The 72,089-nt window shown below is 40.6% G+C and overlaps 1 protein-coding gene across 7 annotated transcripts; it reads left to right on the top strand.

Moving 5' to 3' along the window:
- Window positions 1-14,353: 14,353 nt before the first annotated feature.
- Window positions 14,354-55,711, top strand: Sdhaf3 (Succinate dehydrogenase assembly factor 3). Of its 7 annotated transcripts, XM_070091070.1 has the most exons (4): window positions 34,339-34,625; window positions 39,565-39,751; window positions 47,452-47,570; window positions 54,897-55,711. In XM_070091070.1, coding segments are annotated over exons 2-4 (393 nt in total). In that variant the 5' UTR covers window positions 34,339-34,625; window positions 39,565-39,749; the 3' UTR covers window positions 55,169-55,711. The 7 variants fall into 7 exon arrangements, with proteins under 7 accessions (XP_069947165.1, XP_069947159.1, XP_069947182.1 ...); XM_070091064.1 differs by lacking the exons at window positions 34,339-34,625; window positions 39,565-39,751 and adding an exon at window positions 14,354-14,385; XM_070091058.1 differs by lacking the exons at window positions 34,339-34,625; window positions 39,565-39,751 and adding an exon at window positions 15,087-15,214.
- The last annotated feature ends 16,378 nt before the right edge of the window (window positions 55,712-72,089 follow it).

Below are 72,089 nucleotides of genomic sequence, written 5' to 3'. Positions count from 1 at the left end.
ATGTCGTAGAGATGTTTGTGTCTGGTGTTATGCCTGTGGGTTCTGTCACAACTATCAAGAAAGCGTTTTAGGTCAAGGTTGATATTGGAGTTTAAGGTCCTGTAGATGTAGATTGCACAGTAGTAAGTGTGGATGTACTGAACAGGGAGTAAGTTTAGATCTATGAAGAGTGGGGGGTGTGTTGCCAGGGATGGGATTTGGTGATTATTCTTACTGCAGCTTTTTGTTGGGTTATTGTTGGCTTTAGGTGTGTTGCTGCAGTTGATCCCCAAGCACAGATAGCATAGGTGAGGTATGGATAAATAAGTGAGTGGTATAGTGTGAGAAGGGCATTTTGCGGCACGTAGTATCGTATCTTGGAGAGGATCCCAACCGTTTTGGATACTTTTTTTGTTATGTGTTTGATATGGGTGCTGAAATTCAGGTTGTTGTCAAGGTATAGGCCTAGGAATTTGCCCTCATTATGTCTGGTAATTAGAGTGTTGTCGATCTTAATGTTAATTTGTGCATCTCCTGCTCTGCTACCAAACATAATATAGTAGGTTTTGTCAGTGTTAAGCATAAGTTTATTGGCTGTCATCCAAGTCGATATTTTGATCAGCTCCTCGTTAACAATGGTGTTGAGGGTGGCAAGATTAGGGTGAGAGATGACATAAGTCGTATCGTCAGCAAAGAGAATGGGTTTCAGGTGTTGGGATACGTTTGGAAGATCATTGATGTATATGAGGAGGAGCAGGGGACCAATATATACAGACTTTGCAAAAGCCTTCGACCATGGCGTAATAGTGCACAAAATGCGTGCTAAAGGAATAACAGGAAAAGTCGGTCGATGGATCTATAATTTCCTCACTAACAGAACACAGAGAGTAGTCGTCAACAGAGTAAAGTCCGAGGCAGCTACGGTGAAAAGCTCTGTTCCACAAGGCACAGTACTCGCTCCCATCTTGTTCCTCATCCTCATATCCGACATAGACAAGGATGTCAGCCACAGCACCGTGTCTTCCTTTGCAGATGACACCCGAATCTGCATGACAGTGTCTTCCATTGCAGACACTGCAAGGCTCCAGGCGGACATCAACCAAATCTTTCAGTGGGCTGCAGAAAACAATATGAAGTTCAACGATGAGAAATTTCAATTACTCAGATATGGTAAACACGAGGAAATTAAATCTTCATCAGAGTACAAAACAAATTCTGGCCACAAAATAGAGCGAAACACCAACGTCAAAGACCTGGGAGTGATCATGTCGGAGGATCTCACCTTCAAGGACCATAACATTGTATCGATCGCATCTGCTAGAAAAATGACAGGATGGATAATGAGAACCTTCAAAACTAGGGAGGCCAAGCCCATGATGACACTCTTCAGGTCACTTGTTCTATCTAGGCTGGAATATTGCTGCACACTAACAGCACCTTTCAAGGCAGGTGACATTGCTGACCTAGAAAATGTACAGTGAACCTTCACAGCACGCATAACGGAGATAAAACACCTCAATTACTGGGAGCGCTTGAGGTTCCTAAACCTGTATTCCCTGGAACGCAGGCGGGAGAGATACATGATTATATACACCTGGAAAATCCTAGAGGGACTAGTACCGAACTTGCACACGAAAATCACTCACTACGAAAGCAAAAGACTTGGCAGACGATGCAACATCCCCCCAATGAAAAGCAGGGGTGTCACTAGCACGTTAAGAGACCATACAATAAGTGTCAGGGGCCCGAGACTGTTCAACTGCCTCCCAGCATACATAAGGGGGATTACCAACAGACCCCTGGCAGTCTTCAAGCTGGCACTGGACAAGCACCTAAAGTCGGTTCCTGACCAGCCGGGCTGTGGCTCGTACGTTGGTTTGCGTGCAGCCAGCAGCAACAGCCTGGTTGATCAGGCTCTGATCCACCAGGAGGCCTGGTCACAGACCGGGCCGCGGTGGCGTTGACCCCCGGAACTCTCTCCAGGTAAAACTCCAGGCAAGGACACTTCCCTGCGGAACTCCAGTATCAAGTGGCCGTGTTGTTGATGCTGTGTCTTTAATGGTGACATACTGATACCTATTAGTAAGGTAAGATTTGAAATAAGCAAGCGCATGGCCTCTTATACCGTAATGGTCAAGTTTGTGGAGTAGGATGTCGTGGTCTACTGTGTCAAAAGCTTTTCTTAGGTCAATAAAAATTCCTAGTGGATATTCCTTATTTTCCAATGCTGTGTAAAGCAGATCTAGCATTTTTATGATTGCATCATTAGTGCTTTTATTTTTCCTGAATCCAAATTGGCAGGGGTTGAGTATGTTTTGTGACGTTATAAATGAATATAGTCTCCTGTGCACGAGTTTCTCAAAGATTTTGGAAAGCAATGGTAAGTTTGATATTGGCCTATAGTTGTTTAAGTCTGTAGGGTCACCACCTTTATGTATTGGTGTAACCCTTGCCATCTTGAGTAGTTTCGGGAAGGTGCTAGTTTCTAGTGACTTGTTAAAAAGTAATGAAATAGCATGCGAAAGGACATGGGCCGCTCGCTTGTACAATAATGGTGGGACATGAGACAGATTCCCTGAGTTATTTTTAAGTGACTTTATAATTTCGGTGACTTCCGTGGGCTCAGTTGGTGCAAGATAGAAGGAATTTGGGAAATTTTTCGCTCTAGTGTGTGGTTGGAATTTGTTTTATACTCCTATGTAGTTTTAATTTCCTCACGTTTTCCACTTCGGAGTAATTTAAATTTTTCATCATTGAACTTCATATTGTTTTCTGCGGATCATTTAAAGATTTGGTTGATGTCCGCCTGGAGTCTTGCGGTGTCTTCAATGGAGGACACTTTCATGCAAATTCGGGTGTCATCTGCAAGGGAAGATACGGCGCTGTGGCTTATATCCCTGTCCATGTCAGATATGAGGATGAGGGACAGGATGGGAGCGAGTACTGTGCCATGAGGAACAGAGCTTTTCACCGTAGCAGCCTCAGATTTTATTCTGTTTACTACTACTCTTTGTGTTCTATTTGTTAGAAAATTATAGCTCCATCTACCAACTTTTTCTGTTATTCCTATATCACGCACTTTGTGCGCTATTGCACCATGGTCACACTTGTCAAAGGCATTTGCAGTCTGCATTCTGTTTGTCTTCTAGAGCATCCAGGACCTTGGCATAATGATCCAGTAGTTTGGACAAACAGGAGCTACCTGCTCTAAACCCATGTTGCCCTGGGTTGTGTAATTGATGGGTATGTGAATGGGTGGCGATCTTGCTTCTTAGAACCCTTTCAAAGATTTTTATGATGTGGGAAGTTAGCGCTATCGGTCTGTAGTTCTTTACTGCCCCTGGAGTGGGGCAATGTCTTTTGTTTTTAGCAGCTGTAGGACAACCCCTGTGCCCATGCTCCCTCTTCATAGGATGATGAAAGCACGTGATAGGGGCTTCTTGTAGTTCTTGATGAAGACGGAGTTTCATGAACCTGGGCCTGGGGCAGAGTGCATGGGCATGCCATTTATCGCCTTTTCGAAGTAATTTGGCGTCAGGATAATATCAGATAGGTTTGTGTCTACCAGACTGAGAGTCGAAGACTCTCCGTTGGCCGACTTCATGGGACTGAAAAATTATCTGGGTGGGCTAAATTAGGATGTCTTGACAATGGGTCAGGTAGGTGATCTTGGCTGTCAATATGACGTTTTTCAGAGCATAGTTCTAGCTGCCCAGACAACTTTTGTCCCGAGTAGGGAAATTAGATCTAACAAAAATGATCCCAAATGGATGAACAATAGATTAAAACATCTCATTGGTCAAAAGAGAGGCATATATAGGCGTATCAAAAGAGGGGATCGGCAGTTAAGAAATCAATATATTCAATTAAAGAGAGAAATAAAGAAAGGAATAAGAAAAGCAAAAAGGGATTATGAGGCTAAGGTCGCAAGGGATTCAAAGATTAACCCTAAAGGATTCTTTCAGGTATACAGAAGTAAGATTAGGGACAAGATTGGCTCACTTAAGAGTAACTCTGGTCAGATCACTGACAGTGATAAGGATATGTGTGAAATTCTAAATACCTACTTCCTCTCAGTTTTCACCCAGGAAAATACTAGCGATATTCCTGAAATAATAGATTATGTAGAACAGGATGATAATAAAATATGTACGATTGTGGTAACTAGTTACATGGTCCTCAGACAAATAGAGAAACTAAAACCTAACAAATCCCCAGGCCCTGATGAACTGTTTGCAAGGGTGTTAAAGGAATGTAAGGAGGAACTTAGCATACCTTTGGCTTATCTTTTTAACATATCACTGCAAACTGGCATAGTGCCTGATAAGTGGAAAATGGCAAATGTGATACCTATTTACAAGGCAGGTGACAGGTCACTGGCTTCGAACTATAGAACAATAAGCCTTACCTCCATAGTAGGGAAATTTACGGAATCAATAATTGCCAAAGCAATTCGTAGCCATCTTGACAGGCACAGATTGATTAATGAATCTCAACACGGTTTTACAAAGGGGCGTTCCTGGCTTACGAATTTACTAACTTTTTTCACTAAGGTGTTTGAGGAGGTAGATCATGGTAATGAATATGATATTGTGTATATGGACTTCAGTAAGGCTTTCGATAGAGCTCCACACCAGAGGCTATTGAGGAAACTTAAGGCACACGGAATAGGAGGAGAAATTTTTTCCTGGGTAGAGGCATGGCTGACAAATAGACAGCAGAGAGTTTGCATAAATGGGGAGAAATCAGAATGGGGGCATGTCGCAAGCGGTGTTCCTCAGGGGTCAGTGTTGGGCCTGTTGTTGTTCACAATTTACATAAACGACATAGATGAGGTAATAAATAGCGACATTAGCAAATTTGCTGATGACACCAAAATAGGCCGTCCAATTCATTCTAATGAGGACACTAGAACACTCCAGGATGATTTGATTAGACTGATGCAATGGTCAGAGAAGTGGCAGATGCAGTTTAATATTGACAAATGCAAAGTTCTAAATGTTGGACGGGTAAATAACCATGCCACATATAAACTAAATAATGTAGATCTTAATACTACTGATTGCAAATAGGATTTAGGAGTTCTGGTTAGCAGTAATTTAAAACCAAGACAACAGTGCATTAGTGTTTGCAATAAAGCTAACAGAATTCTTGGCTTCATATCTAGAAGTATAAATAATAGAAGTCCTCAGGTTGTTCTTCAACTCTACATATCCTTGGTTAGACCTCATTTGGACTATGCTGCTCAGTTCTGGTCACCATATTACAGAACGGATATAAATGCTCTGGAAAACGTACAGAGGAGGATGACAAAGCTGATCCCATATCAGAAATCTTCTCTATGAGGATAGACTGAGGGCCCTGAATCTGCACCCTCTCGAAAGGCGTAGAATTAGGGGGGATTTGATCGAGGTGTATAAATGGAAAACAGGAATAAATAAAGGGGATGTAAATAGCGTGCTGAAAATTTCCAGCCAAGACAGGACTCGCAGAATGGTTTCAAGTTGGAAAAATTCAGATTCAGGAAGGATATAGGAAAGCACTGGTTTGGTAATAGAGTTGTGGATGAGTGGAACAAACTCCTGAGTACAGTTATTCAGGCTAAAACGTTGCGTAGTTTTAAAAATAGGTTAGATAAATACATGAGTGGGTGTGGGTGGGTGTGAGTTGGACCTGACTAGCTTGTGCTGCTGGGTCTGGTGCAGTGTTCCATCCTTGAGTGGAGATCAGACTGGGTGGGTCATTGGGCTAATCCGGGGGGGATGTCATTGATCTAATCTGGGGGGATACATGGACCTGCTCCTCATGGGTCAATAGACCTGTTGCAGTGTTCCTTATTTCTTATGTTATTATGTTCTTATGTCTGTCCCGTCTTCCCTGCTCATCCCATTTGGGATCTTACCTGAACTTTTGTTCATTCGTTCGTTACTTCTGGTTAGTGTGACTTTGTAAATGGTCCAAGTCGGACCGAAACGTCGTCGTAAGCTCCTCTCTTCTATGTGCGGGTTATTTGTGTTTCATTACCTTTGTAACTTGCCATGATTGTGACCAGATCTACCTGGAGTTCATTACTGTGGAAATTTATTTGGTCCCTAAAGTTCCACAGGACAGATCCGGCATGGCCGTGATGGAACGGCTGAGCTGGATGGCCCTAATACCCCACCCAAACATAAAAGCATTCTCTCGAGTTGGTGGGGATTGTTGGTAAGCTTATTTAATTTATAGATTTACTCTTCAGGGAAGGAGTAGGTAGTTTTACTGGTAGTACACTAATATTAGGTTTACTAAGGCAACTGTAGATAATAATAATGTAGACCTAAGACCTTAACATAGGTAGTAATAGGCCGATAATGTAGGCAAACACTAGGTTAAGTTAGCTAGGGAGAACTGGCAGCCCTAGCTTGAAGGATGAGGCGTGAGTCTGGAAGACATGAGCTCTCCCTTCTTAAGACAGACACCAACTGGACAAGACGTGCCGTGATCAGCAGACGGCGCCCCCCACGTGTCTTCACATTTGAGACCTGGGGAAATCTGGTAGAGGCACCTCGATGTACCGTAGATGACCTCCTCCGTCAGGCCCATACAGTAAGACAAGACCTCCACTTTATCTCGTAGATTTCTGGCCAGTGTCTGGGGAGATTGTGAGTGAGTTTGATCTGTGGGTCCGGTGTGCAACAGGCAGTGCATGCCCAGTAAGTACCAATGTCTCCAGGCAGTCTGGAAGCTAGTGTCCATGTCTGCATAGTTATACTAGGGGATACACACCCTCTTGGATATAGGAATTTCTGAGGTGCAGGCAGGACACTAATAACGATTGAATATTGCAGGAATTAAGGCTCCCGGTTGCACGTGGTTTCTGAGGGAAAATCCAAAGGGGCTAAGGCTAAGCTTAGGGAAGTTGAAGATCAGGATATATGCTGCAACACCAAGTAAGTTAGTCCTTTATACGTGTATGCAGGCGAGTTTTCTTGCAACATCAATCATTTGTGAAAATCTGTCCTATAAAGCCACTTGTGAGGCTGAGGTACCCACCTAAGAGCTCGGTGTCAACAGAGTTTGCCAGGGTAGGTGACTCACTTGGAGGCAGTCCACACAAATTTTCACAATTACTGTTGTAACTAGTTCAGCTATCATAACTTTGGAGTCCAGTCCCTGGACCCATTATGTGCTTTTGTAATCTTTTGACTACCGCCCACGGGATGGATATGGGGTGCATAATAAACATATTAAACTAAACTAACTCAGCAGTGGTGAGGTAGATGGTGGTGGGGACACACGGCTCAGGATCGTCGCCTTTATATCCAACAACATCAGGTCAAAGTGAGGAGTCCAGCTTTCATCTGGTGTGGACGTCCGTCTCTCTCTCTCTCTCGCCTAAATATCAGTGGCAAATTTTCTCCGCTTTCTCTGGGACACATCTCCTCACCTATTTTGCCCGCCGGGCACATTGCATGAGGGGGTACCTATCATCGGCTAACTTTTAGCCGCTATGAGAATAATTCTTTAACGGTTTTGGTGGAAAGCCGGTTACTAAACTCAGGTGAGGTGTTGGCGTCGCAATTATCAGGGTCTTGGCAAGGGGGTCCATCTGATCTAATGAGGAATTTTTAATTCCTGTTTATTTATTTATTTTATTTATTTTATGTCTTTGCAAACAGTACATTGAGATTTTATATTTACGATGGTGGGTTGCAATGCAAAGACAGCATATATTATGCCTAGGCATTATGGGCCAACATAACATTATTGGCTTACTGACTACTTAACACTAAGGATTTTATCATAGTTGTACAGTAGGACAGTAATTATTTCATAGTTGAACAGTAGATTATTAATTATAAGTGAATTAAATTTGAATAAGAAAAAGGATATATTCTTATAGTCTAAAATGCTTTTTGTGGAAAACAATAGTTCAATTATATTCCTGTCAACAATGGTTAAAAGGTTGAAAGTGATTGTTGAAGTTATAATGTGGGAGTACATAGGTGAGTAAGCAACAAACTAAAAAACAAGACAGGAGATTTAAATACCTTACCACCCATTATATACAAAAAAGTGTCACAGGTGCTATCACCAATCATAGTCTTCTGGCAGGGATGCATCTGCTCTTGTTGCCACCTCCCTAGTTAAGAACGATAATAAATTTGTTGAGTTAGGCATAAGAATTAACAACTGGGCGTCTACACTGCAAACTGAATTGTTTGCAATCCTAATGGCGCTAAAGCTAACCTATGACACTGAGCTTGACTCTATCATCATTACTGATTCTATGTCATCATTGAAGGCTCTTGGCTCATATAATGACTCCAACAACATGCTCATTGGGGAAGCCAGGTATAGATACTCAAAAATTAGGGACAAAGGAATTAATGTACAATTGCTATGGATCCCATCACACATTGGATTACTCCTTCATGAAAAAGTTGATATGTTAGCCAAGAAGAGTATCCAGAAGGAGAATGTAGAATATAACTTTGGTATAACTGTGTCTAGCATTAGGAATAATATTAGGAGAGAAGTAAATAATGAAAATGATTGTTATAGGAATGCAGTTAGAAGCCTGAGTAGATCTATAACCCACTATGATAACATGAACGTAGATAAGTATGTTTATGGAGCAACTTGCAATGTGAACAGACTGACTGATGTTGTAGTGGCCAGGCTTAGGCTTGGTTACAAGTACTTTTGGCAGTTTGGGAGACACACAGATGATGATCAAACTAAATGTAAATTATGTGATCAGGCATATGGTCACTCTCTTGAACACTATGTGCTTAATTGTCCACTTATTGAGGAATACAGAGACAGACAGTATAATAACCTATGTGACATGTCAAGATATCTTATTAATGAAAATAAGATACCAGATATACTAAGCAAATTTCCTAAATTTGCTTGTAACAGATAAGTGAACTATAGATATGTAGATATAAATCCATATGTATTCCTGTTAACCCTTTGGGGCCTAGTTCCTAGGCCTTTTGTGTATCCATATGCTCTCGCGCTACCGTCCACAGGATGGATATGGGGTGCACAATAAACTAGCCACTTCGGTGGCAAAATCTAAAATCTAATCCAATCATTGCAACACTCTTTAACAAATCCATTGAATCCTCTACCTTTCCTACAGTTCTCAAATAGCAAGGGTCATCCCGATCCATAAAGGAGGAGCCCACACAGGCTTGAATAACTATAGGCCAATATCCAACTTACACCCTCTCTCTAAAATCTTTGAACAATTAATCCATAAGCGTATCTATTCCTACCTCATCTCCCACAACATACTCAACCTCTGTCAATTTGAGTTCAGGCCTAATAAAAAATACTAATGATGCTATTATCCACATGCTAGAACATATTTATACAGCAATATAGAAAAAAGAAGTCCCACTGGGGATCTTCATTGACTTACGTAAAGCTTTCGATACGGTTGACCACGACTTGCTCCACATAAAATTGTCGCACTGTGGTATAAGAGGGCACCCATTCAACTACCTAAAGTCTTACCTCAGCAACAGAAGCCAATATGTGTACACAAATGCGGCAAACTCTTCCGCACAGCCAATTACAGTTGGTGTCTCACAGGCAAGTGTTCTAGGCCCTCTTCTCTTTCTCATATACATAAATGACCTACCAAATGCATCGCAACTACTCAAACCCACACTATTTGCAGATGACATACGTCTACTCTCACCCGAGCCCAGTCATGCTAGCCAATACTGTAAACACCGAATTACAGAAAATATCAACCTGGATGAGGACCAACAAACTTACTCTAAACATTGACAAAACCTACTACATTCAGTTTGGTAACAGATCTGCAGATGTGTCTCTTAACATAATGATAAAGGAATCACCTATCACAAAACTCACAGAGGAAAAATTCCTAGGAATCCACCTTGAAAATAGACTCAAATTTCAAACACATATACAACAAATTTCCCAAAAATTTCCAAGACCGTAGGCATACCATCGAAGATACGGTACTATGTTCCACAGTCAGCCCTCCTGGCCCTATATCACTCACTTATTTACCCCTATCTCACCTACGGGATTTGTGCATGGGGCTCAGCAACAATAAACCATCTCAGACCACTAATCACCCAACAAAAGGCTGCAGTCAGAATGATAACAAATTCCCACTACAGACAACACACTCCACCAATATTCGAAACTCTAAACCTACTCACCATACAAAACATCCATACTTATTACTGCACCTACTACATACATAGAACACTTAACACTGATATTAACCCTCCCCTCAAACATCTCCTTACCAACCTGTAGTGATACTGGTCCTGTGAGGAGCAGCAGCAGGATAATACTGCACCACCTCTAGGGGCCCTTAACAACAACAACAACAGTTTGGTGTGGTCATGGGCTCCAACACATGGTGTGTGATTCTCTTATACTTTATCCATTTATCTGCGATGCAGATTACATGGTGAGTTTAAATATGTGGCCTGTAGTTATAACTTTTCTCTTGACATATGCAAGACATCACCATCCCTGTAGAAGCCATTATTAGATGTACTAGTCATTATATTTTGTTGTTGCAGAAGTACTATGAAGATTCTATGTTCAATAAAGCCTAGAGATAAGGCCTGTGTTTCTATCACAACAATTTATTGAACATAGAATCCTGGGCTACCTGGTGGTGATCCTGCGCTAGACTACATCACAACATGGAGCGTTTACTGAAACCTGAGAGGCTAGACTGTGACCCCAGCTTATCAACGGCTGCTCAGGAATGGAAGCACTGGTTTAAGACTTTCGAAAACTTCTTGGGAGCCCTTCCTAAAGAAGATCTAGATAAACTAAGTCTGCTCATCAATTTTGTGTCACCTAAGATATATGAGGCTATTTCTGAGTGTAATACCTACGAAGATGCTATCAAAACCCTCAAGTCTCAGTATATTAAACCTACAAATGAAATCTTTGCACGCTATCGCCTTGCAACTCGCCGCCAGCAGATTGATGAGTCCTTAGAGGAATACTTTCAAGCACTGAAAATCTTAGGTAAGGACTGTCACTTCCAAGTAGTGACAGCTGCTCAGTATTGTGAAGAGTCCATCAGGGATGCTTTTATCAGTGGCCTGCAATCACCAATAATAAGGCAGCGTTTATTGGAGAATAAAACTCTCGACTTAGCCGCTGCCTTTGACCAGGCAAGAGCTCTAGATTCAGCCCAGAAGAATTCTGAAGTATACAGTACCGCTCAGCCTTCTCGAGTGGTAAGTGCTGCCATTCCTGACCAAGACTCTTGCAATGAAGTTACTGTGGAACCTGCCTCAGTGACAGCAGCAGCAGGTACGGTGTGTTTCTTTTGTGGTTTTTCAAGACATCCACGTCCAAAGTGTCCTGCTCGTGAAGCAATGTGCCATAAATGCCACAAGAAAGGTCACTTTGCGAAAGTATGTCGTGCTAATGCATCAACAAGAGCTAGTGCCTCCACACATTCCAGTGATCATGCGACTCTAGCAACAGTGACTTCTGCGGCTACTCCAAATTCACTGTCAAAGGCAGTTGTGAAAGTATTCATCAAAGGAACAGAAGTAGATGGTCTTATTGATAGTGGCAGCTCAGAGAGTTTCATCAACCTTGACTTAGTTAAACGGCTCTCCTTGACTCTACATCACTCATCAGGTACCGTTTCCATGGCATCAACATCTCTCTCTATTCAGACCTTAGGGTTTTGTAAGGTAAATCTCAGAGTTAATGGAAAGGATTATCAAGATGTACATTTAGCTATTCTGCCACAACTGTGCTCTGATGTTATCCTTGGTCAGGACTTTCAGAAGCTGCATGGTAGTGTCACCTTAACATATGGAGGTGAACTGCCTCCTCTTGTTGTCTGTGGACTTAGCACTTTAAGGGTAGACCCACCAAAGCTGTTTGCAAATCTTACCGCGGATTGCCATCCTATATCAGCTAAGTCACGCCGCTATTCTTATGAGGATCGGATGTTCATTGAGAAAGAAACTCAGAGGCTGCTGAAGGAGGGTATTATAGAACCGAGTGATTCTCCTTGGCGTGCACAGGTTGTTGTTGTTAAAGATGGTTATAGGAAACGGAGACTGGCTATCGATTACTCTGAGACAATCAACAAATTTACACTTCTTGATGGGTACCCTCTACCTCGAATTGACGATACAGTGAACAAAATTGCTCAGTACTACGTGTTTAGCACAATTGATCTGCAGAGTGCCTATCATCAAGTCCCTATAAGGAATGAAGATAAACCATACACAGCGTTTCAGGCTAGTGATGGCCTGTATCAGTTTACCAGAGTCCCTTTTGGAGTCACCAATGGGGTAGCCTGCTTCCAACGAATTATGGATTCACTCATTCAGGAAGAGCAACTCATGGGAACTTACGCGTATTTAGATAATGTTACCATTTGTGGCAAGACCCAGGAGGAACATGATGCAAACCTTGATAAGTTTTTGGAAGCCGCCAAGAAGAAAAATATCAGTTACAATGAGGAAAAGTGCACTTTTTCAACTAAAAGGCTTAGCATCCTTGGTTATGTAGTGGAAGGAGGTTCAATATTCCCAGACCCTGAACGACTACGACCTCTACGGGAACTTCCAATGCCTCAAGACAAAAAGTCACTCCGAAGAACTCTTGGTCTCTTTGCTTATTACTCACAATGGATCTACAACTATTCAAGTAAAGTCCGCCCATTGAGTGCTACCACATTTCCTGTGACAAAGGAAGCAGAAGCCGCTTTCCATACTCTCAAACAGGACATTGAAAACTCAGTAGTTCAAGCCATTGATGAGTCCCTACCATTCGAAGTGGAAACGGATGCATCTGACATTGCCATTGCTGCAGTCTTATCTCAGGCAGGACGACCAGTAGCCTTCTTTTCGAGAACTTTTCAAGGATCAGAGAAATGTTATGCTGCTGTAGAAAAGGAAGCCCAGGCCATCATAGAAGCAGTTCGCCACTGGAGGCATTATTTAACTGGTAGACATTTCACCATAAGGACTGACCAACGGTCCGTGATGTATATGTTCGACAAGAGGCACAAAAGTAGGATAAAGAATGACAAGATATTACGCTGGAGGATGGAACTATCGTGTTATGACTTTGATATCCTGTACCGACCGGGTCAAGAGAACATCTCACCTGATGCATTCTCTAGGTCCCACTGTGGAGCAGCATGTCATGATTTGCAATCACTCTCATCTCTCCACAAGGCTTTGTGTCACCCAGGAGTTACACGCCTGTACCATTTTGTCAAATCAAAGAACATGCCCTACTCAGTGGAAGATGTGCGACAAGTGATCAGAGCATGCAGAGTATGTGCAGAGTGCAAGCCAAACTTTCATCAGCCAGAGAAGACTCATCTCATAAAATCCACCCAGCCTTTCGAAAGATTGAATATAGATTTCAAAGGACCTCTACCAAGCACAAATCAGAATAGGTATTTCCTTAACATAGTAGATGAATATTCAAGGTTTCCCTTTGTATTCCCCTGTGCAAATATGGCTGCTTCAACTGTTATTAGTTGTCTTTCACAGTTGTTCTCTATTTTTGGTATGCCAGCTTATATCCATTCAGACAGGGGATCCTCGTTCATGAGTAACGAACTTCAGGAGTTTTTGGCTAGCAAAGGTATTGCCTGCAGCAGAACAACAAGCTACAACCCTCAAGGCAATGGTCAAGTGGAGCGGTTCAATGGTACTATATGGAAGGCAGTTACAATGACATTAAAGTCGCGCAATCTACCTGTTCAACACTGGCAAACTGTCCTACCGGATGCTCTTCACTCTATTAGATCACTGCTGTGCACAGCTACTAATGCAACCCCTCATGAAAGACTCCTCAACTATTCACGTCGTTCCTCTACGGGAGCCTCCGTGCCCACTTGGTTATGTCATCCTGGACCCGTTCTCCTGAAGAGTCACCGTAGGATGAACAAGACGGATCCTTTAGTGGAAGAGGTAGAGCTCCTGCAAGCTAATCCACATTACGCCTACATTCGCTACCAAAATGGTGAAGAGACTACAGTATCTACAAGACATTTAGCCCCAGTTGAAATCCCTATTAGTGTGGAATCTCAAGATACACCAATAGATGTGAAAGATGCTTCGTTTTCTCCTGGAAAGCCCCTTGAGACTACCCCTATGGAAATAGAGGATTCTGCTCCAGCAGTTAATCAAACCCCGCTGGAAAATATCGAACCTGGTGAAGAGGCTCAAGGGCTACGAAGGTCGGGACGTGTACGTCGCCCACCTAACAGTTTGGGAGATTACTGTCTCTGATATTTTAGAAGGGGGAGATTGTAGTGATACTGGTCCTGTGAGGAGCAGCAGCAGGATAATACTGCACCACCTCTAGGGGCCCTTAACAACAACAACAACAGTTTGGTGTGGTCATGGGCTCCAACACATGGTGTGTGATTCTCTTATACTTTATCCATTTATCTGCGATGCAGATTACATGGTGAGTTTAAATATGTGGCCTGTAGTTATAACTTTTCTCTTGACATATGCAAGACATCACCATCCCTGTAGAAGCCATTATTAGATGTACTAGTCATTATATTTTGTTGTTGCAGAAGTACTATGAAGATTCTATGTTCAATAAAGCCTAGAGATAAGGCCTGTGTTTCTATCACAACACAACCTCAACAGAACACACGACCATAACACAAGACATAGATCACTCTTTGATGTTCCTCGTGTCCATCTCACACTGTGCAAAAACTCAATGCACATAAAAGCCCTAAAATCTGGAATTCATTACCTGTGAATATAAAAGAAACACTGTCTGTTTATAAATTCAAGTCTCTTCTCAAAAATAACTTACTCACCCACAACTAAATAAATACTGAATAATTGTATCTCATAAATTGTATCTCATATATGTATCTCATTATTGTATTTCATAAATGTCTAGGGTGATTAAGTGGGTTTCTATTTACAAGAGGGACTCCTGTTCCTTTTTCTTTAATCGCCAAGCTTTGGGTAACAAATCTTACTTACTTTACTTACTTACCTACTTACTTAATTTACTTTACTTAAATCGGGAAGTCAGGCTGGATATTACATAAGCCGCTAGTGGCCCTTATAAACCCAACAAACAAACAAAAACAACAGGTCAGAGGCATTACAAAAATTCCAGAATCACGTTTATAGACCAATGTATATGTATATATATACACAATCTAATAAACAAAAGCCAGCCATCCAGTGGCTGGCTGGATGGCGAAACGTCTACGGTGGGGATGCCCGGGTGTTGTGCATGTGTCATTTCATCCTGTCGGTATTATATACAATTCTTGTACTACTACTACCACTACTACTACCACTACTACTACCACTACTACTACCTCTACCTCTTCCTGCCTATATATAGCCGTTCTGCTCCTCCTCTGTTAGTGTGACTTTGTCAATGGTCCAAGTCGGACCGAAACGTCGTCGTAAGCTTCTGTCTTTTATGTGCGGGTTATTTGTGTATCGTTCCAGTCACGGTATTGTGCCTTTTTGTTATTTATTTTGCAAATTGTATATTTGTGAAGGTTTACTTCAGGAGGAACACTGTAGCTTGCGTTACTTTATGTAATTAAATATATAAGAGCCTACTAGGAGGGACTTGATCCAAGGAATTAGAGCCACCCTTTCCTCCTGGATCAATCATGCTTGCTGCCTCTCTCAGATGGGTATAGCACTCCTCCCGTATGTAATAATTGTAATGTTATTTTCCTTCATACCTGACTTAATTAAGTGCTCTTTAATTATTCATAATTTTGCCCTTTTCCGTTTAAGTGATATATATAGCTGTCTCATCTTTATTACGCTGTTTGTCTGGTATGCATCGTAGAAAATAAATGATTATATTGTTGGTCTTGATTTATGCTATTACTGGCCTTATTGTTATTAGATAAATTATTTCTGTCATTTATTGAAGAATGTATTTGATGTATAAATTTATACAATGGGTATTGCAGTTTTTTCACTTTGATTGATGCAGCAATGATTTTGCTTCCTAATCCCTTCAAAATTTCAGGCCACATAGTACTCATGACACAAGTTGTTAGCAGTTATGTACTTACGATTTAGTTTAGTTTCGACTGTATCATTCTATTGGCTGTTTTCGGAATTTCAAGTTTTGTCAATGCTTGCTGACCGAAATGTTCTCTTGTATCAATGTTTATGATAATACGTAAGTCTTGCCTAATTTTTTAGTCACTTGACTTTTTTGGGACTATCTTCGATAACTTACACTATGTATGATAATTTTACTTATGTGTACCTGTGCATAAATAAACTTTGATAGCTTGCAGTCCAATTTTCAGATTTTGTGTTAGAGCAGTATGACATGATGAGCAAATCTATGTGGCATTAATAAGAACCAATGTTTCCCATCTAAGCCTTAGATGATAAACATTGTCTGCCTGTAAATGGTTTTGTACCCAACGTTGACATTTTGCATTGTGTTATTACAAATCCTTTCACCCTACAAGCAGGAATCAAGAATACTCCCAAGTAATTCACTGTGGTTACCTTTGAGACAGGCTCCTCATTACATACTGCAGCAAAACTATTTATTACTCTTAGTTTTCTTTTTTGTTCCAGGCACTGTTGCTCGAGTTTTCTTCGTGCAGAGACACTGGACTTGACACTGAAGGGAAACTGTTTACAGTATTCTGATAGTTTACATTTGGCATTGCTTAAAAATAATAATGGGAAAATAGATGTTCTTATTTTCAAATTTGATAAATGATTTGACATACACATACAGTACTGTATATATATATATGTTCGCTGTTTAGTTACTCAGGCTGTGCAAAATATTTTTAAGCATAATATTATTCAATAATTTTATTTATATAAGCTTAAATGTGCAAGTAATTAAGGCTGTGTCAAAATGGATAGCAGAGAATATAAAAATAAATTAGACACAATCATTTGATTTGATCACAAAACAACATTAATATGCATTGCTGTAGAAGTCATTAATGCTTTTGAAGGTATTAAAAACAGAGTCACAACTTCAGATTGGTGGCAAAGTTACTGTACTTAAAATTACTTATGTAGCAAAGAAAGATTTTTCACAAATGAGAATTAATGTAAACTTTTCTTCATGAGATCACTAGGCTAAGTAAAAACTTTCCAATTAAATGAAAAAATGCAGTGCAGAGATTAGATTTTAGATTTTGCCACCGAAGTGGCTAGTTTATTGTGCACCCCATATCCATCCTGTGGACGGTAGCGCGAAAGCATGTGGATACACAAAAGGCCTAGGAACTAGGCCCCAAAGGGTTAACAGGAATACATATGGATTTATATCTACATATCTATAGTTCACTTATCTGTTACAAGCAAATTTAGGAAATTTGCTTAGTATATCTGGTTTATCTGGAGAGTTTATCTGGAGAGAGTTCCGGGGGTCAACACCCCCACGGCCCGGTCTGTGACCAGGCCTCCTTAGGTCAGTGTCCCAGGATGCGACCCACACCAGTCGACTAACACCCAGGTACCCATTTTACTGATGGGGAACATAGACAACAGGTGGAAAGAAACACGTCCAATGTTTCTACTCTGGCTGGGAATCGAACCCAGGCCCTCACCGTGTGAAGCGAGAGCGTTAACCACCATAATAATAATGACATGTCACATAGGTTATTATACTGTCTGTCTCTGTATTCCTCAATAAGTGCACATAGTGTTCAAGAGAGTGACCATATGCCTGATCACATAATTTACATTTAGTTTGATCATCATCTGTGTGTCTCCCAAACTGCCAGAAGTACTTGTAACCAAGCCTAAGCCTGGCCACTACAACATCAGTCAGTCTGTTCACATTGCAAGTTGCTCCATAAACATATTTATCTACGTTCATGTTATCATAGTGGGTTATAGATCTACTCAGGCTTCTAACTGCATTCCTATAACAATCATCTTCATTATTTACTTCTCTCCTAATATTATTCCTAATGCTAGACACAGTTATACCAAAGTTATATTCTACGTTCTCCTTCTGGATACTCTTCTTGGCTAACATATCAACTTTATCATGAAGGAGTAATCCAATGTGTGATGGGATCCATAGCAATTGTATATTAATTCCTTTGTCCCTAATTTTTGAGTATCTATACCTGGCTTCCCCAATGAGCATGTTGTTGGAGTCATTATATGAGCCAAGAGCCTTCAATGATGACATAGAATCAGTAATGATGATAGAGTCAAGCTCAGTGTCATAGGTTAGCTTTAGCGCCATTAGGATTGCAAACAATTCAGTTTGCAGTGTAGACGCCCAGTTGTTAATTCTTATGCCTAACTCAACAAATTTATTATCGTTCTTAACTAGGGAGGTGGCAACAAGAGCAGATGCAGCCCTGCCAGAAGACTCCTGTTTAGATCCATCAGTGTATATAACTTGTGATAGCTTATTACTACTAGTGCAGAGAAGTACAGTAAGACCCCTGTATCTGTGGGGATACATTCCAAGGACTTGCCATAGATACCGAAACTGCTGATAGTAGCAGACCCTATATGTAAGTCCTGTACATACCTATTATAAATTTTAATTGATAAATTATGCACAATAAGTGGAAAATTATCACTGTTTCACTGATGGGAAGCACTTTATGGCTTCTCTTAGGCTCTGAAGAACTGCTAGCTTCTCTACTTTTGTGCTTTGGTCCATTATTATGCAAAATTAAGAGGTATTTTTGGGCCACAGTAAACCATGGAAAACTGAAACTGCAGATACCAAATCAGTGGATGTGGGGGCTCTATTGTATTTACCATGACAGCTCCTTGATTCTGATTACCTTCCACATCCCCCTCTCCCACAGGCACTGTATAATCCTACTGATGATGATGATGATAATAATAATAATAATAATAATATTAATAATAATTTACCATGACAATGTTTTGCTCTGTGTAGAGCTTTAGCAAGCCAATAATTTAATAAAGCTCTACATGGAGGAAAATATCACAATAAAAGTTTGCTTTACAACTGTCTTTCTTTGTTGCTGTGCATAATATCCCTTTGTATCTAACTTTAATGTTGCAGATAAACAAACCAATTAACCTATTTTTTTTCCCAATATTTAAACTCACACAATACTTGCTATTAGTAATATACTCCCTAGCAGAATTTTCTAGATTTGTTGCATACTCATTATTGTCCCAAAATTTTTAAGTAACTCTTAGTTTAGTTTTTTTCATATTGGAATAACTTTGCCTCCTTTATACCAAGCAATAAGTTTTTTATTCCTGTGAAACATACTTTTTTTCATTAAAAATTACAAATTTACCACAATTATTCATGTATTTTTCTTTCTAAAAAAATTACGTTTTTATCATTTAACCCGTAAATGGTCCAAGCAGATCTACGTTCACATGCGTAGTGCTCCAAAAGTAGATCTACATTTTTTTTACATATTTTCAAATACTAACAAAAAAAAAAGTAGATAAAAGTTTTTTACACGTTTTCAAATGTAAAAAAATAAAGACCTACTTTTTTTACATACAGTAGGGCCCCACTTATACGGCAGGTTAGGTTCCAGGCTGTCGCCGGAAAGCAGACATCGCCAGAAGGCAGAACGCCATTTTTTTCCATTTATAAATGCATATAAATGCCAGACAACAAGTTTACATTAAATTATATTAAGTTAGTAATAGAACTAGGCATTAAAAACACACAAAGTAAAATACATTCACAGTAAATTCATTACTTATCTTAAAGTATTTGTAATCTTAATGTAGGGAGAGAGGTGAGTAGTGCTTATTTGTAGGAAGTCAGGTGCAGGTAGCCCAGGTGTAGGTAGCGCTGGCTCCCCGTCTCATACTTAATATACGATATTTAAAACATCCCAGAGAGGTAAAATACACATACAGTACACTCATTATTTACCTTAAAATATGTGTAGTCTTAATATAGGAAGAGAGGTGAGTAGTATTTATTTGTTGGAAGTCAGTGTAGGTAGCCGGTAGGTGTAGCCCGCCTGGGCTACACCTACTGGCTACCTACACTGTGGCCCAGAGCCATATTATTAACATCGACATGCCTTGTTCACTGAATTTAATCATTTGTAACAACTACCTTTAGATGCCATCATAAACGAAGGTAGAAGTAATGAATAATTCATGCCGAAAATTGTAAACAAAAGCGGAGTGAGGGAGTGGCTGGGCCAAACGCAGATTCATACATGTTTTCTCTGATGGCTGAACAGAGAAAACGTAATGTTGTCCCTCCACCCGCCTACCACCCAGGTCCACAAGTATTATTATCAGAGCACACATAAAATATGCAATAAATGCCAGACAACAAGTTTACACTAACTTATATTAAGTTAGCAATAGAAATAGGCATTAAAAACACAATAAAAGGTAAGATACACACAGAGTACACTTATTACTTACCTTAAAATATTAATATTAATGTGTGAGAGGTTAGTGGCAGGGTGTTTATTGAATAAAATCAGAATGGCACACCATCATCCTCTAACTTGGCACTTAAAGCAAGAGGCTTATGACTTCTCTTTTTATCACAGCTAACCTTAGACGCCATCGTCAATGAGAGCCAACTAGTTAATGAAAGAGTAAACGAGAGAGAGAGAACGAGATACAGAGTTGAGACAATGTAAGAACACAAACTGAACAGGTAGTGGACGATCACTTGGTTAGGCGAAATAAATGCGTATTAATATGTGTCTACTTTTAGTTCATTCACGTCCATTTGTAAGAGTTTGTAAAACATTTACCTCAATATTTTTTTATTATAATAATAATTACCTCACAATACAAATACTCTTACAATGTGTACAAGTTAGTTCAGAATAAACAAACAGCAACACACCATTTTTAGAGTGAATGAAGATAATAATAATAATATTATTATTATTAATAATAATAATAATATTATTATTATTATTATAAAAAGCACTAAACCCTCAAGGGTCGTGAATTGCTATATACAGGTCTCCCTCAACATTCGCGAGGGTTAGGGGATCAAGAGCCTCGCGAATGTTGAAAAACAGTGAATGTTTGGTGCCCCAATATATTGTAGGGAAATATATTACAATACTGCTTCCTTAACTTGTTGAACCATGAATAATCATAAAATACATGAAAATGTCGTAAATTGTACTAAATATATACATGTTATGCTTTAATAATGTATGTTATTTAATAACATGTATGTTAATAACATGTATGTTATTAAATACCAATGCCTCCACCACTGCCTCAACCACTGCGAGTCCCTACTACCCTCCCTCCGATCCCCACAACTGGCAGCCAGCCCTCCCACCACTCAGTGTGGTGAGTGTTTTGTATGTTCGTTATTTGCTATTAAACTACAGAATAAATAATGTAAACCCATTCATGACTGCATATTGGAATGGCTGTTAGGAAAGGTATTAGACGGTGACATCATGTGTTTACTCTTGAACACAGCAAAGAATCAAACATTTCTGCTATTGCTAATAATAACAATAGTAATAATAATAATAATAATAATAATAATAATAATAATAATAATAATAATAATAATAATAATAATAATAATAATAAATACGATATAATTGGAGAAGGAAATTGTACAAAAATACGAGGGAGGGGTTGACACATCGTCAGTGTGACTTTGTTTATGTTGGAGTGAACATTAGTCTCCCTGCTCTTCCAAACATTTCACAGTAATTCAGCGGTTGAGGCAGTGGTATTTAACCCTTTGACTGTTTCCGACGTATAAATACGTCTTACGAGCCAATGTTTCTGACGTATTTATACGCATAAATTCTAGCAGCTTCAAATCAAGCAGGAGAAAGCTGGTAGGCCCACATGTGAGAGAATGGGTCTCCATGGTCAGTGTGCACCATATAAAAAAAATCGGGGAGCCAGTGGTGCATTGTGGGAATGCCATTTCAGTTGTCATTTTTCAGCATGTCTAGTGGTAAGAAATATGTGATTCCCCAGCAAATCTGGGACTCTTCTCTTCCCAAGTGATGCTCTAACACAGATGGAAGTGTCAGTGAAGATCAATTTCATGATTTGGAGGAGTTTGAGACCAAAAGCAATGGAGGAGGAGGAGGGGAGGAAGAGGAGGAGGAGGAGGAGGAGGAGGAGGAGGAGGAGGAGGGAAGGAAGAGGAGGAGGAGGAGGAGGAGGAGGAGGAGGAGGAGGAGGAGGAGGAGAAGAGGAGGAGGAGGAGGAAGAAGAAGATGTAATAATATTGTTCCCTTGAAGCAAGAAAAAAAAAAGTCCACCCCATGACAGTGACAAGATAAGGGGAGATAACATCTGATAAGAGCTGACTTTGATGAGCGTAAAGGAGGGTAATATTACATGACCATCGCCCTCCCTTTGTTTTTGCTGGTACACAAACATTTCTGTCTGTCTATTTGTCTGTCTGTCAAGCTCCCTGTCTGTCCATCTAGCTCTCTGTCTCAGAGAGAGCCACAAGACTGTGTCATCACGTTTACTCACATCTTCAAGCAGAGTATAGCACTTTGTCTGGATTTCTTGGGTTATCCTAGGTAATTTACACTATGTATACTTGTATTTATGTGTACCTGTGAGACAGAGATAGGCAGACAGATAGAAAGAGAGACAGATTGAAAGATATAGAATGAGGGAGAAAGATAATTAGATAGAATGGTGGAGGGGAAGCAGCATCCGACCCCATTATTTTGACAGGCGGTAGGGGTAGTGACTAATGAGACAATATGTCACTTTGACAGCTGCCGACTTCTGACTCAAAACAATTATAAGCCACACACTCGCACACAAGACAAGGAGGAGGAGAAGGAGGAGGAGGAGGAGGAGGAGGAGGAGGAGGAGGAGGAGGATGAGGATGATGAGGATGATGATGATGATGTTTGTTTTTGTAAACAAGTTTTGTAAACAATATATTGATAATTATGTTTGTGTGCTTATTGTGTTGTATACAACAAGTGTATATATATACATTGCACCTTACTTTGGTCTCATAGGCCACATAAGTTATGTGAAAAAATAAAATAGTAAAAAAACAAAAAACCTTCAATTACAAGTAAACTAAAGTTTACCGGGTGAGCGGCAGTCGCCGCTGTTGCCATACGCGGCTCATTTTCTGCAAACTTCACGGCTCTATATCTCGGTAAGTACCGATGGCAAAATTTTTTTTTTTTTGGACTAAAACACTCAGAAAAATAATCTTAACATTTTCATAAGAAAAAATAATTTTTTTTTTTTTTTAATATTTGGCGACATAGAATGACAGTTTCAGAGAGGGGCCTGAAACAGTCAAAGGGTTAATAACATATATGCTATAAATAATAATAGTACATATTATTAATAACATGTATTATTATTAACATGTATGTTATTAAATATCATTGCCTCAATCACTGCCTCTACCACTCCAGTTACACTCAATCTACAAGCACCAAACACAATGAATTATTGTGAAATGTTTGGAAGAGCAGGGAGACTAATGTTCACTCCAGCATAAACAAAGTCACACTGATGATGTGTCAACCACTCCCTCGTATTTTTGTACAATTTCCTTCTTCAATTACAGTGGACCCCCGGTTAACGAACTTTTTTCATTCCAGTAGTATGTTCAGGTGCCAGTACTGACCGAATTTTTTCCCATAAGGAATATTGTGAAGTAGATTAGTCAATTTCAGACCCCCAAACATACACGTACAAACGCACTTACATAAATACACTTACATAATTGGTCGCATTTGGAGGTGATCGTTATGCGGGGGTCCACTGTATATCATATTTATTATTATTATTATTATTATTATTATTTCTTTCTTTCAACACACCGGCCATATCCCACCGAGGCGGGGTGGCCCAAAAGAAAAAACCAAAGTTTCTCCTTTCAAATTTAGTAATATATACAGGAGAAGGGGTTACTAGCCCCTTGCTCCCGGCATTTTAGTCGCCTCTTACAACACGCATGGCCTACGGAGGAAGAATTCTGTTCCACTTCCCTATGGAGATAAGAGGAAATAAAGAAGAACAAGAAACTAGAAAGAAAATAGAAGAAAACCCAGAGGGGTATGTATATATACGCTTGTACATGTATGTGTAGTGTGACCTGAGTGTAAGTAGAAGTAGCAAGACGTACCTGAAATTTTGCATGTTCATGAGACAGAAAAAAGGACACCAGCAATCCTACCATCATGTAAAACAATTACAGGCTTTCGTTTTACACTCACTTGGCAGGACGGTAGTACCTCCCTGGGCGGTTGCTGTCTACCAACCTACTACCTATTATTATTATTATTACTATTGTTATTATTAGCTGTAGCAGAAATGTTTAATTCTTTGCAGTGTTCAATAGTAAACACATGATGTCACCGTCTAATACCTGTCCGAACAGCCATTCCAATATGCAGTCATGAATGGGTTTACATTATTTATACTGTAGTTTAATAGCAAATAATGAACAAACAAAACACTCACCAAACTGAGTGGTGGGAGGGCTGGCTGCCAGTTGCGGGGGTCGGAGGGAGGGTAGTAGGGACTCGCAGGTGGCGGGAAACTTAAATATGATTTGGCGGCTGGGAATTTGGTGGCTGGGAATTTGGCGGTTGGGAATTCGCGAATGTGTGAAGCCCGTGAAAGTTGAAAACGTGAATGCTGAGGGAGACCTGTATAGAGTAAAGGCATATGAAAAGAATATTTTTCTACAGTTATCCCCCAGTTTGACTAGAGAAAACGTAATTCTTCCGACACTACCTACACAGCTGTTTTGTAAACAAGTCTCATATTTACATCAATTTTTATTCTGTGAGTGTATGTATCATGTTTATATGCTATGTAATGGGTTTCATATATTATTTTGAGGAAAATATCATAGATGGATTAATGAAAATGCCTATATTGGTGTAAAATAAGACATTTAGTGTGCCCAAGAGTGATTATTATTACGTAGAATTGGCATCATGGGTAGAGAGAGACTTAGCCATTTTAATGTGTACCTGCACACCAGCACAATGTGTAAGTATATTTAGGTACAGGTACACATAAGTATAATTATCAGAGTACATATAAAATATGCAGTAACTTTAAAACACTTGAAATTTTGGAAAGTTACCTGACATAATAGATGTGGTCACGGAAATGTAAACAAACTGGGTGGGGGGCGCCATATTTGAAAGACCGCTTGCCGTATAGCAAATTTTGGTCATAATTTGACATTGCCGTATTAGCGGAATGCTGTAAGGTGAAACGCCGTAAAGCGGGGCCATACTGTACTTTCAAATGTTGAAAAAATGTATATATACGTCTGGACCGTTTACGGGTTAAGTATTACATTATCATCTGAATTCATATTGACTGCAACCTTACTGTAGATTTCTGGCCAGTGTCTTGGGAGATTGTGAGTGAGTTTGATCTGTGGGCCGGTGTGCAACAGGCAGTGCATGCCCAGTAAGTACCAATGTCTCAAGGCAGTCTGGAAGCTAATGTCCATGTCTGCATAGTTATACTAGGGGATACATACCCTCTTGGATATAGGAATTTCTGAGGTGCAGGCAGGACACTAATAACGATTGAATATTGCAGGAATTAAGGCTCCCGGTTGCACGTGGTTTCTGAGGGAAAGTCCAAAGGGGCTAAGGCTAAGCTTAGGGAAGTTGAAGATCAGGATATATGCTGCAACACCAAGTAAGTTAGTCCTTTATACGTGCATGCAGGCGAGTTTTCTTGCAACATCAATCATTTGTGAAAATCTGTCCTATAAGCCACTTGTGAGGCTGAGGTACCCACCTCAGAGCTCGGTGTCAACAGAGTTTGCCAGGGTAGGTGACTCACTTGGAGGCAGTCCACACAAATTTTCACAAAAGTGGTCCTTCGAAAACCGTGATGTGGAAAAGCTAGGTTAAGCTATCATAGCTAGGCCACAGTTAGGAACCAGTTTTGCAGAGTTAGGTTAAGTTAGCACACCTAGGCCCAGAGTTACACAGAGGCTAGGCCAAGCTGACTATACACAGAAGTTGTTATTTGCAGTAATTTACAGGCAGGCCAGGTAGGCTAGAGAAGCTTGTGAATTTAATTATTTACAGTGATTACAAGTAATCCAGAGTAGGAGACTTGTGTGTTAATTACTTACAGTGGATTTGCAAGGTAGCCACAGTTAGGCTAGTCTTGTACAATATTTACAACAGTTATAGTAGCTAGGACAGATTTAACCTAGTTATTATTTACAGAGATTTCTAAAGCTAGGTTAAATTAAGCTAGCACACTAGTTAGGTTAGGATTTACCTTATCCAACCATCCACGCTAGACAGAGTAAACTGGGCAGTTAGGCCAAGCTATTTACATACATTATTCATTTACTGTTTCACAAGTTGATTTGTTGAATTTATTTGTGTTAACCAAGTGATTTTAATTTGTATACTGCACTTTTTATTGTGTGATTTTCTTTGATTCATTTTAATGTGGGATTTGTGAATTGTACTTGAGACTAGGTTAAGTCCTATAATTATTTGCTGGCATTGTACAGGAAAATGCTAGGTTAAGCTTTCACACCGATACACATTTTGATTGGGATTTGAGAGCTAACAGTGTACATTTTTTATTCAGAGTAGAGTCAATATAATAAAGGGAATTGTTAAGCTTGTTGAGAAGTCTTGAGACTCGTTCATTCTCACCTAATACCGTTCGTGCTGTGGGGTGGGCTAATTGAAGTACAAATTAGTACCGTGATCTTAACTAAACCGCAACTATGGTAGGTGAAGATGTAGTACCAGCTGTCCCAGCGCTAAGTCAATTAAAGCGGTCTATGGGAGCCTATAAGGGATGCCTGAGCAAAACATGTGAGGAGTGCCGTATAGTCAGGCAAGATCAAGACGTAGACTGGGAGGAACTAGAGAGTTGCCTGAAACCTTTGGAGCAAAGACTGGAGGCCTTTGAGAGATCATTTATCCTTTATGAGACAGAGGCCTATACTACAGGTGAGTCTGAATATACAGTCGAAGTAGCACGGACGGACTATGACGAATGAAGGGCAGAGTGTAAAGCAGAGATGAGACTCTGCAGGCAGTTAATAAAGACTTTGAAGGCCGGTACAGCAGGGGGAGCAAATGTTTCAAGGAACACGAACAACAGCACGCCTGTTAATGTGTTGTCCAGATTGCCCCAGTTGAATTTACCAACGTTCGACGGAACCTTAACAGAGTACATTGCTTTCTGGGATCAGTTTAAAGCCCAGATAGATGACAGAGACGATTTGTCAGATGCCGTCAAATTACAATATTTACGTTCACAGCTCAAGGGTAAAGCCTTGGACTTGGTCCGGCATTACCAAACCACCGACACCAATTACCAACATGCCAAAGACCAATTAAAGGACACGTTTGGCAACACTGAGGAAATAAAGGTAGCTATACTTTATCGGTTGTTGGATCTAGAGGCTTGTCGCCATGACCGTCAGAGCCTAGGAAGTTCCGAATCGAAGTTATGAGTTTGACGAATAGTCTTAAAGATTTACATGATTGGGGTAAGTCGGAATGGTTCATCAGTCAGGTGATTCAGAGGAAACTGGCTGGCACTACAGTGCACGAGTTGCACTTAAAATATCGGACGAACTGGTTCACAATACAACAGATCATTGAGGGGTTGGGAGATCTCGTGTCTCACCTGAGCATAGGTCGGGGGGAGAAATTGCCGACCAAGGTGGAATCGATCAACCCCTCCAGATACTCGAGAGATAAAGCTAAACCACCTCCTACTAGGGTTGGCTCATATTATGCTCAGGACAAGTCCTCCACCCCCAGAGTCAAGGGAGAAGTCACTCAAGCGGCCAGTATGAGACGGTGCGTGTTTTGTGAAGAAGAACATGCTAGTTCAGGGTGTTCAAGCTTCACCACCTATAACCAAAGGGTTCAACGACTAAGGGAGTTGAGACTTTGTTTCAAGTGTTGTGGAGAACATTTTGCCAGGGACTGTAACGCCCAACTCAGGGAGTGTCGGGGCTGCTGGAAGGATAAGCACCACAGTGCACTGTGTCCTAATGACGCCAGATTAGCACAAGTTAAGGAGAGCAAACCGCGAGAAAGGGCGGAGAGCAAGAACAAGTCTGAAGTAGTGATGAGTGTGGCGAGTACGGCACCGAGAATTTGTTCTGGTGAGCAGTTTCAAGGTTCGGTGGCCTTGCCCACCATAATGGCGGTGGTTGTGAATGGGAAGAAGTCTGAAACGACCCGTTTGTTCTTCGACAGTGGGGCACAGAGATCCTTCATAGCGGAGAGTCTAGCAACTAGGTTGAAGCTGGAGACAGTTGGTAAAGTTGACATGAAGGTGAAAGGGTTTGGTGGGGAAGTCCCACGCTGGTCTTATCCAGTGGTCAATGTGACGGTCAGGCTAGCCGGGCATCGACGGGAAATTTCAGCCTTGATAGTGAAGAGGCTGCCTAATATCATTACCACTAAGGGACTGGCTGCAGCAGTCAAACGTTTGAGGGAGTTGGGTGTGAAGCTAGTGGAACCAGACATTGCTACCGACAACGTTAGTAATGTAGGAATCTTGGTAGGAGGGGATTACATAGACGAGTTCGTGTCTACGAGAAGGGTTATCAAGGAGGATGTTGGCCTGTACAGGACTCCAGCAAGGTACATCGTAGGAGGCAGAGTACCAGCTCACTTCCCTGCGACCCCGGGAAAGGAGGGCTCTGGTATTACAGCGACTGAGGCTGTACTGGTGATGTGGATTGGTGTGCACGAAGGTCTGTCAGAGACGCAAGTTGGCATATCCGACAGTGAGCCAGTCCATAAACTATGGGACCTGGATGTAGTAGGGATTAAAGGTGATCAGCCGCCCTCCAAACACGAAGAGATGTATCGAGATTACTTGAACCATGTGCAGTTCAGGGACGGACAGTACTGGGTGCGACTCCCATGGAAACCGGGACACCCAACGCTGCCCATTAATTTCAAGAAGGCACGGGGTCAGTTGAATTCATTGGTGAACAGCCTGACCAAGAAGGGTCTGGTGGGGAAATATGATGATATTATTAAGGAACAGCTGGCCCTTGGGTTCATTGAGAAAGTGCCCAGTGCCAGCCCTGGGGAAAACACCCATTATCTTCCACACATGGCAGTCACCAAGGAGTCAGTAACCACTCCCATCAGAGTAGTCTTCAACTGCAGCTCACAGGCGAGTCCCTGAGAGCTATCGTTGAATGATTGTCTGCTCACAGGGCCCTCCCTGACGCAGAAATTAGCAGATGTGTTGTTTAGATTCAGGACAGAACAGTACGCCTATGCGGCAGACATTAGCAAAGCCTTCCTACGTATTGGGTTGCAGCCATAAGACAGGGACTACACAAGGTTCTTGTGGTTGGCTAACAGGGAGGTGCCCAAGCAAGGGTATGATACCTACAGATTCAGGGCAGTGTTGTTTGGTGCCACTAGTTCACCATTCTTATTACAGGCCACCATAGACTACCACCTTGTGAACTGTAACAGCCCACTTAAAGAATTACTGAAGACCCTATTTTATGTAGACAACATGCAAGGTACCACCTCAGATGAAAGGCTGTTGATGGACATTTATCGAGAGTCTAATCAGGAGATGCTCTCGGCTAACATGCCACTAAGAGAATGGGTGACAAACAATCCAACGTTGCGGGGCACGGTGGAACGTGACTATGCTGGCTACTCAGTACCTGAGGTAACATCGGTGTTGGGATTGGAGTGGGAAATCAAGGAAGACAGACTTAGGCTAAAGAGAAAACCTGATGGGAAAGGGAAGCTGACCAGGAGGTCTTTGCTGAGCAAAGTGCAGACTGCCTTCAATCCTTTGGGTTTGTTGACACCCATCACCATTCGAGGGAGGATGCTAGTGCAACAGACCTGGGAGCTGAACCTAGGTTGGGACGACCCACTGCCAGAAAGAGTCTGCCAGGAGTGGGATCTGGTTAGCAAAGATCTAGCAAAATTGCATGAGTTCACATTCCCCAGGTCCATCGGGTGCACCGGGCGGGATTATGACTTGCACGTCTTCTGTGATGCCTCCTCCCGGGCCTATGGGGCAGTAGCGTATTTGGTGGCCGGGGACCAAGTCAATCTGGTCACCAGTTGTGCGCGGGTGACACCCCTGAAAGATTGCTCGATCCCAAAGCTAGAGCTCACGGCGATGTTGCTGGGAGCAAGACTGGGGAAGTACGTAGAGGAGGTGTTGAGTAATCTGAGGGTGACACACACCTATGTATGGACAGACTCGGAGGTGGCCTTACAGTGGGTCCAGAATGACAGGTCTAAGCTCCCCTATGTCAGGAATCGGGTAAAGGAGATACGGGAACTACAGTCAACGTCAACAATTCTCTACATGCCTACAGATCAAAACCCAGCCGACCTGATAAGCCGAGGGGTGACACACAAAAAGCTGAGTAAAAGTGAGATTTAGTTCAAAGGCCCAGACTGGTTACCGGGAAGGGATTGCTGGCCGGAGCAGAAATTCGGGGAGACAACCAGCAGCATAGTACACTTTGCGGGGGAACCCGACACTGAACTATTTGACCCCAGGCGCTACTCCTCTTGGAGGAAACTTATAGGAGTCACGGAAATGGTATTTTGATTTGTGAGGAAGCTGCATGACAAGGTATGCCAAGGTCGACAATTATCTCTCGTGGGTCCCAGAGAATATTGGATAAGGCAGTACCAAAGGTAGAGGTTTCCAGGAGTGCTGGAAGTACTGGCGCCCAGGGCATACTGGCCTCTTGGCCTGGTAGTGTTGACCCACCCAGACAAGGCTGGGCGGATGAGAATGGTGAAGGTGAGAATGAATAGTGTCGAGACTATAAGACCCATCAACAGGCTTTTACCTCTTGAGGTCCACATGGTGGGACTGGGACATGAGAAATTAGACCAGAGGCTGACCGAGCTGAGCGGCCGGACGACCCGTCGAATGGCGCTCAAGTCCAGGGCCCACTGGGAAGGCCTGCGGGAGGCAGACTTGATCTAGACTTAGCGCCTACCTTCGCCAGCGGGAGGATGTGGAAATTTATTTGGTCCCTAAAGTTCCACAGGACAGATCCGGCATGGCCGTGATGGAACGGCTGAGCTGGATGGCCCTTATACCCCACCCAAACATAAAAGCATTCTCTCGAGTTGGCAGGGATTGTTGGTAAGCTTATTTAATTTATAGATTTACTCTTCAGGGAAGGAGTAGGTAGTTTTACTGGTAGTACACTAATATTAGGTTTACTAAGGCAACTGTAGATAATAATAATGTAGACCTAAGACCTTAACATAGGTAGTAATAGGCCGATAATGTAGGCAAACACTAGGTTAAGTTAGCTAGGGAGAACTGGCAGCCCTAGCTTGAAGGATGAGGTGCGGGTCTGGAAGACATGAGCTCTCCCTTCTTAAGACAGACACCAACTGGACAAGACATGCCGTGATCAGCAGACGGCGCCCCCCACGTGTCTTCACATTTGAGACCTGGGGAAATCTGGTAGAGGCACCTCGATGTACCGTAGATGACCTCCTCCGTCAGGCCCATACAGTAAGACAAAACCTCCACTTTATCTCGTAGATTTCTGGCCAGTGGCTGGGGAGATTGTGAGTGAGTTTGATCTGTGGGCCGGTGTGCAACAGGCAGTGCATGCCCAGTAAGTACCAGTGTCTCAAGGCAGTCTGGAAGCTAGTGTCCGTGGCTGCATAGTTATACTAGGGGATACATACCCTCTTGGATATGGGAATTTCTGAGGTGCAGGCAGGACACTAATAACGATTGAATATTGCAGGAATTAAGGCTCCCGGTTGCACGTGGTTTCTGAGGGAAAGTCCAAAGGGGCTAAGGCTAAGCTTAGGGAAGTTGAAGATCAGGATATATGCTGCAACACCAAGTAAGTTAGTCCTTTATACGTGCCTGCGGGCGAGTTTTCTTGCAACATCAATCATTTGTGAAAATCTGTCCTATAAAGTCACTTGTGAGGCTGAGGTACCCACCTCAGAGCTCGGTGTCAACAGAGTTTGCCAGGGTAGGTGACTCACTTGGAGGCAGTCCACACAAATTTTCACAATTACCGTTGTAACTAGTTCAGCTATCATAACTTTGGAGTCCAGTCCCTGGACCCATTATGTGCTTTTGTAATCTTTTGACTACCGCCCACGGGATGGATATGGGGTGCATAATAAACATATTAAACTAAACTAACTCAGCAGTGGTGAGGTAGATGGTGGTGGGGACACACGGCTCAGGATCGTCGCCTTTATATCCAACAACATCAGGTCAAAGTGACTCCTGGCCAGCTTTCATCTGGTGTGGACGTCCGTCTCTCTCTCTCTCGCCTAAATATCAATGGCAAATTTCCTCCGCTTTCTCTGGGACACATCTCCTCACCTATTTTGCCCGCCGGGCACATTGCATGAGGGGGTACCTATCATCGGCTAACTTTTAGCCGCTATGAGAATAATTCTTTAACGGTTTTGGTGGAAAGCCGGTTACTAAACTCAGGTGAGGTGTTGGCGTTGCAATTATCAGGGTCTTGGCAAGGGGGTTCATCTGATCTAATGAGGAATTTTTAATTCCTGTTTATTTATTTATTTTATTTATTTTATGTCTTTGCAAACAGTACATTGAGATTTTATATTTACGATGGTGGGTTGCAATGCAAAGACAGCATATATTATGCCTAGGCATTATGGGCCAACTTAACATTATTGGCTTACTGACTACTTAACACTAAGGATTTTATCATAGTTGTACAGTAGGACAGTAATTATTTCATAGTTGAACAGTAGATTATTAATTATAAGTGAATTAAATTTGAATAAGAAAAAGGATATATTCTTATAGTCTAAAATGCTTTTTGTGGAAAACAATAGTTCAATTATATTCCTGTCAACAATGGTTAAAAGGTTGAAAGTGATTGTTGAAGTTATAATGTGGGAGTACATAGGTGAGTAAGCAACAAACTAAAAAACAAGACAGGAGATTTAAATACCTTACCACCCATTATATACAAAAAAGTGTCACAGGTGCTATCACCAATCATTGCAACACTCTTTAACAAATCCATTGAATCCTCTACCTTTCCTACAGTTCTCAAATAGCAAGGGTCATCCCGATCCATAAAGGAGGAGCCCACACAGGCTTGAATAACTATAGGCCAATATCCAACTTACACCCTCTCTCTAAAATCTTTGAACAATTAATCCATAAGCGTATCTATTCCTACCTCATCTCCCACAACATACTCAACCCCTGTCAATTTGAGTTCAGGCCTAATAAAAATACTAATGATGCTATTATCCACATGCTAGAACATATTTATACAGCAATATAGAAAAAAGAAGTCCCACTGGGGATCTTCATTGACTTACGTAAAGCTTTCGATACGGTTGACCACGACTTGCTCCACATAAAATTGTCGCACTGTGGTATAAGAGGGCACTCCTTCAACTACCTTAAGTCTTACCTCAGCAACAGAAGCCAATATGTGTACACAAATGGGGCAAACTCTTCCGCACAGCCAATTACAGTTGGTGTCTCACAGGGAAGTGTTCTAGGCCCTCTTCTCTTTCTCATATACATAAATGACCTACCAAATGCATCGCAACTACTCAAACCCACACTATTTGCAGATGACATACGTCTACTCTCACCCGAGCCCAGTCATGCTAGCCAATACTGTAAATACCGAATTACAGAAAATATCAACCTGGATGAGGACCAACAAACTTACTCTAAACATTGACAAAACCTACTTCATTCAGTTTGGTAACAGATCTGCAGATGTGCCTCTTAACATAATGATAAAGGGATCACCTATCACAAAACTCACAGAGGAAAAAATCCTAGGAATCCACCTTGAAAATAGACTCAAATTTCAAACACATATACAACAAATTTCCCAAAAATTTCCAAGACCGTAGGCATACCATCGAAGATACGGTACTATGTTCCACAGTCAGCCCTCCTGGCCCTATATCACTCATTTATTTACCCCTATCTCACCTACGGGATTTGTGCATGGGGCTCAGCAACAATAAACCATCTCAGACCACTAATCACCCAACAAAAGGCTGCAGTCAGAATGATAACAAATTCCCACTACAGACAGCACACTCCACCAATATTCGAAACTCTAAACCTACTCACCATACAAAACATCCATACTTATTACTGCACCTACTACATACATAGAACACTTAACACTGATATTAACCCTCCCCTCAAACATCTCCTTACCAACCTCAACAGAACACACGACCATAACACAAGACACAGATCACTCTTTGATGTTCCTCGTGTCCATCTCACACTGTGCAAAAACTCAATGCACATAAAAGCCCTAAAATCTGGAATTCATTACCTGTGAATATAAAAGAAACACTGTCTGTTTATAAATTCAAGTCTCTTCTCAAAAATAACTTACTCACCCACAACTAAATAAATACTGAATAATTGTATCTCATAAATTGTATCTCATATATGTATCTCATTATTGTATTTCTTAAATGTCTAGGATGATTAAGTGGGTTTCTATTTACAAGAAGGACTCCTGTTCCTTTTTCTTTAATCGCCAAGCTTTGGGTAACAAATCTTACTTACTTTACTTACTTACCTACTTACTTAATTTACTTTACTTAAATCGGGAAGTCAGGCTGGATATTACATAAGCCGCTAGTGGCCCTTATAAACCCAACAAACAAACAAAAACAACAGGTCAGAGGCATTACAAAAATTCCAGAATCACGTTTATAGACCAATGTATATGTATATATATACACAATCTAATAAACAAAAGTCAATCAAAAAGAATATTATATAAAATTTTTAGTGCAAATTGTATATTTGTGAAGGTTTACTTCAGGAGGAACACTGTAGCTTGCGTTACTTTATGTAATTAAATATATAAGAGCCTACTAGGAGGGCCTTGATCCAAGGAATTAGAGCCACCCTTTCCTCTTGGATCAATCATGCTTGCTGCCTCTCTCAGATGGGTATAGCACTCCTCCCGTATGTAATAATTGTAATGTTATTTTCCTTCTTACCTGACTTAATTAAGTGCTCTTTAATTCATAATTTTGCCCTTTTCCGTTTAAGTGATATATATAGCTGTCTCATCTTTATTACGCTGTTTGTCTGGTATGCATCGCAGAAAATAAATGATTATATTGTTGGTCTTGATTTATGCTATTACTGGCCTTATTGTTATTAGATAAATTATTTCTGTCATTTATTGAAGAATGTATTTGATGTATAAATTTATACAATGGGTATTGCAGTTTTTTCACTTTGATTGATGCAGCAATGATTTTGCTTCCTAATCCCTTCAAAATTTCAGGCCACATAGTACTCATGACACAAGTTGTTAGCAGTTATGTACTTACGATTTAGCTTAGTTTCGACTGTATCATTCTATCGGCTGTTTTTGGAATTTCAAGTTTTTTCAATGCTTGCTGACCGAAATGTTCTCTTGTATCAATGTTTATGATAATACGTAAGTCTTGCCTAATTTTTTAGTCACTTGACTTTTTTGGGACTATCTTCGATAACTTACACTATGTATGATAATTTTACTTATGTGTACCTGTGCATAAATAAACTTTGATAGCTTGCAGTCCAATTTTCAGATTTTGTGTTAGAGCAGTATGACATGATGAGCAAATCTATGTGGCATTAATAAGAACCAATGTTTGCCATCTAAGCCTTAGATGATAAACATTGTCTGCCTGTAAATGGTTTTGTACCCAACGTTGACATTTTGCATTGTGTTATTACAAATCCTTTCACCCTACAAGCAGGAATCAAGAATACTCCCAAGTAATTCACTGTGGTTACCTTTGAGACAGGCTCCTCATTACATACTGCAGCAAAACTATTTATTACTCTTAGTTTTCTTTTTTGTTCCAGGCACTGTTGCTCGAGTTTTCTTCGTGCAGAGACACTGGACTTGACACTGAAGGGAAACTGTTTACAGTATTCTGATAGTTTACATTTGGCATTGCTTAAAAATAATAATGGGAAAATAGATGTTCTTATTTTCAAATTTGATAAATGATTTGACATACACATACAGTACTGTATACTATATATATATGTTCGCTGTTTAGTTACTCAGGCTGTGCAAAATATTTTTAAGCATAATATTATTCAATAATTTTATTTATATAAGCTTAAATGTGCAAGTAATTAAGGCTGTGTCAAAATGGATAGCAGAGAATATAAAAATAAATTAGACACAATCATTTGATTTGATCACAAAACAACATTAATATGCATTGCTGTAGAAGTCATTAATGCTTTTGAAGGTATTAAAAACAGAGTCACAACTTCAGATTGGTGGCAAAGTTACTGTACTTAAAATTACTTATGTAGCAAAGAAAGATTTTTCACAAATGAGAATTAATGTAAACTTTTCTTCATGAGATCACTAGGCTAAGTAAAAACTTTCCAATTAAATTAAAAAATGCAGTGCAGAGATTAGATTTTAGATTTTGCCACCGAAGTGGCTAGTTTATTGTGCACCCCATATCCATCCTGTGGACGGTAGCGCGAGAGCATGTGGATACACAAAAGGCCTAGGAACTAGGCCCCAAAGGGTTAACAGGAATACATATGGATTTATATCTACATATAAGTTTTGGAGTGAGATTAACAAGTTAAGAAAGCCTAGAGAACAAATGGATTTGTCAGTTAAAAATAGGAGAGGAGAGTTATTAAATGGAGAGTTAGAGGTATTGGGAAGATGGAGGGAATATTTTGAGGAATTGTTAAATGTTGATGAAGATAGGGAAGCTGTGATTTCGTGTATAGGGCAAGGAGGAATAACATCTTGTAGGAGTGAGGAAGAGCCAGTTGTGAGTGTGGGGGAAGTTCGTGAGGCAGTAGGTAAAATGAAAGGGGGTAAGGCAGCCGGGATTGATGGGATAAAGATAGAAATGTTAAAAGCAGGTGGGGATATAGTTTTGGAGTGGTTGGTGCAATTATTTAATAAATGTATGGAAGAGGGTAAGGTACCTAGGGATTGGCAGAGAACATGCATAGTTCCTTTGTATAAAGGCAAAGGGGATAAAAGAGAGTGCAAAAATTATAGGGGGATAAGTCTGTTGAGTGTACCTGGTAAGGTGTATGGTAGAGTTATAATTGAAAGAATTAAGAGTAAGACGGAGAATAGGATAGCAGATGAACAAGGAGGCTTTAGGAAAGGTAGGGGGTGTGTGGACCAGGTGTTTACAGTGAAACATATAAGTGAACAGTATTTAGATAAGGCTAAAGAGGTCTTTGTGGCATTTATGGATTTGGAAAAGGCATATGACAGGGTGGATAGGGGGGCAATGTGGCAGATGTTGCAAGTGTATGGTGTAGGAGGTAGGTTACTGAAAGCAGTGAAGAGTTTTTACGAGGATAGTGAGGCTCAAGTTAGAGTATGTAGGAAAGAGGGAAATTTTTTCCCAGTAAAGGTAGGCCTTAGACAAGGATGTGTGATGTCACCGTGGTTGTTTAATATATTTATAGATGGGGTTGTAAGAGAAGTAAATGCGAGGGTCTTGGCAAGAGGCGTGGAGTTAAAAGATAAAGAATCACACACAAAATGGGAGTTGTCACAGCTGCTCTTTGCTGATGACACTGTGCTCTTGGGAGATTCTGAAGAGAAGTTGCAGAGATTGGTGGATGAATTTGGTAGGGTGTGTAAAAGAAGAAAATTAAAGGTGAATACAGGAAAGAGTAAGGTTATGAGGATAACAAAAAGATTAGGTGATGAAAGATTGAATATCAGATTGGAGGGAGAGAGTATGGAGGAGGTGAACGTATTCAGATATTTGGGAGTGGACGTGTCAGCGGATGGGTCTATGAAAGATGAGGTGAATCATAGAATTGATGAGGGAAAAAGAGTGAGTGGTGCACTTAGGAGTCTGTGGAGACAAAGAACTTTGTCCTTGGAGGCAAAGAGGGGAATGTATGAGAGTATAGTTTTACCAACGCTCTTATATGGGTGTGAAGCGTGGGTGATGAATGTTGCAGCGAGGAGAAGGCTGGAGGCAGTGGAGATGTCATGTCTGAGGGCAATGTGTGGTGTGAATATAATGCAGAGAATTCGTAGTTTGGAAGTTAGGAGGAGGTGCGGGATTACCAAAACTGTTGTCCAGAGGGCTGAGGAAGGGTTGTTGAGGTGGTTCGGACATGTAGAGAGAATGGAGCGAAACAGAATGACTTCAAGAGTGTATCAGTCTGTAGTGGAAGGAAGGCGGGGTAGGGGTCGGCCTAGGAAGGGTTGGAGGGAGGGGGTAAAGGAGGTTTTGTGTGCGAGGGGCTTGGACTTCCAGCGGGCATGCGTGAGCGTGTTTGATAGGAGTGAATGGAGACAAATGGTTTTTAATACTTGACGTGCTGTTGGAGTGTGAGCAAAGTAACATTTATGAAGGGATTCAGGGAAACCGGCAGGCCGGACTTGAGTCCTGGAGATGGGAAGTACAGTGCCTGCACTCTGAAGGAGGGGTGTTAATGTTGCAGTTTAAAAACTGTAGCGTAAAGCACCCTTCTGGCAAGACAGTGATGGAGTGAATGATGGTGAAAGTTTTTCTTTTTCGGGCCACCCTGCCTTGGTGGGAATCGGCCAGTGTGATAATAAAAATATCTATAGTTCACTTATCTGTTACAAGCAAATTTAGGAAATATGCTTAGTATATCTGGTTTATCTGGAGAGTTTATCTGGAGAGAGTTCCGGGGGTCAACACCCCCGTGGCCCGGTCTGTGACCAGGCCTCCTTAGGTCAGTGTCCCAGGATGCGACCCACACCAGTCGACTAACACCCAGGTACCCATTTTACTGATAGGGAACATAGACAACAGGTGGAAAGAAACACGTCCAATGTTTCTACTCTGGCTGGGAATCGAACCCAGGCCCTCACCGTGTGAAGCGAGAGCGTTAACCACCATAATAATAATGACATGTCACATAGGTTATTATACTGTCTGTCTCTGTATTCCTCAATAAGTGGACAATTAAGCACATAGTGTTCAAGAGAGTGACCATATGCCTGATCACATAATTTACATTTAGTTTGATCATCATCTGTGTGTCTCCCAAACTGCCAGAAGTACTTGTAACCAAGCCTAAGCCTGGCCACTACAACATCAGTCAGTCTGTTCACATTGCAAGTTGCTCCATAAACATACTTATCTACGTTCATGTTATCATAGTGGGTTATAGATCTACTCAGGTTTCTAACTGCATTCCTATAACAATCATCTTCATTATTTACTTCTCTCCTAATATTATTCCTAATGCTAGACACAGTTATACCAAAGTTATATTCTACGTTCTCCTTCTGGATACTCTTCTTGGCTAACATATCAACTTTATCATGAAGGAGTAATCCAATGTGTGATGGGATCCATAGCAATTGTATATTAATTCCTTTGTCCCTAATTTTTGAGTATCTATACCTGGCTTCCCCAATGAGCATGTTGTTGGAGTCATTATATGAGCCAAGAGCCTTCAATGATGACATAGAATCAGTAATGATGATAGAGTCAAGCTCAGTGTCATAGGTTAGCTTTAGCACCATTAGGATTGCAAACAATTCAGTTTGCAGTGTAGACGCCCAGTTGTTAATTCTTATGCCTAACTCAACAAATTTATTATCGTTCTTAACTAGGGAGGTGGCAACAAGAGCAGATGCAGCCCTGCCAGAAGACTCCTGTTTAGATCCATCAGTGTATATAACTTGTGATAACTTATTACTACTAGTGCAGAGAAGTACAGTAAGACCCCTGTATCTGTGGGGATACATTCCAAGGACTTGCCATAGATACCGAAACTGCTGATAGTAGCAGACCCTATATGTAAGTCCTGTACATACCTATTATAAATTTTAATTGATAAATTATGCACAATAAGTGGAAAATTATCACTGTTTCACTGATGGGAAGCACTTTATGGCTTCTCTTAGGCTCTGAAGAACTGCTAGCTTCTCTACTTTTGTGCTTTGGTCCATTATTATGCAAAATTAAGAGGTATTTTTGGGCCACAGTAAACCATGGAAAACTGAAACTGCAGATACCAAATCAGTGGATGTGGGGGCTCTATTGTATTTACCATGACAGCTCCTTGATTCTGATTACCTTCCACATCCCCCTCTCCCACAGGCACTGTATAATCCTACTGATGATGATGGTGATAATAATAATAATATTAATAATAATTTACCATGACAATGTTTTGCTCTGTGTAGAGCTTTAGCAAGCCAATAATTTAATAAAGCTCTACATGGAGGAAAATATCACAATAAAAGTTTGCTTTACAACTGTCTTTTCTTTGTTGCTGTGCATAATATCCCTTTGTATCTAACTTTAATGCTGCAGGTAAACAAACCAATTAACCTATTTTTTTTCCCAATATTTAAACTCACACAATACTTGCTATTAGTAATATACTCCCTAGCAGAATTTCCTAGATTTGTTGCATACTCATTATTGTACAGTAGGGCCACACTTATATGGCGGGTTAGCTTCCAGGCTATCGCCGGAAAGCAGACATCGCCGGAAAGCAGAATGCCATTTTTACCATTTATAAATGCATATAAATGCCAGACAACAAGTTTACACTAAATTATATTACATTAGTAATAGAACTAGGCATTAAAAACACACAAAGTAAAATACAGTCACAGTAAATTCATTACTTATCTTAATGTATTTGTAATCTTAATTTAGGGAGAGAGGTGAGTAGTACTTATTTGTAGGAAGTCAGGTGCAGGTAGCTCAGGTGTAGGTAGCACTGGCTCCCCGTCTCATACTTAATATACGATATTTAAAACATCCCAGAGAGGTAAATTATACTTACAGTACCCTCATTATTTACCTTAAAATATGTGTAGTCTTAATATAGGAAGAGAGGTGAGTAGTATTTATTTGTAGAAAGTCAGTGTAGGTAGCCGGTAGTTGTAGCCGGCAGGTGTAGTCCACCTGGGCTACACCTACCGGCTACCTACACTGTGTCCCAGAGCCATATTATTAACATCGACATGCCTTGTTCACTGAATTTAATTATTTCTAACAACTACCTTTAGATGCCATCATAAACGAAGGTAGAAGTAATGAATAATTCATGCCGAAAATTGTAAAGAAAAGCGGAGTGAGGGAGTGGCTGCGCCAAACGCAGATTCATACACGTTTTCTCTGATGGCTGAACAGAGAAAACGTAATGTTTTCCCTCCACCCAGCTACCACACAGCTCCACAAGTATTATTATCAGAGCACACATAAAATGTGCAATAAATGCCAAACATCAAGTTTACACTAACTTATATTAAGTTAGCAATAGAAATAGGCATTAAAAACACAATAAAAGGTAAGTTACACACAGAGTACACTTATTACTTACCTTAAAATATTAATATTAATGTGTGAGAGGTGAGTGGCAGGGTGTTTATTGAATAAAATCAGAATGGCACACCATCATCCTCTAACTTGGTACTTAAAGCAAGAGGCTTACGACTTCTCTTTTTATTACAGCTAACCTTAGACGCCATCGTCATTGAGAGCCAACTAGTTAGCGAAAGAGTAAATGAGAGAGAGAACGAGATACAGAGTTGAGACAATGTAAGAACACAAACTGAACAGGTAGTGGACGATCACTTGGTCAGGCGAAATAATTATTATTATCACACCGGCCGATTCCCACCAAGGCAGGGTGGCCCGAAAAAGAAAAACTTTCACCATCATTCACTCCATCACTGTCTTGCCAGAAAGGTGCTTTACAGTACAGTTTTTAAACTGCAACATTAACACCCCTTCTTCAGAGTGCAGGCACTGTACTTCCCATCTCCAGGACTCAAGTCCGGCCTGCCGGTTTCCCTGAACCCCTTCATAAATGTTACTTTGCTCACACTCCAACAGCACGTCAAGTATTAAAAACCATTTGTCTCCATTCACTCCTACCAAACACACTCACGCATGCCTGCTGGAAGTCCAAGCCCCTCGCACACAAAACCTCCTTTACCCCCTCCCTCCAACCTTTCCTAGGCCGACCCCTACCCCGCCTTCCTTCCACTACAGACTGATACACTCTTGAAGTTATTCTGTTTCGCTCCATTCTCTCCACATGTCCGAACCACCTCAACAACCCTTCCTCAGCCCTCTGGACAACAGTTTTGGTAATCCCGCACCTCCTCCTAACTTCCAAACTATGAATTCTCTGCATTACATTCACACCACACATTGCTCTCAGACATGACATCTCCACTGCCTCCAGCCTTCTCCTCGCTGCAACATTCATCACCCATGCTTCACACCCATATAAGAGCGTTGGTAAAACTATACTCTCATACATTCCCCTCTTTGCCTCCAACGACAAAGTTCTTTGTCTCCACAGACTCCTAAGTGCACCACTCACCCTTTTCCCCTCATCAATTCTATGATTCACCTCATCTTTCATAGACCCATCCGCTGAGACGTCCACTCCCAAATATCTGAATACATTCACCTCCTCCATACTCTCTCCCTCCAATATGATATCCAATCTTTCATCACCTAATCTTTTTGTTATCCTCATAACCTTACTCTTTCCTGTATTCACTTTCAATTTTCTTCTTTTGCACACCCTACCAAATTCATCCACCAATCTTTGCAACTTCTCTTCAGAATCTCCCAAGAGCACAGTGTCATCAGCAAAGAGCAACTGTGACAACTCCCACTTTATGTGTGATTCTTTATCTTTTAACTCCATGCCTCTTGCCAAGACCCTCGCATTTACTTCTCTTACAACCCCATCTATAAATATATTAAACAACCACGGTGACATCACACATCCTTGTCTAAGGCCTACTTTTACTGGGAAATAATTTCCCTCTTTCCTACATACTCTAACTTGAGCCTCACTATCCTCGTAAAAACTCTTCACTGCTTTCAGTAACCTACCTCCTACACCATACACCTGCAACATCTGCCACACTGCCCCCCTATCCACCATCATACACCTTTTCCAAATCCATAAATGCCACAAAGACCTCTTTAGCCTTATCTAAATACTGTTCACTTATATGTTTCACTGTAAACACCTGGTCCACACACCCCCTACCTTTCCTAAAGCCTCCTTGTTCATCTGCTATCCTATTCTTCGTCTTACTCTTAATTCTTTCAATAATAACTCTACCATACACTTTGCCAGGTATACTCAACAGACTTATCCCCCTATAATTTTTGCACTCTCTTTTATCCCCTTTGCCTTTATACAAAGGAACTATGCATGCTCTCTGCCAATCCCTAGGTACCTTACCCTCTTCCATACATTTATTAAATAATTGCACCAACCACTCCAAAACTATATCCCCACCTGCTTTTAACATTTCTATCTTTATCCCATCAATCCCGGCTGCTTTACCCCCTTTCATTTTACCTACTGCCTCACGAACTTCCCCCACACTCACAACTGGCTCTTCCTCACTCCTACAAGATGTTGTCCCTCCTTGCCCTATACACGAAATCACAGCTTCCCTATCTTCATCAACATTTAACAATTCCTCAAAATATTCCCTCCATCTTCCCAATACCTCTAACTCTCCATTTAATAACTCTCCTCTCCTATTTTTAACTGACAAATCCATTTGTTCTCTAGGCATTCTTAACTTGTTAATCTCACTCTAAAACTTTTTCTTATTTTCAACAAAATTTGTTGATAACATCTCACCCACTCCCTCATTTGCTCTCTTTTTACATTGCTTCACCACTCTCTTAACCTCTCTCTTTTTCTCCATATACTCTTCCCTCCTTGCATCACTTCTACTTTGTAAAAACTTCTCATATGCTAACTTTTTCTCCCTTACTACTCTCTTCACATCATCATTCCACCAATCGCTCCTCTTCCCTCCCGCACTCACTTTCCTGTAACCACAAACTTCTGCTGAACACTCTAACACTACATTTTTAAACCTACCCCATACCTCTTCGACCCCATTGCCTATGCTCTCATTAGCCCATCTATCCTCCAATAGCTGTTTATATCTTACCCTAACTGCCTCCTCTTTTAGTTTATAAACCTTCACCTCTCTCTTCCCTGATGCTTCTATTCTCCTTGTATCCCATCTACCTTTTACTCTCAGTGTAGCTACAACTAGAAAGTGATCTGATATATCTATGGCCCCTCTATAAACATGTACATCCTGAAGTCTACTCAAGAGTCTTTTACTGCTACCCCTTCCTTTGCTCTAACTCTCTCAGATACTCCAGATTTAATCCCATTTATTTCCCCCCACTGAAACTCTCCTACCCCCTTCAGCTTTGTTTCGCTTAGGGCCAGGACATCCAACTTCTTTTCATTCATAACATCAGCAATCATCTGTTTCTTGTCATCCGCACTACATCCACGCACATTTAAGCAACCCAGTTTTATAAAGTTTTTCTTCTTCTCTTTTTTAGTAATTGTATACAGGAGAAGGGGTTACTAGCCCATTGCTCCCGGCATTTTAGTCGCCTCATACGACACGCATGGCTTACGGAGGAAAGATTCTTTTCCACTTCCCCATGGACAATAGAAGAAATAAAAAAGAACAAGAGCTATTTAGAAAAAGGAGAAAAACCTAGATGTATGTATATATATATATGCATGTGCGTGTCTGTGAAGTGTGACCAAAGTGTAAGTAGGAGTAGCAAGATATCCCTGTTATCTTAGCGTGTTTATGAGACAGAAAAAGAAACCAGCAATCCTACCATCATGCAAAACAGTTACAGGTTTTTGTTTCACAGTCATCTGGCAGGACGGTAGTACTTCCCTGGGTGGTTGCTGTCTACCAACCTACTACCTATAAGGCGAAATAAATGCGTATTAATATGTGTCTACTTTTAGTTCATTCACGTCCATTTGTAAGAGTTTGTAAAACATTTACCTCAATATTTTTTTATTATAATAATAATTACCTCACAATACAAATACTCTTACAAGTTGTACAAGTTAGTTCAGAATAAACAAACAGCAACACACCATTTTTAGAGTGAATGAAGATAATAATAATATTATTATTATTATTAATAATAATAATAATATTATTATTATTATTATAAAAAGCACTAATCCCTCAAGGGTCGTGAATTGCTATATACAGGTCTCCCTCAACATTCGCGAGGGTTAGGGGATCAAGAGCCTCGCGAATGTTGAAAAACAGTGAATGTTTGGTGCCCCAATATATTGTAGGGAAATATATTACAATACTGCTTCCTTAACTTGTTGAACCATGAATAATCATAAAATACATGAAAATGTCGTAAATTGTACTAAATATATACATGTTATGCTTTAATAACATATGTTATTTAATAACATGTATGTTAATAACATGTATGTTATTAAATACCACTGCCTCCACCACTGCCTCAACCACTGCGAGTCCCTACTACCCTCCCTCCGATCCCCACAACTGGCAGCCAGCCCTCCCACCACTCAGTGTGGTGAGTGTTTTGTATGTTCGTTATTTGCTATTAAACTACAGAATAAATAATGTAAACTCATTCATGACTGCATATTGGAATGGCTGTTAGGAAAGGTATTAGACGGTGACATCATGTGTTTACTCTTGAACACAGCAAAGAATCGAACATTTCTGCTATTGCTAATAATAACAATAGTAATAATAATAATAATAATAATAATAATAATAATAATAATAATAATAATAATAATAACAATAATAATAATAAATACGATATAATTGGAGAAGGAAATTGTACAAAAATACGAGGGAGGGGTTGACACATCGTCAGTGTGACTTTGTTTATGCTGGAGTGAACATTAGTCTCCCTGCTCTTCCAAACATTTCACAGTAATTCAGCGGTTGAGGCAGTGGTATTTAATAACATATATGCTATAAATAATAATAGTACATATTATTAATAACATGTATTATTATTAACATGTATGTTATTAAATATCATTGCCTCAATCACTGCCTCTACCACTCCAGTCACACTCAATCTACAAGCACCAAACACAATGAATTATTGTGAAATGTTTGGAAGAGCAGGGAGACTAATGTTCACTCCAGCATAAACAAAGTCACACTGATGATGTGTCAACCACTCCCTCATATTTTTGTACAATTTCCTTCTTCAATTATATCATATTTATTATTATTATTATTATTATTATTATTATTATTATTATTACTATTGTTATTATTAGCTGTAGCAGAAATGTTTAATTCTTTGCAGTGTTCAATAGTAAACACATGATGTCACCGTCTAATACCTGTCTGAATAGCCATTCCAATATGCAGTCATGAATGGGTTTACATTATTTATACTGTAGTTTAATAGCAAATAATGAACAAACAAAACACTCACTAAACTGAGTGGTGGGAGGGCTGGCTGCCAGTTGCGGGGGTCGGAGGGAGGGTAGTAGGGACTCGCAGGTGGCGGGAAACTTAAATATGATTTGGCAGCTGGGAATTTGGTGGCTGGGAATTTGGCGGTTGGGAATTCGCGAATGTGTGAAGCCCGTGAAAGTTGAAAAAGTGAATGTTGAGGGAGACCTGTATAGAGTAAAGGCATATGAAAAGAATATTTTTCTACAGTTATCCCCCAGTTTGACTAGAGAAAACGTAATTCTTCCGACACTACCTACACAGCTGCTTTGTAAACAAGTCTCATATTTACATCAATTTTTATTCTGTGAGTGTATGTATCATGTTTATATGCTATGTAATGGGTTTCGTATATAATTTTGAGGAAAATATCATAGATGGATTAATGAAAATGCCTATATTGGTGTAAAATAAGACATTTAGTGTGCCCAAGAGTGATTATTATTACGTAGAATGGCATCATGGGTAGAGAGAGACTTAGCCATTTTAATGTGTACCTGCACACCAGCACAGTGTGTAAGTATATTTAGGTACAGGTACACATAAGTATAATTATCAGAGTACATATAAAATATGCAGTAACTTTAAAACACTTGAAATTTTGGAAAGTTACCTGACATAATAGATGTGGTCACGGAAATGTAAACAAACTGGGTGGGGGGGCGCCATATTTGAAAGACCGCTTGCCGTATAGCAAATTTTGGTCATAATTTGACATCGCCGTATTAGCGGAATGCTGTAAGGTGAAACGCCGTAAAGCGGGGCCATACTGTACTTTCAAATGTTGAAAAAACGTATATATACGTCTGGACCGTTTACGGGTTAAGTATTACATTATCATCTGAATTCATATTGACTACAACCTTACTGTTCCATTGTAATTATTCTTAAAGCTATACAGGCATAGTATTAATAGCATTAAGTATTACTATATTAATTCTTCCTGGGCATAAAAAATCCTATCTCTTTACTGAATGCGTACGTACAAATGTTGATTTGGCAGTAATCCTGCTATCTGATATTTGCATTAGCCTTGTACTGCAAACCAAGATGTGTTAATGACTGATCCTATTTTTTTTATGTGTTTATTGAAGGCTATTACATCTCATCCTGAATATTAGGGATTCCAGTCTAATTGAAAGATTAATTTTTATGTAACTTTGTCAGTTGAATATATATACCTATTTTCAGGTTTAAAATGGGAAGTGGAAAAGCTCTTCGGACCCTGACCCATCTACAATGTGTCCGAATCCTGTATAAGACTATTCTTAAGATTCATCGTGGCCTACCCATGGAACTCAGAGAGCTAGGTATAGAATAACTTGAGAGATCTCCTAATTTTTGGATTAATGTATGCAGTATATGGAAGGTAAAAAGGCTGTTGTAATGTGTAGGTAATTTGACATCCAAATTTTTAATGTTGATCATTCTAAAGCTGTTCATATTTTCTAGTTTTTAGTATCAAACTGATAATTTTCCAGCTGTAGAAAAGTGTATTACTCTATTGAGCCTTGTGATGGCCATCACTTGTAAATCATATACAGCCTCTACTCACTTAACGACAGAGTTCCATTCCTAAGACTACGTCTGTAAACGAATTCATTGCTAAGTGAGGGGCATACTATAATGGTAGTGGGTTTGTGTCTACTATTTTTTATATTATTTTACTGTCACCTTTGCACCATTTATATCATTTCTGGTATATTTTTAAATGTTTAAACAGAAGTGTACAGTGAACCCTCGGTTTTCGGGTTTAATCCGTTCTGGAGAGACCGGTGAAAACTGAAATCAGCGAAAACTGAAACCATTTTCCTTAAAGAAATAATGTAAATCCAATTAATCCATTCCAGACACCCAGAAGTATTAACAAAAAAATTTTTTTTTACCTTAAACAATGAGCATTCAACATGACACTTACCTTTATTGAAGACTGTTGTTGGTGGATGGAGACAGGGAGGAGGGGAGAGGGAAGAGAGGTTATTCTTTGGAAGGGAAATCCCCCTCCATAAGGACTCTAGGCACCAAGTCCTTATCTGGGGCCACATCCCTTCTTTGTTTTTAATGCCAGTAGGACCAGCTTGAGAGTCACTGGACCCCTGTCACACAAAATATCTGTCCAGATAGGTCTGTTTCTGGCATCTCTTTAAAATATTTCTAAAATGGGACATGTCATTGTCATTGCAAAAGTTGCTGGCATGGATTGCAGCAGCTTTCTTAGGGTGATGTTCCTCTACAAATGAATGCACCCTACTCCACATTGCACAAATCTCCTTAATCTCTGAAGAAGGCACCTTCCATCTCTCTTCCTCCTCCTCTGAAGCAATTTCTTGAGCTGTGATATGTTGCTGTTGCAGATGAAGCTCTTGCAGCTCATCAGTGGTTAGTTCTTGATTGTGGCCCTCCACCAACTCTTCTACATCTTGGCCACTCACATCAAACCCCATGGAGTTCCCCAATGCACAATTGATTACACAACAGGTGTAGGGCCGACAGGGTCAGCCTCAAACCCTTCAAAATCCTTTGTTGAGGACACAATCTGGCCAAAATTTTCTCCAAGCAGAGTTCATTGTCCTGGAAATCACTCCCTGCCTTATCTATAAGGCTTATGCAAGGAAAGATATTGAAGTGATCCCTCCAGAACTCTCTTAGGGTCAATTTAGAGTCCGAGGTTATGTCAAAGCACCTTTGAAACATTGCTTTGGTGAACAGTTTTTTGAAGTCTGCAATGATCTGCTGGTCCATGGGCTGGATGAGTAAATTTACTGTTCAAAACTGAATTCCAAGTCTGGAGGGTGAGCAGGAGCATTGTCCATTAACAGGAGGCACTAGAGTGGCAATTTATTATCCAGGAGGTATTTCTTTACACTTGGGCCAAACACTTCATTGAACCATTCCAGGAAAACTTCCCTCGTGACCCTTGCCCTACTGTTAGCCTTCCACATCACACACAATTTACTCCTGACAACACTGTTTTTCCTGAACACTCTGGGATTTTCAGTGTGATACACCAGTAAAGGCTTCACTTTGAAATCTCCTCTAGCATTACCATACAACAAGAGAGTTAGCCTGTCATTCATAGGCTTGTGTCCTTGGAGTGCCTTTTCCTCCTATGTAATGTAGGTCCTCCTTGGCATTTTCCTCCAAAACAGGCCTGTTTTGTCACAATTGAACACTTGTTGGGCTTGGAATTTTTCAGCCTGTACATAGTCTTTGAATTGCCATACAAATTTTTTCAGCTGCATGTTTGTCTGAACTGGCACCCTCACCATGCCTTACAGCACTGTGTATGCCACTTCGCTTCTTGAATTTTTCGAACCAGCCTTTGCTGGCCTTAAATTCACCAACATCAGCACTCGTTCCAGGCAATTTTTTTATGAGATCGCCATGCAACTGCTTTGTCTTTTCACAAATTATCAACTGCACAACACTATCTTCCACAAACTGTTTCTCTTTGATCCACACCAACAACAATTTCTCCACATCTTCAATTGTTTGGGGTCTCTGTTTTGTTATCGCATTCTCCACTTTTGCAACATCAGCAACGTAGAGCTGATTTTCTCTATTCTGTTTATTTCAATATACAGTACAGTGGACCCTCCCTTTTCGTCGATCTCCGTTATCACCGATTTTTGTTTTCCCTGAGTTTTTTCGTCACATTGCTTCCATTTTCATTGATTTCCACTGTTTTCGTTGATGGTATGGAACCTGTCCAGTGTCCCGCGTGCACATAAATCCACCTCCCACATGCATTCTGAGGCAGTGTCGCGTTGTTTCTCGGTGAGTGAACATATCCTGCAAGGTCACATGAAACATTTCGCAATAATCCATTGTTTTTGGCACTTGTTTATTATGTGTGACTGCTAAATAAGCCACCATGGCCCCAAAGAAAGCTCCTAGTGTCAGTTCTTTGTTTGGTAAAGAAAGTGAGGAACATAGTAGAAATGAAAAAAGAAATTGTTCAAAAATTTGATAGTGGCATACGTATTGCCGACCTCAGTAGGATGTACAGGAAGGCACCATCAACCATCAGTTCCATTGTAGCGAACAGAAAAGAAATCATGGAAGCTGATGTTGTGAAAGGGGTGAATGCGATAACCAAACAGATCCCAACCAATTGAAATGTGGAGAAATTGTTGTTGGTGTGGGTCAAAGAGAAACAGTTAGCAGGAGATAGTGTTGTGCAGTTAATAATTTGTGAAAAGGCAAGGCAGTTGCATGATGATTTCATAAAGAAACTGCCTGGAACGAGTGCTGATGTTGGTGAATTTAAGATCAGCAAAGGCTGGTTCAAAAAATTCAAGAAGCAAAGTGGCATACGCAGTGTTGTAAGGCATGGTGAGGGTGCCAGTTCAGACAAACATGCGGCTGAAAAATTCGTGCCGGAATTCAAGGACTATGTAGAGGCTGAAAAATTCCAAGTCCAACAAGTGTTCAGCTGTGATGAAACAGGCCTATTTTGGAAGAAAATGCCAAAGAGCACCTACATCACACAGGAGGAAAAGGAACTCCAAGGACACAAGCCTATGAAAGATAGGCTAACTCTTGTTGTGTGGTAATGCTGGTGAGGATTTCAAAGTGAAGCCTTTACTGGTGTATCACTGAAAATCCCAGTGTTCAAGAAAAACTGTTGTCAAGAGTAAATTGTGTGTGATGTGGAAGGCTAACAGTAGAGCAAGGATCACGAGGGAAATTTTCCTGGAATGGTTCAATGAAGTGTTTGGTCAAAGTGTGAAGAAATACCTCCTGGATAATAAATTGCCACTCCAGTGCCTCCTGTTAATGGACAATGTGCCTGCTCATCCTCCAGACTTGGAAAACCAATTGTCTAAGGAATTCAGTTTTGTAACAGTGAAGTTCTTGCCTCCTAACACCACTCCTTTCATCCAGCTTTTTGAACCAGCAGATCATTGCAAACTTAAAAAACTGTACACCAAAGCAATGTTTCAAAGGTGCTTTGACATAACCTCAGACTCTGAATTGACCCTAAAAGAGTTCTGGAGGGATCACTTCAGTATCTTCAATTGCATAAGCCTTATAGATAAGGCTTGGTAGGGAGTGACTTCCAGGATGATGAACTCTGCTTGGAGAAAACTGGCCAGATTGTGTCCTCAACAAAGGATTGTGAAGGGTTTGAGGCTGACCCTGACAACCCTATACTAGTTGTGCAATCGATTGTGGTGTTGGGGAATTTCATAGGGTTGGATGTGAGTGGCCAGGATGTGGAAGAGTTGGTGGAGGACCACAATGAGCTGCAAGAGCTTCATCTGCAACAGCAACAGACCACAGCTCAGGAAATTGCTTCAGAGGAGGAGGAAGAGAGATGGAAGGTGCCTTCTTCAGAGATTAAGGAGATTTGTGCAATGTGGAGTAGGGTGCACTCATTTTTGGAGGAACATCACCCTGAGAAAGCTGTTGCAATCCTTGCAGGCAACTTTTACAATGACAATGCCATGTCCCATTTTAGGGAAATTTTAAAGAGACAGTAGAAACAGACCTATCTGGACAGATATTCTGTGTGACAGGGGTCCAGTGACTCTCAAGCTGGTCCTAGTGACCTTAAAAAACAAAGAAGGGAAGTGACCCCAGATAAAGGCTTAGTACCTAGAGTCCTTATGGAGGGGGATTCCCCTTCCAAAGAATAACCTCTCTTCCCTCTCCCCTCCTCCCTGTCTCCATCCACCAACAACAGTCTTCAATAAACATAAGAACATAAGAAAGGAGGAACACTGCAGGAGGCCTGTTGGCCCATACTAGGCATGTCCTTTACAATTCATCCCACTAACAAAACATTTGCCCAACCCAATTTTCAATGCTACCCAAGAAATAAGCTCTGATGTGCAAGTCCCACTCAAATCCAACCCCTCCCACTCATGTACTTATCCAACCTAAACTTGAAGCTACCCAAAGTCTTAGCCTCAATAACCCAACTAGGTAGACTGTTCCACTCATCAACTACCCTATTTCCAAACCAATACTTTCCCATGTCCTTTCTAAATCTAAACTTATCCAATTTAAATCCATTACTGCGGGTTCTCTCTTGGAGAGATATCCTCAAGACCTTATTAATATCTCCTTTATTAACACCTATCTTCCACTTATACACCTCGATCAGGTCTCCCCTCATTCTTCGTCTAACAAGTGAATGTAACTTAAGAGTCTTCAATCTTTCTTCATAAGGAAGATTTCTAATGTATTAATTTAGTCATCCTACGCTGAATGTTTTCTAACGAATTTATGTCCATTTTGTAATATGGAGACCAGAACTGAGCTGCATAATCTAGGTGAGGCCTTACTAATGATGTATAAAGCTGCAGTATGACCTCTGGACTTCTGTTGCTTACACTTCTTGATATAAATCCCAGTAATCTATTTGCCTTATTATGTACGCTTAGGCATTGCTGTCTTGGTTTAAGGTTGCTGCTTACCATAAGCCCCAAGTCCTTTTTGCAATCTGTATGGCTAAGTTCTACATTATTTAACTTATAAGTGCTAGGGTTATGGACACTCGCGAGCTTCAGAACCTTGCATTTATCTACATTGAACTGCATCTGCCACTTTTCTGACCAAGAATAGGTAAGTGTCATGTTGAATGTTCATTCTTTTGTGCATGTAAATCTGTCTTTAAGGTAAAAAAATATTTTTTGTTAATACTTCTTGGTGTCTGGAATGGATTAATTGGATTTACATTATTTCTTGTGGGGAAAACCGTTTCAGTTTTTGCTGATTTCCGTTTTTGCTGGTGTCTCTGGAACTGATTAAGCACGAAAACCAAAGGTCCACTGTATAGACATTTTGCTTAATCCATCTATGATATTTTTTTCAAACTTATATAATAAACACACTGCATAACATATAAACATGATAAATATACCCACAGTAGAATAAATTAACATAAATATGAGATTTTTTCTAGTCGGCTTGTGGAGTGAACTATAACCATGTGTTCGGCTGGTTTGTTTACAAAACTCGCATCTGTCCTCTCTCATGTACTCATTCTCTCATTCTCTCTCTCTCATTCTCTCTCTCTCTCATTCTCTCTCTCTCTCATTCTCTCTCTCTCTCATTCTCTCTCTCTCTCATTCTCTCTCTCTCTCATTCTCTCTCTCTCTCATTCTCTCTCTCTCTCATTCTCTCTCTCTCTCATTCTCTCTCTCATTCTCTCTCTCTCATTCTCTCTCTCTCTCTCTCATTCTCTCTCTCTCTCTCTCTCTCATTCTCTCTCTCTCTCTCTCATTCTCTCTCTCTCTCTCTCTCATTCTCTCTCTCTCTCTCTCTCTCTCTCTCTCTCTCTCTCTCTCTCTCTCTCATTCTCTCTCTCTCTCATTCTCTCTCTCTCTCTCTCTCATTCTCTCTCTCTCTCATTCTCTCTCTCATTCTCTCTCTCTCTCATTCTCTCTCTCTCTCTCATTCTCTCTCTCTCACTCTCTCTCTCTCATCTCTCTCTCTCTCTCTCATTCTCTCTCTCTCATTCTCTCTCTCTCATTCTCTCTCTCTCATTCTCTCTCTCTCTCTCATTCTCTCTCTCTCTCTCATTCTCTCTCTCTCTCTCTCTCTCTCTCTCTCTCTCTCTCTCTCTCTCTCTCTCTCTCTCTCTCTCTCTCTTTTTATTCATTTAATCTCATTTACTCACCTCTCACCTTACATTAAGACTACAAATATTTTAAGGTAAGTAATGAGTGTACTGTATATGCATTTTATCACTCTAGGGCGCTTTATATGCCTAGTATATAATGTGTGGGTGAGGTTGCCAGATGGGGTTACGATACCTACCTACCCTACTATTCACCTTGCACCCTACATTCAGACCATTAAAACCACAAATATTTTAAGGTAAGTACTGAGTATACACTATATGCATTTTATCGCTCTAGGGCTCTTTAAATGTTGAAGTTTATTACGTGTGGGTTGGGTGGCTTGGCTGGCTACCATACCTATCACACTTAACTTCTTACAATAAACACTACTCATTCTCACCTACATTAAGACTACAAATATTTTAAGGTAAGTAATGAGTGTACTATATGTGTATTTTACTTTTTATTGTTTTTAATGCCTAGTTCTATTGCTAATTTTATAAAAGTTACTGTTAACTTGTCTGGCATTTATACGCATTTATAAATGGAAAAAAATGGCATTCCCTTTTAGGCGATTTTTGCTTTAAGGCAGTAGCCTGGAACCTAACCTGCTGTATAAGTGGGGTCCTACTGTATTATGTTACTGTATTAAAAACGAACAAAGTAATTTTAAGAGTACAGTTGGACCCCTGTATCTGCGGAATATGTATCAAGGATCTGCTGCAGATACTGAAACTGCTGATAGTAACGAACCCTATATATAAATCTTACACATACTTATTATAAAGTTTAATACACACAATGTGTGTATTAAACTTTATAATAGGTATGTACAAGACTAATATGTAGGGACATGGGAAGCATGTCATTGCTTCTCTTAGGCTTTGAAGAACTTCTGCCATCACTACATTTGCACTTTGAGGCCATTATTAAGCAAAATTAAGGATTATTTATGGGCCATGGTAAACTGCAAATACCAGACCTGCAGCTATAGGGGCCCTACTGTATAAAGCACTGATGACATGAAGCAGACCCATAAGTTTGACTGTATCTTCTCTCCAGGTGACCAGTACACCCGGGATGAGTTTCGACGACACAAGGAAGCTACTCCAGAGCAAGCTCAGATATTCATGGAGGAATGGACAAAGTACGCAGTCACTGTAGTTAAGCAGCTTAGAATTAGTAGCTCTCATTCAGCTAAGGTGTTTGGTACACCTTTAAAGGGTAAAGACTTAGACCAATTTAGTGATGAGCAGATTTATCAATTATTTGAGCTGCACGAGGCTGCAACTAAGAAAGAAACTAATGCAACAAGTTCTGAGAATGATAAATGACTGCACTGTTCTATAATTTAAAAAAGTTTAAAGCTAATTTTTATCTGATAGCTTCTACGTATAAAAATTATACTATTATGGGACAACTACTGATGAATGTCTGAATGGAGACTGTCATATAAAATAATCTATTTCGAGGAAAGCTTTGAATGTTTATATACTCATCATATTTATTAATGTTGACACATATATATAATATATATAATTAACTTATTTGTATCTGAATTTGTGTAAAATCTTATATATATAAAACTTTATCATATATTGAAAATTTGCTTCACATTTCTTTAACATTTCCACAGTTATAAAGGTATGCATCACAGTACAGTATATGTACATTAATATGAAAGATACGATATATTGTCATTTAACTACCTCAAGTATTTGTAAATAATAATTCTAGCATAGCTAAACATCCATTTCTATCAGTTTACCGTCCTTTTATCACCACTGTGAGTCTTGATCACACTAAGTATACACAATGGTTTATAAACTGCTTTTGTACTTTTTGCCTTAAGTGTATCATACTAAAAATTTATTTTATGTCTGTTTTTTTTTCTCCTATGAATCTGTGCATTCCCAGTAAATGAGATTAAACCTAAGCTATATAGGAATGCATTAAGCATAACTTAATGCTGCTTTTAAACACTTCTACACATGGCGTACAACAATTCAATTAACATCATCATTTAATGCAGCTCTTCAATATTTCTACAATATTCATGGGTTATGACAGATTTAAACTGGATGGCAAGAGTTGCCAACAAATATACTAAAAAGACACTGTATGCAAAATGAGGAAGGCAAGGAAAATGAAGAGTGAATCATTTTACCCACAGGGAGTGGGAAGCACAACATAACTTGGGCCTTCCAAATCAGCAACATCTAAGTAATTGTTATTTCCATAATCCATCTGCAAATTAACAAGAGCAAAAACTTAAAATCATCATAACACTGAAGCAGACTAATACAGTAGGGCCCTGCTTCACGGCGTTTCGCCTTACGGTGTTCCTCTAATACGGACATTTTAAATTATGACCTAAACTTGCTAAATGGCTACCCCCACCTGACGCTCTAATATGGTCACCACACGCCACCCGGTGTGTTTACATCTGTGAGCTCCATGTCTCTCCATTATGTTTGGAAGCTTTCCAAAATTTCAAGTGTTTTAAAGTTATTGCGTATTTTATATGTATACTCCGATAATTATATTTATGTATACCTGTACCTAAATAAATTTACACCCTGTGTTGGCATGCAGATACACATTAAAATCACAAAGCATGTCCCTCTAGTCTTGATGTAAGTAATGAGTGTATTGTATGTGTATTTTATCGCTCTGGGCTGCTTTAAATATTGTATATTACGTTTGGGATCGGGAGCCAGGTCTACCTACACCCGACTTCCTACAAATAAATACCACTCACTTCTCACCCTACATTAAGACTAAAAATGTTTTAAGGTAAATAATGAATGTACTGTGTATGTTTACTTTTTTATTGTTTTTAATGCCTATTTCTACTGTTACCTTAATATATGTTAGTGTAAACTAGTTTTCTGGCATTTGTATGCATTTATAAGTGGAAAAATGGAGTTCTGTTTTCCGGTGATGTCCGCTTTCTGGTAGTAGCCTGGAACCTAACCTACCATATAAGTGGGGCCCCACTGTATGTGCATCCTCTCATGTGGGTGTGAAAAACTCTACATAGGTTAAATATCATGTAATCTGCATACTAGTCTTTGAGCATATAAATGCAAAAAAAAACTGCTGGATAAGTCGACTTGACAGTGGTGGTTACAGAGAATGGTAAGCCCCTGGTGTTATAGGGAGACTTGCGACACTGTTTAACATGATGGTATCCATTATCTATAACAACTCACATAAAATGGTTAATGTCTATTAGGTTATTCACCAAAAGAGCTACACCAGCCTATGTGGCACCAGACCAAGATCCTCATAGCTTTGGAGAAACATTTCCATAGAATACTTAGCTGTCTCAAGTACATACATTAAGAGGCTTTGATAACACCATTGAAGAAATGATAAAATTCTCTACTAATTTTGTCTGGATGTCACTCTGTTGTATTATATTAGTCCCTGCAAGGGGGTGCCTTGAAACTGGTGGAAGTAGAGCTATCTGATCATTCTTTGTATCAAACCTTTTTATCTCCCATTCCACAAGCACTGGTTGACCACCACAGTATTGTGATTCCTCGAGTAAAGTAATAAACAAATGCCAAATCACTTGGTGTCTTTGACCATTTTCCAGATAAGGCTGGATTACTCGGTATTATTAGATGATATTCATCTTGTATCCGACAGTGAAGCGTGACTTCCTTGATCAAGAGAAGAGCGAGCAATCTCTTCAAGAGAGTTGAGTTGATGTTTGTGAAGGGCTCTTGATCCAAGAAATTGAGGCTATCCTATTACTTTAATCAGACTGAATTTTTATCCCTTTCCCAGCACTGTTTGATCCTTGTGGGTTTAGTGCTTGCTCTTTTGTATAATAATAATAATAATAATAATAATAATGATACAATAAGAGTAAACTGTGCAATGTAAAGCATATTAATAACATTAAATCTGTCATCTTTGGTGGCCTAAACCAGTGTCTTTTATGGCCCAAACCATGTACAGTGGACCCTTGAGTTTCGAACTTAATCCATTCCAGGAGCTAGTTCTAAAGTCGAAATGTTTGAAAGTTGAACCAATATTTCCCATAAGAAATAATGGAAATACAATTAATCTGTTCCAGAAACCCAAAAATATTCACAAAAAAAAAAATACATTTTATAGAGATTACATTATAGTTTTACATACACACAACAAGCATACATAGTACAGTTAGTAATAAATTTAAATAAACATAAAAAATAAAATTTTTACTTACTTTTATTGAAGATTGGTGATGGCATCTGAAAGATAGGGAGGAGGAGAGAGAGAGTTGGGGTTAGTGTTCAGAAGGGGAATCCCCCTCCATAAGGTTTTCAGGTATCAAAGCCCTCTCTGGGGTTACTTCCCTTCTCTGTCTTTTAATGCCACTAGGACCAGCTTGAGAGTCACTGGACCTCTGTCTCACAAAGTAACTGTCCACAGTCCTCTGTATCTGGCACCTCTTTAACATTTTCTTGAAGTGGGACATGGTTCTGTCACTGAACTTGTTGCAGAGATGGGTTGTTTCAGCTTGGTGAGGGTGATAGTTTTCAACAAAAGTTTACAACTCATTCCACTTTGCACACATCCTTAATCCTTGCCTTTTCACAAATAATCGTCTCCGAAACACTATCACCTGCCATCTCTTTATCCTCGATCCACACCAGCAACAACTTCTCAACCTGATCGACTGTCTGTGATCTATTTTTGGTTAGCATATCAACACCTTTCGCATCATCAGCTTCCTTGATTTGTTCTTTCTTTGCCAGGATAGAAGCGATGGTTGACTTGTTTTTGCCATATATCCTGGCAAGCTCAACAAGTCTCACACCAGTCTCATATTTTTTTATTATTTCCTTCTTCACGTCTATGGTGTTTCTCACTTTCTTTACCACAGGGGTACCACTAGCAAGTTTCTTTGGGCCCATGGTAACTTATTTCACAGTCACACAAGCACTAAACACCGTGAATTAATAGTGAAATGTTTGAATGAGCGTGCAGGTTAGTGTTCACTCAAGCATCAACAAAGCCAGACTGCTCACGACGCCTGTGTGGGGATGCAGACAGAGCAGGCTGGTGGACAGGTCTGGTACCCGGTGGATCAAAAGACGGGTAGAGTTCGATACCCGGAACAAAATTGGTTCGAAAAAAGCGGTCGAAACTCAAAAAGTTTGATAATCTGTACGTTCAAAACTCGAGGCTCCACTGTACTGTTTATACAGAAAATGCGACACCAGAGACTAATGCGCTTTTACATGAAAGTCATCACCACCAAGGTTGAAGTGGGAGCCAGTGACTGCCCTCAGCTACTAGCCAGCTGAGGGCACAGTCACTGGCCTCTAAATTAACCATTGGTGGCATATGTTCATTATTGAAAGAAAATAAGCTATAGAACCAACTCAAGATATATAGCATTACCATGGTGCTATATAACTCCCTAGAGGTTGGGCACTATCTGTTGAATATATAATAGTAATAGAAGATTGTTCAGTACGAGATGCTGATATAGCTTTCGTGTGTGGATGACACTACATGCTCCCTTTAAGGTTTAATACTGCCATTGCACAATGGTAGAAGCCTTCAAAGCCAGTCAGATATATCACAGATATTTCCACTAGACTCCATTGTTAGTCCTAAAACTTGGACAAAGTTGTCATATCAAGTAGAGGAATATTGGATGTGTGATCTGTTTTCTCTGCCCATGTGGTGGCTGATTCTCAATCATGTGTCACTGGTCTAGTGATGCACATGTGGTTCCATGGCCTTAAATTCATCGCTAAATGAGGAGCATACTGTAATGATAGTGGATTTATGTCAACCATCTTTGATATAGCTTTAATGTTACCCTTGCACCATTTATAATATTTTTAGTATATTTTTAAATGTGTATAGAGTAGTGTACTGTACATATTGTAATAAACAGAATAACGGAAATCAGCTCTAATATACATTATTTAGGTATGCATACTGGTCAGAGAGCCCGTCGTAAGTACGAGTCGTCGGTAAACGAGTACATCAATAAGTGAGGAGAGGCTGTAATGCCCTCACTAAACGATTTGTGACCAACAACATGGCTCATGGATAACTCCACTATAGTTTGGTTCTTCAGAATTTTTTGTCCTAACTGTGTCTGCAACAGATTTTCATTCTCACTGTCTCCATAACAGATTGTTATCATTTTCATTGTACATTATCTGCAAAAGAATGTCATAATTTTCGTTGTTTCTGTAATTGATTGTCACCATTCGTGTTATCGCTGCAACAACTTGTCGTTCTCATTGTCTGCTAAAAATTGTAATCTTCCATGTCTCTATAACAGGCTATTATTCTTCTCATTGTCTCTGTAATAGATTAGCTTAAGAATGTGCAGAAAATATTTCCAGCTGAGGTGTTGCTGAAGAGCTCTTGACTGAAGTGTTTAGAGTTGCTCTCTCCTTTCTCGGATCAAGCCTATTTATCTTATAACCCTCCCTGTCCCTAGGGAGGGTTATAAGATAGATAGGGTGTGACTTGCAGGTTTAAGGCTTCTTCATGGATAAAAATGGTAATGTTCATCGCACACCTTGGTCGACAGTACTTGACCTGTAACAGTGACAGGCTTACTTTCGGCTACAATGAGTTTCTGTAAACACCCACATGAGCTTAAAGACTTTTTTTTTTTTTTGTGAATATAAGATCACAAGAATAATCCTAGCAACGATATATTTACAAAGATTCCAAGCCAACAGTTACGGACATCTTTACATCTCGAAAATGGTGGTTCCAGAACTTCTTTATTTAGGAGGGGCTTAGGGTAGCAATCTAATTGGAAGATAGGTTTAAGGCAAGTGCCTTAAACCTATCTTCTTCTTCTTAGTATTATATTATTGCATATATGGAGAGCCTGATGGAGATTGTGGGGATTTCAGCCCTTTTTAATTCTACCAGTGCAGTGTCATAGTAGATGACAGTTTAGATACATGACAAGGTATTGTGTGTCACCCTCAGAGTGCCACATCTAGAACCCTGGCTGTTATGATAATACCTTCTTAGTCCCCTTTTCTGTCTCATTTGTTACTAAGGTCATATCTCTCATTCTCGATAATGGTGTCATACTTGTGTTATTTTGCTCGGGGTTATGTCTCATTGTTTCCTGGGGAGCCAAAAGAAATTTATTCCCGTCTGTCAACTTCGGTATTGTCTGTGTTGGACGATGTAGATCAGGTGTGTTACTTAACTTCTATGGCTTCTTTCTACAGGTTGATGCTGTTCACCAGCAAGGTTGATGTTGTACATCACCAAGGTTGATGTCCACCGCTAAGGTTGATGCTGTCCATCACTAGGGTTGATGCTGTTCACCACCAAGGTTGATGCTATTCACCACCAAGGTTAAAATTGTCCATCGCCAAGGTTGATGTTGTCCATCACTAAAATGATGTTGTCCATCACTAAGTTGATGTTGTCCATCACTAAGTTGATGTTGTCCATCACTAAGGTTGATGTTATCCATCACCAAGGTTGATGCTGTTCACCATCAAGGTTCATGTCCATCACTAAGGTTGATGTTGTCCATCACTAAGGTTGATGTTGTCCATCACTAAGGTTGATGTTGTTCATACCAAGGTTGATGTCCATCACTAAGGTTGATGTTGTCCATCACTAAGGTGGTTGTTGTCCATCACTAGGGTTGATGTTGTCCATCACTAAGGTTGATGCTGTCTGTGAGGTATTGGAGCAAGCTAAGACAAACAAGTTAAAGGACTGTAGAAAGGTACTTAGTTTTGACGACTCAACATCTCTGCAGCCACCCCCTGGTCATTGTCTTGAGAAACCATAATGGTCCATCCAATCCTATGGGCTGTGGGAAATTAGGTAAGCATAAATACATAATTGCCCCAAAGGAGTGTATAATTCAGCGTATGAATTTGACATGATGCTAACTTACTTGTTTGGGCTCAATGGCCCTCAGATAATGGGTTATATTGGTAAACTCAGACAAAATATGAACTAGTTATCTGCTGCAGTCGACCTAACTAAGTTTATAACTGACTGGACTTACCTGGGTATTTGTATTTGACCTGCAAGTTTTCCCTGGGTTGTGGCAGGGAAATTAACCCGGTATTCGATGTCTTGACTGAAGTGGTAGTGTCTTTTGAGGAAAGTCGCACATCCTCCACTCAGTCGGGAGTTGCAACACTCGCACTGTTACACAACACTGTTCTTCAAGATAAGTCTTTTCATGGTAATTTCACAACAGGAAGATAGTTACTGTGTAATAGTTCTACCACAAATTGTTGAGATTGTCAAGTAGAAGTGGACTGGAGCAGTGGAGCAGTGCCGCGTGCCTCGTTGTGCTCCGGGTTTTCTCGTGTTTACACGGTTGCTCTTACGTGCTAGAACTTTAATTTGTGCCATCAATCCTATACGATACATCCCTCTAGCGCCTGGAACCAATCTTGGGCGGAAAACATTATATACTGAGTCAAAAAAGGAGAATTAGTGTGCACTACCTAGCAGAGTTTACTGCCAGAGGGGAATCATAGGCCTGTGTTCCGTGTGCAAAATAATAATAATAGAACTTTTCTTTGTCAGAGGAAAGAAAGTCTCCCTGATAACATTGTGTATACATAGTGTATAGTGTATACTACAGTGGCTCCCTAGTATATAGATGATAAAGGCTAAAGTGTCATTTGAAAACAGGTGAATTTGTAAATGAAGTGATAAGCCTATAGAGGCAGGTGCCAGAAGTCGCCAGAATCTTACCACAGTGGTCAGCTGTTTTAATAATCTTTCTGGCCTGCTAGTGTACTCGCATATAATCTAGTGATACCAGTGAATAGCAGAATACAGTGTTGTAGTAGCAGCTAACCAGTATTATAATGGTACTTAGTGGAGTGGAGTGACTTTCATTAGTTTCTTTTTTCTTGAAATACCAGACGTATACTGTGAATTTCATATAACCTGTAGTTACCAGCGGTCGCAATATACACAACGAGAAGCAATTATTACTACAGAAAAAGCGCCCTTCCTCCAAAATTTCCACCAGTCAACTATAGTGATAATATAGCATTTATTGTGGTGGAGACGAAAAAAACTAGAAAAGCTAGATACAGCGATTGATAAACAAGGGTTGAGGCTCGACCGTTCGTCACTGTAGGAGCTGCCAGAAATCACCGGCTCTTCAACACGCAAGTTATACTTTTGTATCAATCAAATCACATATTACTCGGGTAGATAATTTCAAGTAGATCCTTCATGTGTTAGCCCAAATCACCGACTAGCATGTTTTAAATAAGTGACCCACTGATCAGATCAGATCGACTGGTCCGAACCCTCGACTGGTCTGAACCCTTGATGGTCTGAACCCTTGATGGTCCGAACCCTTGACTGGTTTCAAACGGATTCGTTGGACAATAAGGCAGACTGTAAACGGATGGGGTTGTAGGCACCCTTATCAAACACAAACAATAAATATAAATCAGGAATGTACACGGTAAGCTGTCCAATTAGTTAGAAATAGAAATACAAATAGCTATGGCTTCATTTAAGGAGGTTATTAATAGAGTATTCAAGAGGTTGCTAGTAGAATTACAGTAAATCAACCACTCAAATCATTATGAAGCTCTGTATAGTCTGCAGTCAATCAAACAAACGGGCTTCCAAATGGATAAATTGTCATTTTTGTGGAAATTGGTGTCACGCCCCTTGTGCAGATATCCAAGAACTAGCTACAAGCAGTATTAAAACAGGGAAGTGTTTTTGGGTATGCCCAAATGAGGAAAATCTGTGGACTAAAATCACAAGGGTATTAAAAGAGGATAACATCAAAGCTGCTTTCATAGACAACCTGGAAGCTTTCTACAACAGATGGGAACATAAAAAGTCTGGGCTGAATGGTACTGCCCTTGATACTGGCCATGTAGTCAGAAACTGTAAGGCTGGAGGTGATGTCCTGGTAGTCAGTAAATGTGGGGCTGATAGTGCTGTCCTGGGAGACAGTAATGGTGAAGCTGGAGGTGCTGTCCTGGGAGACAGTAATGGTGAAGCTGGAGGTGCTGTCCTGGGAGACAGTAATGGTGAAGCTGGAGGTGCTGTCCTGGGAGACAGTAATGGTGAAGCTGGAGGTGCTGTCCTGGGAGACAGTAATGGTGAAGCTGGAGATTTTGTCCAGGTAGTTGGGAATTATACGCAGGAAGGAATACATATAAATGACCTCATAGGGGACAGGAGCCATAGTGGGGAAACAAGTGTAGTCAAAGATAAGATAAAACCAATATTGCAAACTAGAAATACCACAGGAAATAGCAAACAAGAGGACTCCACTAGCTATAGTGAGGATATATTACCAAAAACAACTGGTGGGAGCTACATTGTTGGTGCTAGGGAGGACAGGAATAAGACAGGGAAACATGCACCAACAGGGAATACAGTCACAGAAACCCAAGGCAAATGGAAACCAAGCCTGTGCACATACTATGCACTTGGTATCTGCAGACATGGGAAATCTGGAAAAACAGATGGGACGTGCAACTATGACCACCCTAGAAAATGCCATGCCCATATGACAACAGGAAAATGCAAACTCCCTTCCTGTAAGCTTTTTCACCACGAAATGTGTACCCCTTCAGTACAGGAAAGACTGTGCTATAACTTAAATTGCCAGGCACACCATCTAAAGGGGACAAAAAGATACAAAACATCCAGGCCATGGGAAAACCTGGGTAGCCACAGCCACTCAAGAGGGAGAGGTTTTTTAGTGCCAGGAAGGAAAAAAAACTGGCAGGAAATGGCAGAAATCGTACACCAAATCCAGTCATTCCTGGAGTGGAACCACAGTCGATGGCCTCCACTCCAAACCAACAGATACAGATACTAATGCCGGAAAAAAAATTCCCCCCCAGTACCAACAATACCACCAGTCCGATGACATTCTTCTTTGCAAATATACAGGGTCTAAAGCCAGCAACAAACAACTTTAAAATACCTTTCAACCGTGGACTGCTTGCAGAGGCAAAGGCAATGTTCGCGGCTTTCACTGAGACCCACATAAAGGATCACTTGGACAACGAAATATGGATCCCAGGTTACAACCCATACAGATGTGACAAAGTAAACAGGCAAAAGGGGGGGGGAAGGGTTGGCCTGTACATTGCAGAGTCACTTGTTTGCACAGAACTGCTAAATGCCTCAAATGATGTAGTGGAAGTTTTAGCAGTAAAGGTCGAGAACCAAAACCTAGTCATTGTGGTAGTCTACAAGCCTCCGGATGCAACATCCCAGCAACTCCAAGAACAGCTGTTAAAAATTGACCACTGTCTGGAAAATCTTCCAGCTCCTGCACCCAACATCTTGCTCCTGGGGGATTTCAACTTAAGGCACCTAAAATGGAGGAATATAGCAAATAATATTGTTGCAGTAATAATACCAGGAGGCAGCTCTGATGAAAACTCACACTCACACGAGCTTTTAAATCTCTGCACAAAATTCAATTTAAACCAGGAAATAATAGAGCCTACTAAACTGGAGAATACACTAGACCTCATCTTCACTAACACTAATGATCTGATAAGAAATGTCACCATATCAAAAACAATATACTCAGATCACAACATAATAGAGGTTCAGACATGTATGCGTGGAGCCCAAGACCGACATAATGAGACTAGTCACGAGGGATCATTCACCAAATTCAACTTCAATAACAAAAACATAAAGTGGGACCAAGTAAACCAAGTCCTAACCGATATAAGCTGGGAAGATATACTAAGCAACACAGACCCCAACGTATGCCTAGAACAGATTAACTTGGTGGCACTAGATGTATGCACAAGGCTTATTCCTCTAAGAAAAAGGAGGAGTAGATGTAACATAGAAAGAGACAGGCGCTCCCTTTACAGGCGACAGAAAAGAATAACAGAGCGGCTAAAAGAGGTCAATATATCTGAAATGCGTAGGGAGACACTGGTCAGAGAAATAGCAAGCATTGAACTCAAGCTAAAGGAATCTTATAGGAGTCAGGAATCGCGGGAAGAACTAAAAGCCATAAATGAAATCGAAAGAAACCCAAAGTATTTTTTCTCCTATGCCAAATCAAAGTCGAGAACAACATCCAGTATTGGGCCCCTACTTAAACAAGATGGGTCCTACACAGATGATAGCAAGGAAATGAGTGAGCTACTCAAGTCCCAATACGACTCAGTTTTTAGCAAGCTGCTAACCAGACTGAGAGTCGAAGATCAAAACGAATTTTTTATGAGAGAGCCACAAAATTTGGTTAACACAAGCCTATCCGATGTTATCCTGACGCCAAATGACTTCGAACAGGCGATAAATAACATGCCCATGCACTCTGCCCCAGGGCCAGACTCATGGAACTCCGTGTTCATCAAGAACTGCAAGAAGCCCCTATCACGAGCCTTTTCCATCCTATGGAGAGGGAGCATGGACACGGGGGTCGTCCCACAGTTACTAAAAACAACAGACATAGCCCCACTCCACAAAGAGGGCAGTAAAGCAACAACAAAGAACTACAGACCGATAGCACTAACATCCCATATCATATAAATCTTTGAAAGGGTCCTAAGAACAAGATCACCACCCATCTAGAAACCCATCAGTTACACAACCCAGGGCAACATGGGTTTAGAACAGGTCGCTCCTGTCTGTCTCAACTATTGGATCACTACGACAATTTCCTAAATGCACTAGAAGATAAAAAGAATGCAGATGTAATATATACAGACTTTGCAAAAGCCTTCGACAAATGATCTATGTCAAGTTAGGCAACAGCGGCACTTCTCCGCTCCATGGAATATTACCCCATTCCAAACTACCATTCCTCCATTTCCCCCCAAACTACTTCTTAAATCACAACCAAAACTTCGCCTTGAAGCCAAACATGAGGCCTTAAGCTGTATTGATAACTTAGTCACACAGCACACACTCTCGCAAATTATTTACGCTGATGGTTCTGTTCACCAATCCACTGGTGCAGCTGGTAGTGCTGCTGTTGTCGTACAGAGTGATGGCTCTCTTAAAGAAATTGGAGCACGCATCAATAATTGGGCCTCTACCCTTCAGACAGAACTGTTTGCCATACTCCTTGCACTGAAATGCATCTATGTATCAAAGATTGACAGTTTAATTGTAACTGATTCTCTGTCATCCATAAATGCTCTCAACTCATTAAGCATAAATTGTGGCATGCTTGTGTCAGAAGCCAGACACAGGTATGGTAGGATTGTGGACAGTGGAGTCAGAGTGCACATGCTGTGGATTCCATCTCACATTGGTCTTCAGATGCATGATAGAACTGATAAATTGGCTAAGCTGTATGCTTTCAAAGAGGGAGTAGATTACAATCTTGGCTTGTCAGGTAGTAGTTTGAGAACAATAATACGAAAAGAACTTCAACTGAATTTTATGGACTTAAGGCTCAGGGAGATTGACACCAGTGAGTCCATCTATCATCACTCTATCATGCAGGAGGAGCCACATGTCTATGGTGCATCCAACAAAATAAGCAGACTCTTGGATGTCACTACTGCCCGGCTCCGGCTTGGTTACAAGTATCTTTGGCAGGTTAAATCACCACCACCAGATGTAGACCAAACGAAATGTAAACTTTGCCAGATGGACTATTGTCACACCCTGCGTCATTATGTACTGGAGTGTGATAAAATTAATGAATTTAGAAACAACTCACTCAGAAATGTTCAAGAAATGGCAAAGTATTTTATCCACAGTGGTATATTGCAGACCATTCTGGAGAAATACCCTGACTTTGCTAGCTGTAAATAAAGCATTACCACATGTGTGCATGTGTGTGTGTGTGTGTGTGTGTTTGTGTTTGTGTGTGTGTGTGTGTGTTTGTGTTTGTGTGTGTGTGTGTGTGTGTGTGTGTGTGTGTGTGTGTGTGTGTGTGTGTGTTTGTGTGTGTGTGTGTGTGTGTGTGTGTGTGTGTGTGTGTGTGTGTGTGTGTGTGCATTCACCTAGTTGAGATTGCAGGGGTCGAGTCCAAGCTCCTGTGTGTTTACCTGGAGTTTACCTGGAGAGAGTTCCGGGGGTCAACGCCCCCGCGGCCCGGTCTGTGACCGGGCCTCCTGGTGGATCAGAGCCTGATCAACCGGGCTGTTGCTGCTGGCTGCACGCAAACCAATGTACGAGCCACAGCCTGGCTGATCAGGAACTAACTTTAGGTGCTTGTCCAGTGCTTGTGTGTGTGTGTGTGTGTGTGTGTGTGTGTGTGTGTGTTTGTGTGTGTATTTGTGTGTGCGTGTTAGTTACCATTTTGTCCTAGGCACATGTCGATTAGACACTAGGCCTGTTGTATTTGCGAGTGTGTGTGTGTGTGTGTGTGTGTGTGTGTGTGTGTATGAGTGTGTGTGTGTGTGTACTCACCTATTTGTGGTTGCAGTGGTCGAGTCTTAGCTCCTGGCCCCGCCTCTTCACCGGTTGCTCTTCACCGGTATGAGTGTGTGTGCGTGTGTGTGTATGAGTTTGTGTATGTGTGTGTGTGTGTGTGTGTGTGTGTGTGTGTGTGTGTGTGTGTGTGTGTGTGTGTGTGTGTGTGTGTGTGTGTGTTTATGTGTGTGTGTGTGTGTGTGTGTGTGTGTGTGTGTGTGTGTGTGTGTGTGTGTGACTCAACAATCAATATTTGCACCAATAACTCACTACAGTTGTGACCGGGTGTGGAAGTGTGAATTGCTCATTACACTATAATTTGTTCATGATTGTAGCCATGTATAAACGTAAGTAACCATTCTTACAGGATTCATTACCTTTGTAACTTGTGAGTTCATTACCTTGTACCTAGTTCAGCCATCCAAACTTTGGGGCCCAGTCCCTGGACCCATTACGTACCTCTGTAATCTGTAAATACCTTTGTAACTTGTCATGATTGTGACTAGACCTACCCGGAGTTCATTACCTTTGTAATTTGTGAGTTCATTACCTTTGTAAATTGTGAATTCATTACCTCTGTAACTTGCTCAGCTATCAAAACTTTGGAGTCCAGTCCCTGGACCAATTATGTACCTCTGTAATCTTTTGACTACCGCCCACAGGATGGGTATGGGGTGCATAATAAACATATTAAACTAAACAAAGGCAGTTGTGAAAGTATTCATCAAAGGAACAGAAGTAGATGGTCTTATTGATAGTGGCACCTCAGAGAGTTTCATCAATCTTGACTTAGTTAAACGCCACTCCTTGACTGTACATCACTCATCAGGTACCGTTTCCATGGCATCAACATCTCTCTCTATTCAGACCTTAGGGTTTTGTAAGGTAAATCTCAGAGTTAATGGAAAGGATTATCAAGATGTACATTTAGCTATTCTGCCACAACTGTGCTCTGATGTTATCCTTGGTCAGGACTTTCAGAAGCTGCATGGTAGTGTCACCTTAACATGTGGAGGTGAACTGCCTCCTCTTGTTGTCTGTGGACTTAGCACTTTAAGGGTAGACCCACCAAAGCTGTTTGAAAATCTTACCGCGGATTGCCATCCTATATCAGCTAAGTCACGCCGCTATTCTTATGAGGATCGGATGTTCATTGAGAAAGAAACTCAGAGGCTGCTGAAGGAGGGTATTATAGAACCGAGTAATTCCCCCTTGGCGTGCACAGGTTGTTGTTGTTAAAGATGATTATAGGAAACGGAGACTGGCTATCGATTACTCTGAGACAATCAACAAATTTACACTTCTTGATGGGTACCCTCTACCTCGAATTGATGATACAGTGAACAAAATTGCTCAGTACTATGTGTTTAGCACAATTGATCTACAGAGTGCCTATCATCAAGTCCCTATAAGGAATGAAGATAAACCATACACAGCATTTCAGGCTAGTGATGGCCTGTATCAGTTTACCAGAGTCCCTTTTGGAGTCACCAATGGGGTAGCCTGCTTCCAACGAATTATGGATTCACTCATTCAGGAAGAGCAACTCATGGGAACTTACGCGTATTTAGATAATGTTACCATTTGTGGCAAGACCCAGGAGGAACATGATGCAAACCTTGATAAGTTTTTGGAAGCCGCCAAGAAGAAAAATATCAGTTTTAATGAGGAAAAGTGCACTTTTTCAACTAAAAGGCTTAGCATCCTTGGTTATGTAGTGGAAGGAGGTTCAATATTCCCAGACCCTGAACGACTACGACCTCTATGGGAACTTCCAATGCCTCAAGACAAAAAGTCACTCCGAAGAACTCTTGGTCTCTTTGCTTATTACTCACAATGGATCTACAACTATTCAAGTAAAGTCCGCCCATTGAGTGCTACCACATTTCCTGTGACAAAGGAAGCAGAAGCCGCTTTCCATACTCTCAAACAGGACATTGAAAACTCAGTAGTTCAAGCCATTGATGAGTCCCTACCATTCGAAGTGGAAACGGATGCATCTGACATTGCCATTGCTGCAGTCTTATCTCAGGCAGGACGACCAGTAGCCTTCTTTTCGAGAACTTTTCAAGGATCAGAGAAATGTTACGCTGCTGTAGAAAAGGAAGCCCAGGCCATCATAGAAGCAGTTCGCCACTGGAGGCATTATTTAACTGGTAGACATTTCACCATAAGGACTGACCAACGGTCCGTGATGTATATGTTCGACAAGAAGCACAAAAGTAGGATAAAGAATGACAAGATATTACGCTGGAGGATGGAACTATCGTGTTATGACTTTGATATTCTGTACCGACCGGGTCAAGAGAACATCTCACCTGATGCATTCTCTAGGTCCCACTGTGGAGCAGCATGTCATGATTTGCAATCACTCTCAGCGCTCCACAAGGCTTTGTGTCACCTAGGAGTTACACGCCTGTACCATTTTGTCAAATCAAAGAACATGCCCTACTCAGTGGAAGATGTGCGACAAGTGATCAGAGCATGCAGAGTATGTGCAGAGTGCAAGCCAAACTTTCATCAGCCAGAGAAGACTCATCTCATAAAATCCACCCAGCCTTTCGAGAGACTGAATATAGATTTCAAAGGACCTCTACCAAGCACAAATCAGAATAGGTATTTCCTTAACATAGTAGATGAATATTCAAGGTTTCCCTTTGTATTCCCCTGTGCAAATATGACTGCTTCAACTGTTATTAGTTGTCTTTCACAGTTGTTCTCTATTTTTGGTATGCCAGCTTATATCCATTCAGACAGGGAATCCTCGTTCATGAGTAACGAACTTCAGGAGTTTTTGTCTAGCAAAGGTATTGCCTGCAGCAAAACAACAAGCTACAACCCTCAAGGCAATGGTCAAGTGGAGCGGCTCAATGGTACTATATGGAAGGCAGTTACAATGACATTGAAGTCGCGCAATCTACCTGTTCAACACTGGCAAACTGTCCTACCTGATGCTCTTCACTCTATTAGATCATTGCTGTGCACAGCTACTAATGCAACCCCTCATGAAAGACTCCTCAACTATTCACGTCGTTCCTCTACAGGAACCTCCGTGCCCACTTGGTTATGTCATCCTGGACCCGTTCTCCTGAAGAGTCACCGTAGGATGAACAAGACGGATCCTTTAGTGGAAGAGGTAGAGCTCCTGCAAGCTAATCCACATTACGCCCACATTCGCTACCAAAATGGTGAAGAGACTACAGTATCTACAAGACATTTAGCCCCAGTTGAAATCCCCATTAGTGTGGAATCTCAAGATACACCAATAGATGTGAAAGATGCTTCGTTTTCTCCTGGAAAGCCCCTTGAGACTACCCCTACGAAAACAGAGGATTCTGCTCCAGCAGTTAGTCAAACCCTGCTGGAAAATATTGAACCTGGTGAAGAGGCTCAAGGGCTACGAAGGTTGGGACGTGTACGTCGCCCACCTAACAGTTTGGGAGATTACTGTCTCTGATATTTTAGAAGGGGGAGATTGTAGTGATACTGCTCCTGTGGGGAGCAGCAGCAGGATAATACTGCACCACCTCTCGGGGCCCTTAACAACAACAACAGTTTGGTGTGTGTCATGGGCGCCAACACATGGTGTGTGATTCTCTTCTCTTCTACTATCCCTATATTAGTGATGCAGATTACATGGTGAGTTTAAATATGTGGCATGTAGTTATAACTTTTCTCTTGACATATGCAAGACATCACCATCCCTGTAGAAGCCGTTATTAGATGTACTAGTCATTATATTTTGTTGTTGCAGAAGTACTATGAAGATTCTATGTTCAATAAAGCCTAGAGATAAGGCCTGTGTTTCTATCACAACAAGTACATAAACAATACAATGGGAAATGATGAATGAAACATTAACAGCATAACACTTACCTTTATTGA

This window comes from Cherax quadricarinatus, chromosome 3 (assembly GCF_038502225.1).
Source record: "Cherax quadricarinatus isolate ZL_2023a chromosome 3, ASM3850222v1, whole genome shotgun sequence".
Lineage (NCBI taxonomy): Eukaryota > Metazoa > Arthropoda > Malacostraca > Decapoda > Parastacidae > Cherax > Cherax quadricarinatus.
The sequence above is the reverse complement of the archived record's forward strand: the minus strand, read 5'-3'. Positions and strand labels throughout refer to the sequence as shown.

What these genes read in the sequence shown, in the direction of transcription:
- Sdhaf3 (XM_070091056.1), top strand. Translation starts at nt 34,900, where the DNA reads ATGGGTATAGCACTCCTCCC. An exon ending in ATGGGTATAGCACTCCTCCC is followed by an intron (nt 34,920 to 47,451) that starts GTATGTAATAAT and finishes ACCTATTTTCAG; the next exon opens with GTTTAAAATGGGAAGTGGAA. An exon ending in CATGGAACTCAGAGAGCTAG is followed by an intron (nt 47,571 to 54,896) that starts GTATAGAATAAC and finishes TCTTCTCTCCAG; the next exon opens with GTGACCAGTACACCCGGGAT.